Raw genomic sequence first — 72,089 nt, forward strand, 5'->3', positions numbered from 1 at the left:
AACGATGAAGGATATGCTTTGAGTTAGTCTTGCAGGTCATTATATCTAAGATTAGACATGTATATGTATTCTCCATTGGGCGAAAGACCGATACTCAATGGAGGTACTTCATAAGCCTATATAAGCAAATAAAAATATATACAATCAATCAAAAAAAATTTAATTAATCAAAAACAGATACAGGTTAACATAAATTGTGTCAGTTATTCTTCACATTGAGAATAGAGGAGAAATGAAGCCAATTTACACTAAAGGTGTTGTTATTGTGATTTTATAATTTGAAAAGCGAAAACATGCAGAGTCAATTTGAGAGTTGAGGTACATTTTCATATTTTGGATTGTTGGCTCTTTGTCTTTTTCTCTAAGGTGCTTCCATAAGCTCAACTTATAATATAACACGGTTTAATCCACCCTAGAGCTCATTTATTCTGGACATAAATCATATTAAACAAATAAAAAACTGAGGGTGTCTTAAAACAAAAATAAAACCTTGATTTCTATTGGGGTTGACAGCTAGGTTAATCTTATTAGCCGATTTAACTAATAATAGCACTTAATAAATGTTAAGTGAATGGAATTTTGAATTTGCATGTAAGGTATGAATGTTGTATATCGTTAGGAAGCTTTGAAAGCGTAGATTACGTTTCTGTAAGAATTGTTGTTCCGATATTAATAGAGCCGCTGCTAGAGCTTGTTAAAATGAATTTTCACAATTTTCAATAGACTATAAAACCGTAAGTTAATGTAGTAAACGAAAAAAGTAACTAGCAATGGATAGATATTGCCTAAAACTTTCGGCCATATGAAACATAAGGTCATGAGGGTTCAAGGTCTGTAGATAAAAGGCTTCAAATATTGAACTTTTTCATTCAGGAATAAAAAGAAAGCAAAATCAAAATTCAAAATTCCACGTAATAACTATGGTTGCAAAGAGTCTAAGGTTTCGATTTGTACTTAAAACATGCAAATCAGGGAGAAATTTTCGCAAAAACTGGATAGGATCAAAACTTCTGAAAACACATTTTGGTTTACAAATATGACAATTTTTTCCCCTAAAAATTTCAGATCGATTGACTTCATAGCAAACATTTTAGTACAGTGCTAGAGGGGCTTTGCTATCTTAAACATGATTTCCCTTATTTTTTTCATTTATTGCAGGGCTTCAAACGCACTGATTTGTTTTGCAAATGACTTTTTTTTTTCTGTCGAATTCTGGTCGGAGAGTCCAGCCAAAACTGCACATGTCACATATCATCTGACATGATCATCTCTCATATTTAGCATGTCGTTAGTGGATGAATGTAAAATGATGCATTTTCGATCAACCGGAAATGATGTAGTATGTTATTTTGAATTACTGCTCTTATTCTGAACTTATTTTTGTTTTATTCATTACTTTAAACTAATGACTACAGGATAGTACTTTAAAAAAAAAATGTTGTTTTAATTTTGGCGTTTTTTCAACTTCTACACTTTTATTCCCATCGATCTGAAAAGTTACAAGCAGATAGACATTCTGATTACAAACAAAATTCTGTTTTCAAAATTTTTGTATCACTTTCCAGTTGAAATTTCAACTTTCGGACTTTATAGATATTTATGAAATTCTTTTTGCAACATGCTACTTTCATACATAGATAGACTTCCAAAAACAGTTATTTCCAAAACTTTTAAGGCTCATATCTAAGGCTCTCGAAAAGCCATAGCCCTTGACGAAATCTATCATAAGGTGCCTTTGATTTTGTAGTACGATGTTAACATCCGTTTTTATAGTCATTTGAATATTGCGTATAAGACAATAACACAAGCCGAGTGCCAGGAATATTCTTTTGGAACATGGATTCCTATATTTCAAAAATTTTAAATATGGAAGAGACTGACCCAATCCACACAAAAATAATCAATTCTAAAAATGTACTTTTTAAGTTTTTTGAAAAAATGATTTAAAAATGTATTAGAATTGTATCGTTGACCAGTGAAAAGTTTTAAAAGAAACATATGGGGAAAATAACCTTGTAATACATATTTTGAACATTGGAAGTGAATGCTATGAAAAATGCTTGACTATTTGGGTAGATACTTCGGCATTACTAAACATTTCCAGAATGCAATGCACTGCTTCAGTGCTGTAACTTGTCGGCTGTAGTTGCAGTGCATTTTTTTTTTTTTTTTTTTTTTCTAATTCTGGTCAGAGCGCCCAGCCAAAACTATACATGCCACATAAATACTGTTAACATTTCTGATGAATGTATTTTCATGCATTTTTTTCCAACCGGAAATGACGTAAGACAAAATCCATTTTTAAGTTTTTGCTAATTTACGGCTCCAATTTTGATCGATCTTTTTTTGTTAATAAGTTCGCGCTAACGGCCATAAGATAGCAATTAAAAAATTCTAAAATTCAAACTTTTGTCGCTGACTTTTTTAGTTTCAATTTTTGAGGTTTTTCACTTTTTTTCTAACTTCTACAATTTTATTTCGATCGATTTGAAAACTTACAGACAGTTAGATATTTTGATTGCAAACTAAAATTAATTTTCAAAGTTTCGATATCACTTCCGGTTTTGACGTTATTCGCTCGTAAAGTTGAATTTTCAACTTCCGGAATTTTGCAGATATTTGAAAAATTCTTTTTGCAATTAGTTAGAGTACTCCCCATAAAGATGTTGGTATGAATAAATTTGACCCGGAAGTATAGGGTCAAACGCCATCTTGATACGCCTAATTTTTATAAAACTCAAAATGGGGTCTTAGGGGTAAAGCCGATGTGTGTGATGTTAAAGCCTATAGAATCTGCAATCGATTGCTAACAAAACATGGGAAGCCGATTTTTGAATTTTGGCTTTGATTTTTTTTAATTTTTATCTTTAAAGAGCTCTGTCACGTGACCTAATTATCATACGACAAAATTCATTTCATTTCCTTAATGAGTGCGATTTCTTCTTTCTGAGGATCTATCACACTTGATATATTGATTAATATTGCGCTTTTAAAAATTTTAAAATTTTACACCGACGTCTATAGTAACTGTGCGTAAGTTGGTTTTTACCGTATAAACTCAAACTTTTAACGTATAACAACGAATATCTCATGATCTAATAATTGTAGATGCTTGAAATTTTGAACATCGTTTAACATTGTACACATGATAGCAGACATAGCAAAATTTTGGGGGTGGGCGTGGCACATCCAGGTTAGATTTACATATATATTATATATTTGTAATTTATCATAACTTGCAAAGAATACATTTTTCACCGATAATATTTTGCAGGAAAATAGTTCACTAGTTTGGCCAATATCGTAAGAAGATAAATCTCTTTGGGCTTTTTACTTTTAAAAAAGGAATAGCTTTTACAATTGACAAATTTTCATTTTTGACCTTCATCTTTGATGACCTTGAACTTTTCAAGGTCAAACATCATTGATCTATAATGTCAATTCATGTTTTGATCTATGATGTCCAACACCTCTTTTCGGTTTTACAGGCTTCCAAAAACAGCAATTTTCAAAACTTTGAAAACTTCATATCTCGTGACCTTGACCTGTGGTGACTATGTCGCCTGAACAAAAGTCACAGCCCTTGACAACATCTATCACATGGTGTCTTTGATTTTATTGTACGATGTTTACATCCGTTTTTATAGCCATTTGAATATTGCAAATAGGACAATAACACAAACTGAGTGCCAGGAATTTTCTTAAATGGTTGGAACATGGAAGAAGAGACTAATCCAATTAAACACAAAAAAATCAATTCTACAAAAGTAATTTTTAATTTTTTTAAAAAAGAAATTCAAAAATTTGTTAGAATTGTATCGTTGACCAGTGAAAAGTTCTAAAAGAAACATTAGGGGTATATATTCTTGTAATCTACAATACAAGATTAGAAGGAAAATCTGTGAAAATACTCTGGTATCAAGAAACCTTTCTAAATATGTATAATTTGTTTTCGTTTTCGTAATTTAAAAAAAATATGATTTTGTGTCGCCTAATATGAAGAAACTGTAATAGTTGCAGAAACATTTGCAATACCTTACATCTAAATTGGAACATGTTTGCAAAACGGATAGTGGCACAGTGCAAATTGTTCAAATTGTGCAAAAAGTAGAAAATTTGCTCTAGAAAGCGCATTTTTGGAGCAAATTTTCTCCCGTGTTCAATTTTTGGATCTCGCAAGAATATCCAACAGGTTTGCAGTTAAAAAATTTTGAATTCTGAAAATTCGTAGCACACATTTTTGAGCCAAATTTTCGATTTTGTCTGATTGCTTTGAAATTTTTGGTTTGAAAACAGATCACAACAACCAAATTGGTTTTCACGAAATCGATATGCAAACTTCCTGTTTTATGAAGGAATGTAACTGAAACGTATACTAAAAGATATATATCGTTTCTTAAAATATTAGGCATTTACTAGACACGAAAAATTGATATTTTGATCGCCATTTGCATTTTCTTGAAATATGTCAAAATGAGATGACAGCTCAACCGATTTTTTAATTTCGCTTTTTCCTTTTTTGCAATTTCTGGTTGAATTTTATCAAAGTTTTAAGTTTCATATCTGGTGACCTTGACCTTGGGTCACATTTACCTTTACAAAATTAGAAGTCATTGACCTTGGCTATCGGTTGATACTGTTATATTATTTTGATCTCCTATTTCTACTTCCAGTTTTATAGCTGTCCAAAGAGACCTAATTAAAATAGATGGTTATTGTTTTCAGATTCTGAATGGACTTTTTGTGTTCTTTCTCACTATATATAACAATCGTTTTTTTTTTACTCTGACTTTTTGATTTTTAAATTTTGATCTTTTTTTACAGGTTGGTTGATATTTTGATATCACTTCCGGTTCAGGCGCTATATGCTTGTAAACACTAATTTTATAGATATTTGAAAAATTCTTTTTGCAACATGCTAGAATTGTTTATATAAAAGATTTGAAATAATAAAATTCTTTTTGCAACATGCTAGAATTGTTTATATAAAAGATTTGAAATAATAAAATTCTTTTTGCAACATGCTAGAATTGTTTATATAAAAGATTTGAAATAATAAAATTCTTTTTGCAACATTCTAGAATTGTTTATATAAAAGATTTGAAATAATAAAATTCTTTTTGCAACATTCTAGAATTGTTTATATAAAAGATTTGAAATAATAAATATTAGATCAACCACCATCTTGAAATGGCAAAATTCTCTATAAAAGTACTTTTTGGGATCAGGGTTAATCGGATTTGCATTATTCTTTATTATCAGTGAACGATTCCTAACAATCCTGTGGGAGGCGATTTTTGAATTTCAAATTTGCTTTTTAGTTATTCGTAAGTACATACGAAATTCAAAAATCAGTTAAATTTACAAGTAGATAGACATTTTGATTGCGAACAAAATTCTGTTTTCAAAATTTTTGTATCACTTCCAGTTTTGATGTCATTTGCTTTTAAAGTTGAAATTTCAACTTTCGGAATTTTAAAGATATTAAGAGATAATTTTTATAAATATTATTTTTGCAACATGCTAGAATTGTTTATATAAAAGATTTCAAATGATGAAATACGTCCCGGAAGTATTAGATCAGCCGCTATCTTGAACTGACTAAATTGTCTATAAAAGTACTTTTTGGGATCAGGGTTTAATCTGATTTGCATTATTTAAAGGTCTATATTATCAGTGAATTCCTAACAATCATGTGGGAGCCGATTTTTGAAATTCGATTTTGCTTTTTAGTTATTTCTGGTTGATTTTTTACAATATTGTCCAAATCTTTGAAGGCTTATATCTCGTGACCTTGACCTTTGGTGACCTTGTGACCAGCACAAAAGTTGTTGCCTTATACAAGATCTATCCGAACATGTCATTTAACTTCCGGTTCTAAAGGCAATTGAGAATTGCGATTTTTAACTTTGAAGAGCTCTGTCACGTAACGTAATTAACATACGACAAAATTTCTTATATATTCTAAAAGTGCATGATCTCTCCTTTTTGGGGATATATCTCACTTGATATTTTGATCAAAATTGCCCTTTATAAAATTGGAAATTTTGTACTGACTTCTATAGCACAGTCAAGTAACCTAATTTCGTGCTAACCTATTTTTCGTTCATTTCCGGAAAGGATTAATAATTTACACGTGCGACCTCCGCATTTGCTTGTTTTGATTAACATGGGTTCTCTCTACAATTTCAGATGAATCCAGTAGTTTCAAGCAAGGTAAAATGCATTAATGTATCTTTGACAAATACAAAATGGCAGATTTAAGTTATTACCAAACGTTACACTTTTTTATCGGCCGAAATTCCTAATAATCCCAAACTGTAATCGGAATTCCATGTGTCGTCTGCTAGAATGTAGTCCAGAGGAATGAAGTCACGTGATCAACTAGTGGATTCCGTGTCAGCAGAAAAATTCTATGGAACACAAAGTGGGCCATATTCTTATGTTGTTTCAATGACTTTTAGCAATAAATCATGCTACCTATCTTATTTTGTCAGTCACTTTTTTTATTTTTAAAATCGTGGTTCTTTGAAGGAATTGTCACTAGTTTTAATGAATTGATATTAAAGATAAGTACTAAAAGAAGTTAATTATACCACCGGGTATCCATACAACGTGTTTTCTCGACTTATTTATAGATCAAAGATTGTACACGAAAATAGGTGATGCATTTTGCTGCCGTTATGGAGATGGTTACTCATGAAATATGGGACAAAGTGAGGGATTCATAAAGAATACAGAAACAAACCAATTTTAATTATTTTGTAGAATATCTGAGGAAACATCTAAAACATCTAAGACATAAAAAAAAAAAATCTGTTTTTTTAACTTTGACGAAATTGGGTGTTGAATCCTTATATGCATGAAAATAGGTTACACCACTGTAATATTATCCCGGTGGGAAGAGCTAAGCTAATCTCTTTTCAAAATTTTTGTATCACTTCGGTTTTAATATCATACGCTCTTAAAGTTGAAATTTCAACTTCCGGAAGTTTATAGATAATTGAACAATTTTTTTTGCATCATGCTAGAAATGTCTTTATAAAAGAATTGAAATGATAAAATTCATCTTGGAAGTATTAGATCAGCCGCTATCTTGAAATGACTAAATTGTCTACAAAGGTACTTTTTGGGATCAGGGTTTAATCAGATTTGCATTATTTAAGTGTATATTATCAATGAACGATTCCTAACATTCGTGTGGGAGCCAATTTTTTAATTTTAATTTTGCTTTCGAGTTATATCCAGTTGATTATTTTTCAATATTGTCCAAAACTTTGAAGGCTCATATATCGTGACCTTGAAATTTGGTGACCTTGTGACCAGCACAAAAGTTGTTGTCTTAGACGAGATCTATCCGAATATGTCATCATTTTTGATATGATTAACTTCCAGTTCTATAGGCAATTGAAAATCGTGATTAATTAACATACAACAAAATTTCTTATATATTCTTAAAGTGCATGATCTCTTCTTTTTAGGGATATTTTGATCAAAATTGCGCTTTTTAAGACTTGAAAATTTTGTACTGATTTCTATAGTAACTGTGTGTAAATTCATAATCTAACGACGGTAACCGCTGCCTTAAAAAACGTGTAACTTCGAATATCTCATGATCTAATGATTGTGAAATTTTGAACATTATTAATGTACACATCATCACAGACAAAATAAAAATTTTGAAGTGGGCTTGGCACATCCGGTGTGCATTTACCTTTACCTGAAATATTTGCAATTGTCATAACTCGATAAGTTTGCAGTTACCCTCCAAATTTAGCATGAAAATAGGTCACTATATAAAACAATTTATGATAAGATTATAGTTTTTTGTGCTCTGTACTTTAAAAGATAGTGGACCACAACCATATACGCCCTTCATGTCATGCAGATGGTAAAAACGAAACATCCATTTTAAGTTTTATCAAAATCGGTTGAAAACTAAGAGAGTTATAGCATATTCAAGATTTTGGGGCAAAGGCAATAACTCTGCATCTAACGGTCGAAAATAGCTCAAATTCGAACTTGATCTTCGTTTTATAAATATGTATACACATACCGAATTTCATTTGATTCTATCAAAAAATCTAGTTTTAAGAGTGTTTACAAGCAAATGTTGACGGACAGACAGACCCACCGATGGACAGGGGTGCCAACAATATACATCCACATAGAGAGATGTGGGCGTATAAAAAGGGAATATGATGACTATTCTTACTTCGATCTTTGATGTCCGATATATACTTCTGGTTTTACAGACGGTCGAAAACAGTAATTTTACGAAATTTCAAAGGCTCATAATACTTTTATTTGACCTTTGGTGATCTCGTGACAGAGTTAGATAGACGAGATCTATCCAAAGATGTCTTCATTTTCTTTGTGCTACGTAAACTTCCACTTTAACAGCCAATCAAATATATTGATTTTTAACTTTGAAGAGCTCTGTCACGTCAATTAACACACGTAAAAATTTCTTAAATATACTTAAAATGCATGATCTCTCCTTTTTTGTGATATATCACACTTTATATTTTGATTAAAATTGTGCTTTTAAATTCACAGTGTCTTTTCAAATATATCTGCATTTGTATTGTGCGGTTTCTATTATTAGTTTTACAGCAGTTATAAAAATTTACTACTGATTGTTAACACTTTTTACTACCCAATGTTATCAAATCAATGCGTCTTTTCACTACCGAACGTTAAGTAGTTTATCGAATTTTTACTATCGAATGTTAACGTTCTTTTATTTCCCTTCAAAATGTTTCGCCACTGTGTCAGGTCGTGCACGCACTGCATCGGACCCGTCCACCGATCTAGTTTTTTTGGGGGTTTTGTTTTTCAAAATTTACATGCCTTCCTGACCCTAGACTACATTAGTTGCAGCACACTTCAACTTCTGTAGTGGCAACCTTGCTAATGAATATAAATTGAAACATTTTTGCAAAACAGGTCACAGGTCAACAGGTCAACATGTGCAAAAAGTCTAAAAGGCTCTAGAAGGCGCATATTTGCATTGATTTTCTTCTTGTTTTCATTTTTACAATCTACCTGTAATTTCTAATCTGATAGCACTTGAAAATTACAAATTCGAAAATTCGTCGCTCACTTTTTTTCCATCAAATATTTCAATTTATTTGCAACTTTTAAAAATTTTATACTTCAATTCCGCTTTTATACAGGAAAGCGACTTAATTTCAAATCTACTTCTGGTTGACTCAAATCCAGATTGATGTCAAACAAAATTCTTCAGCCGATTTTTAAGATAAAATTCAGAACGGAAGTGATAATTTGGCCGCCATATTGAAATATCACTCAATATAGCTTGCCAGGCAAGGTCATATACGCCAACTGGCAGCCTTGATTTTTATCATTTATCGATTCTTCTGATTTTCAATAGGGTTCATCCTTGGGTGATTACTAACACTCATAACATGTTTCATCTAATCCGTCAAGAGTTATGCCGAGTGTTTACGAGCTAAAATTTGAATGCATTTTTAAGAACAAGGGCAGTAACTCATAATAAATATTTTTTAATTTATTTGATTTAGATTAAGGTTCATCCTTGGGTGATTACAAACACTCACACCAAGTTTCGTCAAAATCAAGTCTCAAGAATTGTGCCTTTTAGAGTGTTTATGTGCTAAAAATTGAACGCATTTTCAAGAAATTTCAATTAAAATTTTCAATTTTTCTGATTTTCAATAGGGTTCATACTCTGGTGATTACAAACAACCATACCAAGTTTTGTCGAAATCAGTCAAGAATTGTGCCTTGTAGATTGTTTACGAGCAATTGTGGACGGACGTACCTCAAAAGAAACCTAATGTTAGTTGAAGCGATCTGTTGAATATTCTTTGCGTTTGAGCGATCTAGAGAACAAGACATGAGTTTCAGCGATCTGTTGAGTATACATACGATTAAACTACCTATATCCATTTAATTATAGCAGGAAATCATGTTACGGTTACGATACTTTGTGGCGCAGTTTTAAGCATAAAATCAAAACTGTTACGCACTGCTTCAGTTACTTTTTTAATTTGAAAAAAAAATAATTATCAATTCTGTAATCATTGTTTGCTGCCTTATAGCTTCACGTCTTTCAGCTATGCAATGTCTCTGGTAACTTTTCCTCTTGAAGAGCTTCTTCTACTAAAACCACTGACAATGACTGGTCTTCCCCATACAGCTAGAGAGTTATCTGTTCATTTGGTAGATGCAGAAGGAACACCAAAACCTCCACAGCTTGTAGGTGGTTGAGGGTCAGGGATTGATGGGAGTGATGATGGGGGACTGTCACTAGAACTCTAAAAGTAATATATTTTAGCTTATTGAACAGAACAGTCAGAGAAAAAATACAGTTCTCCATGAACCTTTTATTTAGCATTGGCCTTCAAATTTTGCACTGGAGTTTTAGAAAATACTTAGAATTAGTGTTATGTTTTTTGCACAATGATCAAAATATTCCCAGATAAAAATCATAAATACCAAACAGGTTCCAAGCACACAACAAAAGAATTCTAACCATCACAAAATTGAAACCATTTCACCCAAACGGGGCCCAACTACAATCCATAGCCATTCGTGTATTTTGGTATTCTATTTACAATCCCCAGCACCAAGAAAAGATAGCTTACCAGGCAAGGTAATATACGCCCACTGGTAGCTTTGATTTTGAATAAAGATAGCTTGCGAGGCAAGGTAACATACGCCCACTGGCAGCTGTCAGAAATAATATAACAGTCTTTAGTGACTAAAGTACGAATTTTCTCATATTGAAGAAATTTTATTAGTTTGAATTCAATTATATATATATATATATCATCCTTATTATATATATAAATGAATTCAAACTAATAAAATTTCTTCAATATGAGAAAATACGCTCACTGGCAGCTTTGTTTGAAAATGAACATTGAAGAACAAAGGCAATAACTCATATCAAATAATTTCTATATTTTTGATTTTCAATAGGGTTCATCCTTGGGTGATAATACACAATTCACAAAGTTTCATCAAAATCTATCAAGAATTATGCCCTGCAGAGTGTTTACGGGCTAAAAATTGAACGCGTTTTGAAGAACAAGGGCAATAACTCATATTAAGTATTTTTCGATATGTCTGATTTTCAATAGGGTTTATCCTTGGGTGATAATAAACAATTTCACAAAGTTTGGTCAAAATCCAGCAAGAATTTTGGCATGTAGAGTGTTTACAAGCTAAAAATTGATTGCTTTTTGAAGAATAAGGGCAATAACTCGTATTAAATATTTTTCGATTTTTCTGATTTTCAATAGGGTTCATCATTGGGTGATAATAAACAATTTCAGTAAGTTTTGTCAAAATCTGTCAAGAATTGTGCCTTCTAGAGTGTTTACAAGCAAATTGTGGACGGACGGACCGACGGACATGGGTGACGAATATATACGCTCCACATTTTATGTCACTCATGCCCATCAAGAATTGTCCCTTCTAGAGTGATTACGAGCTAATGATTGAACGCGTTTTCAAGAACAAGGGCAATAACTTAAACTTAATATTTTTCGATTCTTCTGATTTTCAATAGGGTTAATCCTTGGGTGAATACGAACACTCATACCAAGTTTTGTCAAAATCCGTCAAGAATTGAGTCTTGTAGAGTGTTTACGAGCAATTGTGGACGGACCGACGGACGGACATGGGTGACAGCAATAAACACCCCCCATTTCATGTGGTGATTCCAAAAAGAAAAAACAGGCAGCAATAACCAATCACAGAAGAATCATGTGGGCGCATAAAAAGGAAGGGAGCCTTTGTGCTCTTGAAACATGTTGGACTACTTAGTTTTTTCTATAGCAGATTATTTTTTTACCCATGTGTTGTGCTATAGAGTATCCACATTAATTGGATCAACTAAAAATGGACCAGTAAAAAACTTTGTGAAATGGTTTATGTGTCTTCTATTTTATTGAACACCCCATTTCATGTGGGCGTATAAAAATGAGCTAGAAATATGATGTGGGGTCAACGACCTGGACGCAGAAAAGCACGCCTTAGCAATCGCTATGTCGCTGACTGGAAGAGAGCTGTCCAAATTCCGGCCGAATTTCTGGATTCAGACCGTGGTGTTGATATTTTAATTGCCAAATTAGATGTCTTCAAGAAAGAAACGAGAGATGCCACATATGAAGCTTATTTAGAAAATTTTAGAAAAACAGACATGTCAATTGAAACCTACATTATTGAATTCGAAAGATTGAATACCAGACTGGTTAGATATGAAATGAAATTACCAGTATGCTGTGTTGGCATTGAAGCTCCTTGATAATGCTGGTCTCTCCACACAGGAACGTCAAATGGCATTAACTGCAGCTGCAGATTTAACAAATTTAGAAATCTGCTTTGAAGTGGAAATTTGGAGCCAGGTTGCCACATCTAGCGTGAAACTAGAAGTAAATGCTACAGCCAGCTCCAGGCGGTTTTCAAGAGGAAAATATCAAATTTCTGAGAGCAGAAATGATGAGACACTTGAAGATCCAGTTAAAGGAACTAACCCATTGAACAGATTTGACAAGCGTCCAAGATGTCAGTCTACATACCATTGGGCTAAAGACTGTCAACATAAAAAGGAATCAGTCAATATTGCTACAAATAGAGTTGAAGACACTGATGATTAGTGAAATATTACATTGTTAGTGCAACAAACAAAAATCTCAGTCACAGTTTGTATCCAATGAAGAACAATTAGACATTTTTGTAGTGGAATCAAGTGGAGCAGGGGTTTTAGATACAGCATGCACAAAAACAGTTTGTGGTTTACAATGGTATAATGATTACTTATAAGATTGCACCCCAATTTAGTAGGACCTTCAGATTAGGGGATGGTGTCTCTGTAAGATCTTTGAAAATGGTAAAGATTCCCATTGTCATTGGAAGACAAAGGTACATGTTGGACGTTGAAGTTGTGGATACTAACATTCCTCTATTATTGATAGTGTTGAAACAGTTAATCAGTTAACCGATTTTGGGTAGTATTTCACGGGTAACCGGGTCTGATTTGAGATAATCAGTTAACCGTCAATTTTATAGGAAGTAAAAAGAGAGCAATTTTGACAGAAAGTTTGTTACTGTATGAGTCTTTAAGCTGTTTTCTTTAGTCAATAAACATCTTTATTGATTGAATAATTGAGATTAATAAATCAAGATAGGGTATCAATTATCAAAGGGACAAAAGAGTGTATCGACAAGGTGGATTGTGATCATTTGGTCTGAGACAAGTAAACAGTTGGCTGACTTTCCAACAAAGAAAGAGCTTCTTCATTACTGTTGTTAAAAACTCTTGAACAAGGACATCTTAATTTGCAGTAAAAATTTTAGCTTCTTAAAATTGATGGAAAAACAAATAGTTTTATTTTTTTTATTTTCTATATACAGTGGAGATTGTTAACCTCTGTTATTTCTTTACTTACTTGATTTATACAAACCTTAATTACATCTTCTGTTATCTCATATCTTTCATTATTACTTACTTTTACTTTGTTTATATTTTTCAGCTTCCTGTATTCTGATCATGTGACTTCCGTCCGCAAGTTTTGTTTTGGACGCCATTTAAGGGTAATAAAGACTCCATAAACAGTTGGCTGACTTTCCAACAAAGAAAGGGCATCTTCATTACTGTTGTTAAAAACTCTTGAACAAGGACATCTTAATTTGCAGTAAAAATTTTAGCTTCTTAAAATTGATGGAAAAACAAATAGTTTTCTTATTTTCTATATACAGTGGAGATTGTTAACCTCTGTTATTTCTTTACTTACCTGATTTATACAAACCTTAATTACATCTTCTGTTATCTCATATCTTTCATTATTACTTACTTTTACTTTGTTTATATTCTTTAGATTCCTGTATTCTGATCATGTGACTTCCGTCAGCAAGTTTTGTTTTGGACGCCATTTAAGGGTAATAAAGACTCCATGTTTGTTCACATGACCAAATGACGTCATGCTTTAAAAGAATCAGCTGACTAAATTTTTGTATTTTCATTAAATGACCTTTTGTTATTTGGAAGAAGTTTCGGTAAGTTAAAACTAACTTCAATTAATTCATATTGTTTTTTGCAAAATGAATTAAATTGTATTTTTTCTTGGTGCTGGAGATAGTAAATAGAATACCAAAATACACAAGTGGCTATGGATTGTAGTGGGGCTCCGTTAGGGTGAAATGTTTACAATGGTTAGAATGCTTTTGTTGTGTGGTTGCAACCTGTTTGCCATTTTTGATTTTTATCCAGGAATTATTTTGTTCATTGTGCAAAATCATAATACTAATTCTAAGTATTTTCTAAACCTCCAGTGCAAAATTTGAAGGCCAATGCTAAATAAAAAGTTCATGTTGAACTGTATTTTTCTTTGGCTGTTCTGGTCAGTAAGCTAAAATAATTTACTTTTACAGTTCTAGTGACAGCATTTTAAAGCCGTGGTGGTTTTGGTGTTCCTTCTGCATCTACCATAGGAATAGATAAGTCTCAAGCTGACCAAGTCATTGCCAGTGGTTCTAGGGGAAAAGTTACAAGAGGCAGAGGACCATCATAACATAGCTGAAAGACGTGAAGCTAGAAGGCAGCAAACAATGGTAATTTAAAAAGTAACACTAGCTTATGACACAAGGTTTATCAATATACAATAAAAAACAATGAAAACCAGTTACAAACATAATAACTCTGTTTATTTTCAGAATGCAATTAATAAAGTTTCACACGATAAACAATGTGAAATGCATATTACACAATCAAATTTCTGAGTGAAAACTGCACTATATTGAAACAATGTCTACAAAAGGAACTTGAGCTTCATCTTTTGATTTAACCAATATTTTATCAATACATAGAATAAACTTATCAATTACAACATATGTACATTAATATGGACAATTATTTATTTCCAGGTAACACAAAAGTTCTGGATCAACAAGGCCTAGCTATTGGACATGGCTATTTTAGAGTTGAACGCCTACAATGCAACAATGAGGTTCACAGCCTAGATAGAAATTTTACAAGAGTCGTGTTGTTATGAAAATTCACAGAACATTTGGCAGTGCTATTGGCAGATATACAGGATTTAATATAGGTAGTTCACAGTAAGATGTCCAGAATTTTTGTTTAATGCTTTGTCTGATAATGACAAAATTTTACCATGATGTATTGATAAATATTGCAAGAACTAATTTGGAGCAAAAAGTAATTTGTAAGAAAATTTTTTTTCTTCTCAACCAAATCTTTTATAGCTTCTGGTTCAACGCTGGCAATGTACCTATTGATCAGTCGTGGATCACCGGTGTGAAGTGGAAATATTAAGGGAATTGCCCCTGTCAGTTGTTCCAAAATCTTTAAAATATTTTAGCAGCATAGATGGAATGTATGAATATAATTTGGAGTCTCTCACAGGAACAGCACATGTATTCTTTCCCTTTGGATTAAGCTTAGTCTTTGATACCTGAAAGATAAAATGTAAAATATAACATAGGCTTGAGGCAAGTCTCGCAAGCAAATACGCCCCCCAGCAGCTTGATAAAGAGCTAAATGTGAACTGTAAAACAAACTCTATATCGTAGCCTGAGTAGTAGATGAGCTCATAGATTGGTCGCATTTTTCCACATTTCATTTATGGGAAAAATGCGACCAATCTATGAACTCCCAAAAAAAAGACCTAAATTCCCTACATTTCATAAATTCTTACAGCAAAACATCCTACATTTCATAAATTCTTACAGCAAAACATCCTACATTTCATAAATTCTTTCACTTAAAAAAGACCTAAATTCCCTACATTTCATAAAACATCCTACATTTCATAAATTCTTACACCAAAAAACACCTTCAATCAATTTCATACATTCCATCAAAAAAAAGCATATTAAAAATACCCTTATATAAAATAACATTCTTGTTTCGCTTAACATCCAGTTTTTAATAGCCTCGTTTTAAGTAATGTTATTTTTAGTCTAGAAGGGAGATAACTCTTGTTTTGGATAAAAAAACAGACTAAATTAACTCATTTAAAAATAGGATGAGTTTAATTCTAAAACACGAACAACACAGATTCGAAGATTATTCGGGCGACGGTATCTATTCATCAATATTTTCTCTAGGTTCAAAAATAATTCCAAAAGTAGCTAGCTTTGTTTCAAAAAACAAATCACACATTTCAACTGGAGCGAAAGCCGTCGGCTCAATCGCGGAAGCGGGAAAGAGTATAAGTGGCGCAGTGAAACAATCTAACGAGTTGAAAGAATTACAACTAATAAGAGATCTACGAAACAGGAGATTAGAAGAAAGGAAAGGAAAAGGTTTTAAAGTTATAGGATAAAAATGATATTCGCTCACGCTCCAAAAACTTATTTTGGTTCAGATATACAAAAATCATTGGGTTCTCATCCTGGATTTCCATGGGCGAAATATCCCGGAGAAAAACATCGTCCCGGTCATAATTACACTGATCCAGGTACTAGATAAACCCAAACCGAAAACGATAAACCTAAAATGGGTGAAAAACCAGTCAATAGAGTTGACGCCGCTGCGCTTAAACACGACATACTATACAGAAACAAAGACATAAACTTCAGAGACGAAGCAGACATACAAATGATAATCGAACTTGAAAATATTCCAAATCCAACTTTCAAAGAGAGAATGCAAAGGGCTCTGATCATAAAACTGTTAAAAGCAAAGATGAAATTAGGCATGGGATTGGCAGATGAAATTCATAAAGAATTTAGAAAAACTAAAAACTTTGAAAAGATGAAATATGGTCAGCCGATTTAATTCATATGCCAGTCGAAAGAGGATTTAAATATTGCTTAACAGTTATAGATTTGTATACGAGATATGTATGGGTTATTCCTTTGAAAAACAAAACGGGATTATCAGTCAAACACGCATTTGAAACGATTATGAAACAATCTAACCGACATCCAGAAAAACTGTGGGTAGATAAAGGAAGTGAATTTTATAACAAAAATATGAAATCTCTGGGATTTGAAATTTACAGCACGCATAACAAAGGTACAGCTGTAGTAATAGAAAGATTTAACAGGACTCTAAAAAATAAATTATTCAAAAAGTTCACGGAATTGAAATCTCAAAAATGTCTTAAAATATTACCAGAGGTTGTAGATGAATACAATAACAAAATTCATTCATCTATAGCTGTCACACCAACACAAGCCTCGAGTAATTCAAATATTATAAAGTCAATTACGCGCAACATAACTACGAAAATGAAATAAAGAATTTAAATATCAAACCCAAATTTAAAGTCGGAGATCGAGTTCGTATTTTCAAATATAAAAGCAAATTCGAAAAAGGTTACGTTGAATACTGGACAAACGAAATATTCATCGTTGATAAAGTAAACACCACATCACCTCCGACATATGAATTAATCGATCAAGACAAAGAACAAATCATAGGAAGGTTTTATCAAAACAAACTTCAAAAAACCGACTTTTAAAAATGAATGAAGAAGAATTTGATAGAAGATTAAGAGATGTAGACAAGCATTTTCGCTTTCTTAAATTTAAATTAATGTTCAAAATATTATTGAATGTGTTTTATCAGAATGTAATACAATTTTTTTCAAACACAAACTACGTATATATTTAAAAAAAACAACTTTTAAAAATGAATGAATTTCTCGATAAATATGGAAGTGATACAACCACAAACTTTCAACTTATGAGATGGGCGAAAGAGTTAGGGTTATATCACCGTTTTATTATTGTATGAGAGATGAAATAAATGATCTGAAATATAAAAAAGGTAAATTTTACGCGATAACAAATATACATACTTCCAATCAAAAAGGAGTTCATCATTCTGCTTTGTACAAAGACTCTGACTTATATTTCTTCGATTCTTATGGATTAGAACCCACTGAAGAGATAGTGCAATTGACTAATCAACCAATTAAATGTTCCACTTTTCAAATTCAATTACCTAAACAAAAGTTTTGTGGTCAGCTTTCAATTTGGGTTTTATATCAGTTGAGTTTAGGAAAACAGTTCGAAGAAATTGTAATAAATTTAACTCAATAAAAATGGCAAATAAGTTTGGATTAGGTTCTTTATCTTTAGAAACTAAAAAACCTAACACTACAGCGTGGATAAATAAAGCGAAACCTTACTTTGTGGATCAAATCAGAGCTACTCTTCAAGGTGATTTAGATATGAACAATTTCAAAGTAACTAATTTAAAGTCTCCGGAAAACGATAATGACGCTGTTCACAAGAAATATTTACGGGAACAAATAAATTCAATTGAAGTAAATAAAAACCATTTAGAAGATAAAATAAGTAATGTGAAAAGATTCTTCAAACGTCAACTACATAATAAAAATTTTGTTAAAGAGTATGGAAAGTCTTAATATGGTGTACTTTTGTATTTGATAAATAATTAATGATTGAATTGAATGCCACTATCCTTTTCGTGGAAAAAAATTCGTGAGGGTGAAAAAGTGATATTTTGATGGAAAATCGATGATTTGTACGGAAAACCACGAGCACGTTCCGGAAATATCCGAATGTATGCTAATGTATGCGTGACGTAAATTATGGACTTGACGCGGTGGTTTCTGGGAACGCTACACTGACAGATAAACAATGTGGCGGGCGTTATGTATTATAATGAAAACGATTCGTCAAGCACTCACAGTTCATCTCATTCTGAAGACGAAGAAGATGAATACGAAATGTTTGGGGGTGTGGTGGACTACCAGTTCGAGCCAGTTAGGCGTCCTCGGGAAGGGGTGACTGACAGTGAAAGGCCAAACCAGGAGGATGACACTGCCGAAATTCATAAAAATGGAGATCGATTGGGAAATAAATTTATAATGACTGGTTCATTTTGTACTAAAAATCGCCCGCTTCAAAATATTCATATCTCCTCTCGATGAAAAACAGAATTAAAATATCTTGATAAGTCTGGAGAAATATGGTCGTTATTTGTATGAATTCTTCACTCATTTTATAATACATGTAACTTAATTATAATTTATTTTAAAGATAAAAGGTAATTTTCATAACATCATGAGTTCCTACATTGCCAAGTCTGAATTGGTAAAACACACACATCGGATAGACCTACCAATTAATGATAAAGTGAAAGTAGACCTTCTGATCAAATAATTCAAATAATATGAAATTATCCGCTCAAAATATACTTTAAATTAAGAAATGATAGTTTTTAATCATTTATGAGTTTAGTGTTTGATATAAACTGAAATTTCATGAAATCAACTTCATTTTTCGCTTTTGTTACCCTTCAAAGGTGTTCCAAAATGGCCGCCATTACCACCGTTTTATGCTGGAAAATTGATATTTCATCTTTTTGGCTAAGTTTAAATGCCGATTTTTTAGTATTAATTAAAAATAGGAACCTATAATATATTTCTAATGGGGTCTCATATGCGAATCGAATTTTAAAACACTTTTCTGGCTATGTAATCTTTCCAATTTAGAATATTTTCTATAAAAATAAAGAGTTTTGAAGTGAAATAAATAACAGACTGAGAGTTTTCAGTCGGCACCTTGAAGTCGGCCCTTTTCAATTGTACGAATTTGACCCATACCAGCGTTTTTTGGAAAGCCGTGTTAACTGTTTTCTTTACAGGTATAGCTGCAAAATTGCGCGACACCGAGCTTCGGCATTTTGATGTAAATATTGTAAACATTAACGTAGCCTATCAAGGTTATGAGGTTAACGATGGTTCCAAAAATGACGTCATGTGGTCATGTGATTAATACAACATAATGGCGGACTGTCTTTGTAAACAAACGGGAATTAAACACAAATCGTCTTTGTTTTACTTATACATGTATCTTAATTATCGATTATAAGATTGGAATTGGATACAATAGGATATATAGAAACATTCACGGTAGGTGTCAAGTGGCCCATAATTGACTTTCCATACACTTTAATGATACTAAACTACAACAAGAGGTACAAAGATTAATAAGTTTTATTCAAAAAGAATTGGTCAACGAAGCGAATAAAACTGAGTTACAAAATTTAATTTCATTAATATCTAAATTAGAGGATAAGATTGCAAAACAAAAATTAGACATTCAACAATTAATAGATAACATTCCAGATGAAAATGAAGATACATTTCAACAGGAATTAAATGCTCTGGAAACTAAACTTAACAGTGAATTACAAAAAGAACTAACAAATATTAAACAACAAAAACAAAACATAGACTAGAGCCACTCGTGGCCCAAATGGGACTTTGCAAATGTAGCAATGAAAAAACACCCTGAAAAAATCAACCATCGACGATAATTAGGTCAAGCGCAAGAACAAGTCTAAAGTTGATAATTTTTTAATTTTTAGAAGATTTTAATACCGGAAGTAGACGTCAGACCTCACAAATGAAAGTATCAGCAGATAGCCAAGGTGAATGACCTTTGATCTTGTAAAGGAGAAGGTCTAAAAAGGTCAAGATCAAGAGATATCCGTCATCAAAATTTCTAATTGCACACGACTATAAAACCGGAAGTTAACATAGGACATCAAATATAAAAGTATCTATAGATAGCCAATGCCAATGACGTTTGATCCTACAAAGGTCAAGGTCAACAAAAGTCAAGGTCAAAAATTGAAAATTTTGAATTTCCAAAACCTGTTCCTTTTTTTCAACAATGAAGCGGAAACAACCGAACTTCTAAGACAAAGTGGCTCAAAATATGAGATAATTGTATGCAAAGTTCCATTTTGAACAAACGTATACTTTGCGAGTTATGCTCCTGGCCAAATATGTCAATAATGAGTAATATAACCCAGATGTGCCATGCCCACCTTAATTTTTTTTCATAGGTTAATTGATATTCCAAATGTTATGTTGTGTTTTAAATTTCAAGCTTCTACATTATTCAGGTCAAAAGATATAGGTCAACAAATGTCAACAAAGGTAAAAATGTTAAAACCCGTTCCTTTTTTGGAACTATAAAGCTGAAACAACTGAGCTGTTAACAAAAACTGGCCAAAAGGATGAGGTAATTGTGTGCAAAGTCCCTTTTTTAACAAACGTATCCTATGCGATTTATGCCCCAGCCCCAAAATGCAAACAATCAGTAATTCAACCCGGATGTGCCATGCCCACCCCAATTTTTTTGTCATAGGTGAATTCATATTCAAAGTGTCTAGTTGTATTCCAAATATCAAGGTTCTACATAAAATAGGTCACAAGATATACATACACCAAGATCAAAAAGACACAAATATGGTAAAACAAAACTCAAATTTGAAAAAATCACCAATTTCAATTTTGCTTTAAAAAAGCAATTGTTCTATATCTATGTAAAGTGCATGAGAAGCACATTAGGAAACCGAAAAAATTAACCCTCTAGGTTAATTAGGTCACGTGCTCGAGCAGTCCAAAGTTGCCATTTGGCTTTTTACGGATAGCTATAAAACCGGAAGTACATGTCGGGGGTCAAAGGTCAAAGTATCAAATGATAGCCAAGGTCAATGACCTTTGTCTCTATAGAGGTCAAGGTCACGAGATAGAACTTGCAAAAACTTCAACCGGAAGTTGCAAAAAAGGAAAAGCGAAATTCAAAAATCGGCTTCCTTGTTGGCAATCGATTGTAGATTACATACACATCAAAATTATACACGCCCATTTCTTCATAGAGGCCCCATTTTTCGTGTGTTTTTTCAATATGGCGGCCGAAGTATCACTTCCGGTCTGGATTTTATTTTAAAATCAGCCATAGAATTTTATTTCCTAAAGATCAGCTAAATTTTGTTGAACTACATAAATTACACCGGAAGTTATTCAACCGGAAGTAGATTTGAAATTCAGTCGCTTTCCTGTTCAAAAGCGGAAATGACGTACAAAATTTGCAAAACAATCGAAAAATTTGATCGAAAAAAGGAACACGTCGCCACTACAGAAGGTCTAGAGAAGTTGAATGGTTGCTGCAACTACTGTAGTCTAAGCTCAGGAAGGTGTGTAACTTTCGAAAAAAAAAAAAAAAAAAAAGAATTGACATTTCGATAACAAACTGGGACTTTGCTCAAAGCAAAGTCCCACAATAATAGCGAAATCAAAACCTATATTCATCAACAAATACAGAACATTGATGATAGTGTTATTCAACAAAAGATAACCACTATTAATAACCTAGCTTTGAAACAGGACAAAAATATACTCGCATTAGAAAAAAAGGTTCTCAAGAAAGAATCATATTATTTGAATCTTCCATTTAGAAATTTGGGTTTTTTTAGTGCTTCTATTACTAATAATATTGATAAATCAAAAGACTATGAATATAAAACATATGGATTTACAGCAAATATTAGAGTATATTTTGTTCCAAATTATACTATTCACCCCAATTATATTTTTGATAATGATGATGATATACCTTATGGTCCAATAGAATTTACTTTCCGAGGAAAACTTATAATTGAAATAACTTTTCCCATTCAGGTAAAAGTTGAATCAATATTCTTCAGACAAAACTCATATTCTTATAATGCAAAATTTAACGCTCATAAAGTTCTTCAGTTTATCAATGGTACAAAAAATGTAGAAACTAAAGAATTTGAAATTAACGGAAATTAAGTGGAAAATATATAGATAAGTTTAGAGTGTTAATCATACCAGATAAAGAAGAAAATGAATTTACATTGAGTGATTTTGATATGATATTGGAGACGGAAAGTCCACCATCAATGAATATTATTAGAAATCCAGAACCAGAAAAAAAAGATATAAGCAGTTATGAGTTTTACGAACGACAGACTTTGAATACGTAAAACTATATTTTGTTATTAATGATATATTCACCTCAATTGATATTCATAAATTCAACAAAATCAAAAAATGTTAACAAGAGATGATGCATATGTTAATATATCAATCTCTATTAGAAAACCAAAATTTTCAGTTCATCTGAATAAGATTAATGATTCGAAAGAACAAATATCGTTAGTATCTGTTCAAGTTATTATTAATAAACACATAGCAGCTTTATCAGAAGTTCACTTAATTTAATTACCTAAAAAATGGAACTTGAAAGTAGACAACAATATATGATAGAAAAACAAAACGAACTAAAAGAAAAACTAAAACAATTCAACAAATGTAGAAAAACATGGAGTAGAATCGATTCTGTTTTCAAAACATTAAGTACAGTTTTAACAGTAGGGATAACAGTGGCAACAGCCGTAACCGGTGGATTAATGAAAGCTCATTATAAAAGGAAAACAGAAATTTTAAATACATATCTTAATAAATTTTTTATATTTTTCGAAAGATCGAGAGAAGACAAGAACATAACAGTTGAAATCAAATGAACTTTTTTACGATGTTATTAAGCTTATCACTGATGAATTTACAACATTTAAAGGGCAAATTGAAATCAAGATGGAAAATACAAACAAGACATGAAATTTGTAGGTTTTAATACCAAAACCTTTGTCAATTTCTTCACTGCAGTGGATAATAAATCGGATGCTTCTGATTGGTATTTCAAAGGAAAAATGATTTTCCGTAAAAACAATTTCAAAGAAATAAAAAGACCAAAAAAGGGTAGTGGTGTTACCCTACTCAAAAAGATAAATGAATATATCGGTATAAATTGTTATATACCGAGCGATGGATATTGCTTTGTAAAGTGCGTTAATCGTGTTTTAAACGAAGACTACACAAGAGATTTTCAAGATTTCATCAACAGTTTTTCAAAATCAAACAGAAAAGGAGTTATGACAACTGCTAGAATCTGTGAATTCAATAAGAAATTTAATACTTATTTTCAAATTTATATGCCCAAACATAGACATTTTCAACCAAAGAAAGTATCCAAAGAATTAGATTGGGTTTTTTATTTACACAAAGAACATTTCTGTTTGATAAGAAGAAATAACAAAACCTTAGGCATTAAAGAAATAGAAGATAATTACGATGAAAACGTATGGAGAACTTGTAGAGATGATAATGCGATAACGCAAGTTTCACCTCTAAAACTAAACGTTTTTCCAACCATTCACGATGATTTTTTATACGCATGGGATTGCGAAACCTATAACGAAAATAAAGCCATACCTTATTCTTGCACGTTAATTAATTTAGAAAAACTAATCAAAAACGAACACAATGCCCTTTTAAAACGCCCAGAGGAATTCTGTCTCTACCTTTAACTAATTCATTCACTGATGAAGATTTACAGAAAAAATGGAAAAGACAAAGAAATAAAGGGTAACTGTAATTATTTGCAAAATACATAAAGTATTTACATAAAAAATTATGTAAAGTACATAACAGATACTATACTTCTCGCCCATCGGGCGAGTTATTTTTTCTAATTTCAGATCAGAATAAGAACAGAAGAAAACCCAATATCAAGACCCTTAATCCTAATTTCTAAATAAAGTGTCTGCTCCACCCTAGGCCTGTACATTTGGGAGAATCAAACCCTCCCTTCCCCGAAATCTAATTATTTGCAAAATATTAATTTCATATGTTCCTATCAACACGAATCATCTAGTTTGGCAGCATGGGGAAATTCATCTAAAATCTACCAATGAATTTGAGAAAGATCGAGGATGTTAATATTGCAAAATACACTAAAGATAATTGGGAATCTTTAAGACACGAATGGGAACCTTAAGCTAAAAGAGATACGTTATGTCTCGGAGCTTGTTTGATAAAATACAATCAAGCAATGAAAGAAGTTGTATTTCAGAATATTTCCAATAATCTAACGGCTCCTTCTTTATCTTTAAAGGGTTGGTATTATTTATATCATTACGATAAAGAAATGATTGAAGAAGAATGGTATGAAACTACTAGAATGGTTCCGAAACACACCGAAAAAGAAAATGTAGAAAAAGTTAACTCACATACTCACCCTTTTATAAGATATTTTATAAGTATTAAAGGAGGAAGAGTTTCGGCAAATCGAAAATCATTTGAAACGAATAAAATGGATGAAATTTGTAGTATATTAAAGGAATACAATGCAAGTGACACTGATAATATAATTGATTTATTCAAAGAATATAGTGATGGCACGAAAGATAAAACGGAGCTTCATTCGAGACTTAAAAAAATAAAATGTATCAAACTAATGGCCTTTGATGCTAACGGTTTGTATGCTTCCGCCATGTCGGATTTAGACAGCGAATATCCGAGAGCGGAAAGTGGTAGATCATTTCTACCGGAAGAAAATAAAGAATTTGTCAAGCTCTTTAATGAACAGAAATTCAGACCTAGAACTGCTATTTTAAAAGTCTGGTGTGAATATCCCAAAAATATGTTCTTCCAACCCATACCAGCTAAAGATAAAATCACTTTCACGAATAAAGAAGGTAAAAAGGAAACTGGCACTAAAATCAGATTCAGAAATGGTTTCTGTCACAACGTTTTAACATCGGTCGATATTCAAGAAATAGTGAAAGCCGGTGGACAAATTATTAAAATATTAGATGGTATAGTTTACGAAGAAAATTTTAAAACTCCACCCTATAGATATTATATTTTAATTTTGACGTTGTATGGTAAATCTATTCAGAAGGATATAACTACATCGAGACATCTATGGAGTGAAGCGACTTTAAAAGCCAACTATGATTCACACTTCAAAAGCTATGAAAAAGTAAATGATAGTATAGTTGAGATAAATGAAGAAGAAAAAGAATTTATTCCTCCTAAATCTACAAGACTAACACCTAGTCATTTGGGATCATTTGCCCATTTTTTATTTTAATTTGTTCCAAAAATCACTCCTTCTCCTTTATACTTTGAAAGAAATATTCCTTCTCCAGTGTGTATATTTTTTTTAAATTTTCCATTACCCTTATGTTTGACTTTGACTTCACCCGTGTCAATACTATCTACTAATTTATTTAATCCTTGTTTAACAGTTTTCTTGGTTCTTCCCCAAATCTTTTTCCAAATTCTTTTATTGTGCCTATCATTTCTCCCACTCCTGAACCTTGTGCTTCCTTTTCCATTATTAAATTATGTCTGCGTTCTTCAGCGGCTTTAGCATCAGCTGCTTTCTTTGCGTTTGCAGATTTGACTGCGGCAGATATTCCACCAGTTGCTGCACCCGCCGCTGCAATACCACCAAATATTAAAGGTAAAAGGAAAGGTAAAAATCCACCTTCTTTTGAGTTTGCGTCAATTCTTTCTAAATCTATATCATCTCTAACTTTACAATATTTATATTTATCAATAAGTTTTTAAGTTATGTTGATTTTTTTACCATTGAAAGTTATTACAGTTGGTGAAGCTGTTTCAATAGCTTCTATTATTTTCATAACTAAAGTTTTTGCTTTCATTTTTAAGGGTGTATTTTTTACTCAATTCTTATCACTCTTCTATCTGCTATTTTAATTAAATGTTTTGCTTCTTCCAATAATAAACAATAACCTGTTACATCTCCTTGTGTTTTTTCAATATGAATATTTATGTTGACTCCTGTTTTGAAAAGATCTTCTTGGTGAGCTGATAGATCAAAACAGAAGATTGGATGATTAAGTGAAAAATCTACATATTCAAACTGAGGTGGATTTCCAAATAATTCACACATATTTTTATAGTTTCTATACAATTCATTATAATCCTTTGTGGTTGGATTAATTGTTAAAGGTTGGTTAGGATAATTATCGTTTTTTTTATCTTACTTGAACTTTATGGATTAAAGAAATTATTGTTATTCGTTTGAGAATCTGGTAAGTTCTTGAAACCAACCATTAAATATCTTGCTGGTTTAATAGTGTTAGTGATTGGCCATGTGGCGGATTCTCCCGTTAAAGTCATGCTACCTACCGTGTTACGATGAAGAAAAGCTATTTCAATATCTTTAGTTAATGAGTTGAATATTCTCGTTTCTACTTCATTTGATGATGTTATTACGGGTATGAAAAGTTGGAGATTCGTTATTTCTAATTTTGCATCTGAACCATTCTCTTCAAAAAATATCTTATCATCGTTGATTTCTCTTTGTAGATGAATTTTATATGGTAACCCTATGGAAACTTTTCTATGTTCCAACAGACCAAATAAAGGATATAATTTCCAATTTACGTAATTACCCCACCTATTATTCTCAACAATATGATTGTACTGAAGTACTCGTTTTTCGAATCCATGATTAGCTGCTCGTGCTACTCTTTCTATTGTGTTTCGAGCAAAAACTATCACTCTAGCTAAATCAGCATCATTTGCAAGATTTCTTACCGGTTCTTTTAAAACACTTCCATTCCCAACATCGGGTATCCAACCTGAGACTGAATCGAAATCTTTAGGATATAAAACTGTTTTCAACATTGTGTCGAATTCCCCAGGATGTTTAATTGTTTCTATCGGATTTGAGCCAGCTTCCAAAACCATCTCGCTAAATAAAGATAGAAAGGAATTGTTTTCTAACGTTGTATTAGTGGAACTTGATTCTGAGTTTCATCTTTTATTTTGAAATCGCATCGGAAATAAGCATCGGAAAGAAGCAACCAATTCGATAATGAATTTATTTCGAAGGTAATTCTACCACCATCATTCAATTGGGATTTAGAACGAACAGTCGGTGAGATGATAATATAATCCTCTTTTTTCTTATTAAATGAATAACGAATCGGATCGTATAATCTAAAGATTGGATCTAATATTTTATTTGCCATTTTTAAGGTTTAAAATTTGAGTAGAAAATTTCCAAAAAAGAGTTATCTCCCTTCTACATTATTTTAATATGCTTTTTTGATGGAATGTAGGAAATTGATTGATGGTGTTTTTTAGTGTAAGAATTTTATGAAATGTAGGGTATTTTATGAAATGTAGGGAATTTAGGTCTTTTTTAAGTGAAAGAATTTATGGAATGTAGGATGTTTTTTTTGCTGTAAGAATTTATGAAATGTAGGGAATTTAGGTATTTTTTTTGGGAGTTCATAGATTGGTCGCATTTTTCCCATTTTAAGTGTCATCAAAATCGGTTGAAAACTAAGAGAATAATAGCATATTCAAGATTTTGGGGCAAGGGCAATGGTTGAAAATAGCTCAAATTCGAACTTGATCTTCATTTTTATACGCCCACATAAAATGTGGAGCGTATATTGTCGTCACCCATGTCCATCCGTAGGTCTGTCCGTCCATAATTGTGAACACTCTAGAAGGCACAATTCTTGACGGATTTTGACGAAACTTACTGAAATTGTTTATTATCACACAAGGATGAATCCCTATTGAAAATCAGAAAAATCAGAAAATATTTAATACAAGTTATTGCCCTTGTTCTTCAAAACGCGTTCAATTTTTAGCTTGTAGACACATGCCAAATCTTGCTGGATTTTGACAAAACTTAGTGAAGTTGTTTATTATCACCCAAGGATAAACCCTATTGAAAATCAAAAAGATCGAAAAATATTTATTATGAGTTATTGCCCTTGCTCTTCAAACCACGTTAAATTTTTAGCTTGTAAACACTCTACATGCCACAATTCTCGCTAGATTTTGAAAAAAATTGGTGAAGTTGTTTATCACCCAAGAATAAACCCAAATGAAAATAAAAAATATCGAAAAATATTTAATTATTGGTTAATTATTAGTTATTGCCATTGTTCCTCAAAACGCGTTCAATTTTTAGCTCGTTAACACTCTACAGGCCACAATTCTTCATGGATTTTGATGATACTTAGTGAAATTGTGTATTATCACCCAAGGATAAACCCTATTGAAAATCAGACATGTCGAAAAATATTCCATTTGAGTTATTGCCCTTGTTCTTCAAAACGCGTTCAATTTTTAGCTCGTAAACACTCTGCACGGCACAATTCTTTATGGATTTTGATGAAACTTTATGAAATTGTGTATTATCACCCAAGGCTGAACCCTATTGATATAGAAAATTATTTGATATGAGTCATTGCACTTGTTCTTCAATGTTCATTTTCAAACTGCTAGTGGGCGTATTTTACCTTGCCTGGCAAGCTATCTTATGAATGTGTATACACATACGGAATTTCATTTGATTCCATCAAAAAATCTAGTTTTTAGAGCGTTTACAAGCAAATGTTGACGGACGGACGGACAGACCGACCGACAGACAGGGGTGCCGGCAATATACGTCCACATAGAGAGATGTGGGCGTATAAAAATCAACGGTTCATCAACAAATTCAATAGTGCACATATTCATAATGATATTGACACACATACAAACAATCAAAAGAATCCTTGGAAAATTGTAGCCTGTAGAGTAGGCACGAGTAAAATAAGTGAATAAAAAACGAATGCGATATCAGAGTTTTATACGATATTTCTCAAGAAAATCATCGGATCATCACCAAATTCAATAGTGCACATCTTCATAATGATATTGACACACATATAAAAGATCAAAAGAAAGTAGTACTAGAGCTTACATATTGGTTGCACGGGGATTCACCATTCCATTTCATTTCATGGGGAAAATGCGACAAATATGTAAGCTCCCAAATAAGACCTAAACACCCTACATTCCATCAATTCCCTCCCAAAAAACTTAAACACCCTACATTTCATAAATTCTTTCACTAAAAAAAGACCTAAACCCCCTATAAATTATTACACCTCAACTCCCTTCATTTCCTACACCAAAAACACCTTCAATCAATTTCCTACATTCCATCAAAAAAAGCATATTAAAAATACTCTTATATAAAATAACATAACATTTTTAATAGCCTCGTTTTAAATAATGTAGAAGGGAGATAACTCTTTTTTGGAAACACAATTTCTTCGTTAAATTAACTCATTTAAAAATAGGATGAGTTTAATTCTAAAACAAGAACAACACAGATTCGAAGATTATTCGGGCGACGGTATCTTTTCTTCATTATTTTCTCTAGGTAAAACAATAATTCCAAAAGTAGCTAGCTTTGTTTCAAACAACAAATCACTCATTTCAACCGGAGCGAAAGCCGTTGGCTCAATCGCGCAAGTGGGAAAGAGTATAAGCAACGCAGTGAAATAATCTGACGAGTTGAAAGAATTACAACTAATAAGAGATCTGCGAAACAGGAGATTAGAAGAAAGGAAAGGAAATGGTTTTTAAGTTATAGGATAAAAATGATATTCGCTCACGCTCCAAAAACTTATTTTGGTTCAGATATACAAAAATCATTGGGTTCTCTTCCTGGATTTCCATGGGCGAAATATTCCGGAGAAAAACATCTTCCTGGTCATAATTATACTGGTCCAGGTACCAGGTTAGATCTGCGACTAGACGAAAATGATAAACCCAAACCGGGTGAAGAACCAATCAATAGAGTTGACGCCGCTGCGCTTAAACACGGCATACTATACAGAAACAAAGACATAAAATTCAGAGGCAAAGCAGACAGACAAATGATAATCAAACTTGAAAATATTCCTAATCCAACTTTCAAAGAGAGAATGCAAAGGGCTCTGATCATAAAACTGTTAAAAGCAAAGATGAAATTAGGCATGGGATTAGCGGATGAAATTCATTAAGAATTTAGAAAAACTAAAAACATTTTAAAAGTTAAAGGGTTTGAAAAAGATGAAATATGGTCAGCCGATTTAATTCATATGCCAGTTGAAAGAGGATTTAAATATTGCTTAACAGTTATAGATTTGTATACGAGATATGCTTGGGTTTTTCCTTTGAAAAACAAAACGGGATTATCAGTGAAGCACGCATTTGAATCGATCATGCAACAATCTAACTGACATCCAGAAAAACTGTGGGTAGATAAAGGAAGTGAATTTTATAACAAAAATATGAAATCAATTGGGTTTGAAATAGCGAAGGTAAAGCTGTGGTAATAGAAAGATTTAAAAGGACTCTTAAAAATAAATTATTCAAAAAGTTCACGGAATTGAAATCTCAAAAATGGATTAAAATATTACCAGAGGTTGTAGATGAATACAATAACAAAATTCATTCATCTATAGGTGTCACACCAACACAAGCCTCGAATAATCCAAATATTATAAAGTCAATTAACGCGCAACATAACTACGAAAATGAAATAAAGAATTTAAATATCAAACCCAAATTTAAAGTCGGAGATCGAATTCGAAAAAGGTTACGTTGGATACTGGACAAACGAAATATTCATCGTTGATAAAGTAAACACCACAACACCTCCGACATATGAATTAATCGATCACGACAAAGAACAAATCATAGGAAGGTTTTAGCAAAACGAACTTCAAAAAACCGACTTTTAAAAATGAATATCTTTCTCGATAAATATGGAACCGATACGACCACAAACTTTCACCTTATGAGATGGGCGAATGAGTTAAATATATCTCCGTTTTATTATTGTATGAGAGATGAAATAAATGATCTGAAATATAAGAAAGGTAAATTTTACGCTATAACAAATATACTTCTGATCAAAAAGGAGTTCATCATTCTGCTTTGTACAAAGACACTTCAAATGACATATATTTTTCGATTCTTATGGATAAGAACCCACTGAAGAGATAATGAAATTGACTAATCAACCAATCAAATGTTCTACCTTTCAAATTCAATTACCGGGACAAAAGTTTTGTGGACAGCTCTCACTTTGGGTTTTATATCAGTTGAGTTTAGGAAAACAGTGCGAAGAAATTGTAATAAATTAAACTCAATAAAAATGGCGAACAAGTTTGGATGAGGTTCTTTATCTTTAACTAAAAAACCTAACACTACAGCGTGGATAAATAAAGCGAAACCTTACTTTGTGGATCAAATCGGAGACACTCTTCAAGGTGATTTAGATATGAACAATTTCAAAGTAACTAATTTAAAGTCTCCGGAAAACGATAATGACGCTGTTCACAATATTTACGGGAACAAATAAATTCAATTGAAGTAAATAAAAACCATTTAGAAGATAAAATAAGTAATGTGAAAAGATTCTTCAAACGTCAACTAAATAATAAAAATTTTAAAACTTTTTGAAACTAAACTACAACAAGAGGTAAAAGGTTTAATAAGTTTTATTCAAAAAGAATTGGTCAACGTTGCGAACAAAACTGAGTTACAAAATTTAATTTCATTAATATCTAAATTAGAGGATAAGATTGCAAAACAAAAATTAGACATTCAACAATTAATAGGTAACATTCCAGATGACAATGAAGATACGTTTCAACAGGAATTAAATGCACTGGAAACTAAACTTAATAGTGAATTACAAAAAGAACTAAGAAATATTAAACAAGAAATACAAAGCATAGATGATAGCGAAATTAAAACCTATATTCAACAACAAATACAAAATATAGATGATAGAGAAATCAAAACCTATATTCAACAACAAATACAAAATATTGATGATAGTGTTATTCAACAACAGATAACCACTATTAATAACCTAGTTTTGAAACAGGACAAAAATATAGTCGCATTAGGAAAAAAGTATCTCAAGAAAGAATCATATTATTTCAATCTTCCATTTGGAAATTTGAGTTCTGTTCATGCTTCTATTACTGATAATATTGATGGATCAAAAGACTATGAATATAAAAAATATTGATTTACAGCAAATATAAGAGTATATAAACCAAAAAATGATGATCCCAATTCAATTTTTCTTGGTGAATATTCTGCTTTTATTTTCAAAGGAAAACTTGTAATTGAAATAACTTTTCCTTTACAGGTAAAAGTTGATACAATTTTCTTCAAAACAAAACTTACATGAATTTAAAAAATTTAACGCTCGTAAAGTTCCTCAGTTTATCAATGGTACAAAAAAATGTAGAAACTAAAGAATTTGAAATTAACGACGAAAACAGCAAGCCTCATCACTTATATGAAATTAAAACGAGTGGAAAATATATAGATAGGTTTAGAATGTTAATCATAACAGATAAAGAAAATGATATTGGAGACGGAAAGTCCACCATCAGCAAGTATTATTAGAAATCCAGAACCACAAAAAAGAACAAGTAGTTATCAGTTTTTACGAACGACAGACTATGAATACGTAAAACTATATTTTGTTTATAATGATATATTTACCTCAATTGATATTCATAAATGTCAACAAAAACAAAAATTTTTGATACCAACAATAAGAGATGATGATGTATATCATATGAAACCAAAATTTTCAGTTCATCTGAATAAGATTAATGATTTGAAAGAACAAATATCCTTAGTATCTATACATGTTTTAATTGAAGATGGTAAACACAAAGTAGCTTTATCAGAAGTTCACTTAATTTAATTACCTAAAAAATGGAACAACAATATATGATAGACAAACAAAACGAACTAAAAGAAAAACTAAAACAATTCAACAAATGCAGAAAAACATGGAGTAGAATCGATTCTATTTTCAAAACATTAAGTACAGTTCTAACAATAGGGATAACGGTGGCAACAGCCATAACCGGTGGATTAATGCTTCCAATAATTGTCCCAACTGTATTAGCCGCGTTCACTGCCGTCCTAACTTCATCTTGTGGATTGATTACTTTAGGTTTTACATTAAAACAGAAAGCTCATTATAAAAAGAAAATACATATCTTAATAAATTATTCATTTTTTTTCGAAAGATCGAGAGAGGATAAGAACATAACAGTTGAAGAATTAGAAAAATTCAATGAAATTTTAGATAAATTTGATGTAGAAATATCATCAATAAAAGTTAAAAATTCCTAGTTAAAAATAGTTGCTTAAAAAATATGAATAAAATTGAAATTTTAAACGATGAAACATTCATATCAAATGAACTTTTTTTCAGTATTATTAACCTTATCTCTGATAAATTTGATACATTTAAAGGACAAATTTAATTAGATGGAGAGATAATTCAAGATGGAGATCACAAACAAAAAATGCAATTTGTAGGTTTTAATGCCAAAACTTTTCACAATTTCTTCACAACAGTGGATGTAAAATCGGATGCTTCTAATTGGTATTTCTCAGGAAAAATCATTTTACGTAAAAACAATTTTAAAGAAATAAAAAGATCAAAAAAGGGTAGTGGTGTTACCCTACTCAAAAAGATCAATGAATAGAGCGGTATAAATTGTTATATACCGAGCGATGGATACTGCTTTATAAAGTGCGTAAATCGTGTTTTAAACGAAGACTACATGAGAGAATTTCAAGATTTCATCAACAGTTTTTCAAAATCAAACAGAAAAGGAGTTATGACAACTGCTAGAATCTGTGAATTTAATAAGAAATTTAATACTTATTTTCAAATTTATATGCCCAAACATAGACATTTTCAACCAAAGAAAGTATCCCAGGAATCAGATTGGGTATTTTACTTACATAAATCACATTTCTGTCTCATTAGAAGAAATAACAAAACCTTAGGCATTACAGAAATAGAAGATAATTACGATGAAAACGTATGGAGAACTTGTAGAGATGATAATGCGATAACGCAAGTTTCACCTCTAAAACTAAACATTTTTCCAACCATTCACGATGATTGTTTAAACGCATGGGATTGCGAAACCTATAGCGAAAAAAAAGCAATTCCTTTCATATGTTCCTTCAACATGAAACATCTAGTTTAGCGGCATGGAGTAATTCATCTAATCTACCAATCAATTTGAGAAAGATCACCGATATTAATATTGCAAAATACACCAAAGATAATTGGGAATCATTATATGCTAAAAGAGATACGTTATGTCTCGGAGCTTGTTTGATAAAATACAATCAAGCAATGAAAGAAGTTGTATTTCAGAATATTTCTAATAATCTTCTTTATCTTTAAAGGGTTGGTATTATTTATATCATTACGATAAAGAAATGGTTGAAGAAGATTGCTATGAAAGTACTAGAATGGTTCGGAAACACACCGAAAAAGAAAACGTAGAAAAAGTTTACTCACATACACACCCTTTTATAAGATATTTTATCAGACAAAGTATTAAAGGAGGAAGAGTTTCGGCAAATCGAAAATCATTTAAAACGAATAAAATGGATGAAATTTGTAATGTATTAAGTGAATACACAGAAACACTAAGTGATAATATAATTGATTTATTCAAAGAATATAGTGCTAACCCAAAAGATAAAACGGAGGTTCATTCGAGACTTAAAAAAATAAAATGTACTAAACTAATGGCCTTTGATGCTAACGGTTTGTACGCTTCCGCTTTAGACAGCGAATATCCGAGAGCGGAAAGTGGTAGACCATTTCGACAAGAAGAAAATAAAGAATTTGTTAAGCTCTTTAATGAGCAGAAATTCAGACCTAGAACTGCTATTTTAAAAGTCTGGTTTGAATATCCTACCAACATGTTCTTCCAACCCATACCAGCTAAAGATAAAATCAGTTTTACGAATAGAATAGGTAAAAAGGAAACTGGCACTAAAATCAGGTTCAGAAATTGTTTCTGTTATGATGTTTTAACATCGGTCGATATTCAAGAAATAGTGAAAGCTGGCGGACGAATTATTAAAATATTAGATGGTAAAGGTAACGAAGAAAATTTTAAAATTCCACCCTATAGAGATTATATTTTTAAATTTTGAGAGATCTAAGAAATAAATATAAACGAGAAGGTAATATCGTAGGTAGTAATTGTATGAAATTATTAGGCAATTCATTGTATGGTAAATCTATTCAGAAGGATATAACTACATCGAGACATCTATGGAGTGAAGCGACTTTAAAAGCCAACTTCGATTCACATGTTATAAACTATGAAAAAGTAAATGATAGTCAATATATAGTTGAGATAAATGAAGAAGAAAAAGAATTTGACTGTACACCTCCTAAATCTACACGACTAACACCTAGTCATTTGGGATCATACCCTAGTCATTTGGGATCATTCGTTTTATCTCACAGTAAAAAGATAGTTTGCGTTGCAAGGTAACATATGCCCACTGGCAGCTGTCAGAAATAATAAAACAGTCTTTAGTGACTAAAGTACAAATTTTCTCATATTGAAGAAATTATTTATGCTGAATAATTCCACAAAATTTTTTAAAATCAATATCAATAACCCAAATACAACAAACAATTAAATCACACAGCTCTAATCAAGGGCAAAAAACAACTTTTGACGCGTGTACAAAGTCAAGGGCAATAACTCGAAAAACCGTACATCAAAAATGCATCAAGTTAGAACTTGTCAGAGATCTTATCAATTCCAATGATCACACCAAGTTTCATCAGAATCGGTTGAAAACTGTAGCTTCAATCCTGCTCACGAACTATTTTTAACAAATTTCAACACGTTTTAACAAAGTCAAGGGCAATAACTCAAAAACTGTTCATCGATAATGCGTCAAGTTAGAACTTGTCCGAGATTTTATCAATTCCAAAGATTACACCAAGTTTCATCAGAATCGGTTGAAAACTGTAGCTTCAATCCTGCTCACGAACTATTTTTAACAAATTTTGACGCGTTTTAACAAAGTCAAGGGCAATAACTCAAAAACCGTTCATCGAAAATGCGTCAAGTTAGAACTTGTCCGAGATCTTATCAATTCCAATGATCACACCAAGTTTCATCAGAATCCGTTGAAAACTGTAGCATCAATCCTGCTCACAAACTATTTTTAACAAATTTTGACGCGTTTTTACAAAGTCAAGGGTAATAACTCAAAAACCGTTCATTGAAAATGCGTCAAGTTAGAACTTGTCCGAGATCTTATTAATTCCAATGATCACACCAAGTTTCATCAGAATCGGTTAAAAACTGTAGCTTCAATCCTGCTCACGAACTATTTTTAACAAATTTCAACACGTTTTAACAAAGTCAAGGGCAATAACTCAATAACTGTTCATCGATAATGCGTCAAGTTAGAACATGTCCGAGCTCTTATCAATTCCAATGATCACACTAAGTTTCATCAGAATCGGTTGAAAACTGTAGCTTCAATCCTGCTCACAAACTATTTTTAACAAATTTTGATGTGTTTTATAAAGTCAAGGGCAATAACTCAAAAACCGTTCATCGAAAATGCGTCAAGTTAGAACTTGTCCGAGATCTTATCAATTCCAATTATCACACCAAGTTTCATCAGAATCGGTTGAAAACTGTAGCTTCAATCCTGCTCACAAACTATTTTTAACAAATTTCAAGGCGTTCTAAGTCAGGGGCAATATCTCAAAAACCGTTCATCGAAAATATGTCAAATTCGAACTTGACCGAGATCTTATCAATCTAAAGCATCACACCAAGTTTTATCAAAATCAGATAAAAACTGTAGTCTCTATAGTGCTCACAAGAAATGTTGACGGACGGACCGACGGACTGGGGCGAAGACAATATACGACCACATATTCATGTGGGCGTATAAAAATCAAAAGAATCTGTAAAAAATTGTCGCCTGTGGATTGAGCACAGGGTTGCACAATATAGCTAATAGAGTGAAACGTCAAGTCAGACACGATATTTCGGTGAAATATTATACGATCATCGCGAAAATCTATAAGGATCATCTTCATAATGACATTGACATACAAAATAAAAATCAAAAGAATCTGTAAACAATTGTAGCCTGTAGAGTGAGCACGAGTTGCACAATATAGCTAATAGAGTAAAACGTCAGGTCAGACACGATATTTCGGTGAAAAATTATCCGATCATCATGAAAATCGATAGATCATCATGAAAATCAATAGGGATCATCTTCATGACGACATAGACATACAAAATAAAAATCAAAAGAATCTGTAAAGAATTGTTGGCTGTAGAGTGAGCACGAGTTGCACAATATAGCTAATAGAGTAAAACGTCCAGTCAGACACGATATTTCGGTGAAAAATTATCCGATCATCACGAAAATCAATAGGGATCATCTTCATAACAACACTGACATACAAAATAAAAATCAAAAGAATCCATAAAGAACTGTAGCCTGTAGAGTGAGCACGAGCCAAATGTGAACGGACGGACGGACAGACTGACGGGGTGATTACAATTATGCCCATCTTACGTGTGGGGGTATAAAAATAATTAATAATTTTATTCACGTGATAGATGGATTTTATAAGCCTGAAATATACTATACGGATACCGATAGATATACAATTCGTCTAACAATTGGGATAAATTAAATGAAGCTGGGTTGGTGTCCGAAAATGATTATTGTAAAGGAAAGAATGATTACGGTGATGGTGGAATTATATTTGGTTTATATTTAGCGCCAAAAGTTAAATACAATATCATTCTAACTTCCAACGGTATTCTAAAAGAAAAGAAAACGTTTAAGGGTTACTCTAAAGATAAGATATCCGTAGAAGATTATATTCAATTAGCTAATGGACACGATGTAACGAATGAATTTAAGAAACCATGGATAAAAAGTTTCACCAATGGAGTAGTTATTCCAAAGGATGATGATAAACAAAAGAAAGTTTTTAGAAGTTTCTAAATCTCGTTAAGAGAAAAGCACCGGACAATGAAGTAATTATGTATCCTTACAACGACGGAAAAGAATTGAACATGGATGAAAACTACGAATTTGATGATTACGATTATATAACTATTCAAGAAGAGAATAAAGAGTGTTAATTTTTTGTTTTAAATGAAGTTGAATAACAATTTCTTTGTTACCAAAATCTATTAACCTATTTTTACCATCTTATCGGTACAGTGAATGTTGGAAGACTGTAAATAATCTGACGTGCGTATTTAATGAAAAAACCACCATTTATTAAATTGCAATGTATATTTATGACATCGATATCATTTTCGATATTAGCTTTGTGTGGTGCTTAAGTGGATTGGGTGTATATTTGTTTATCAAATCCTAGTAACGCATTCAATGAATTTTCTACGTTGAAATCAACTTGACTATAATTTCTTAATATCAATTTTATTTTGTTCAGATTCAAATTACCTTCGAATTCAATATTGTTGAATCTATTGTTGAATATTGTTGACACTTCCTCCATATTCAGATAGGTATTCGTTAACGGCTATGTATTCGTAGATTCCTGGTAGTAAACGTATGGTTTTGAACGTAACTCCATTATCTGTTGATATTTCAATTTGGTTATTTTTTTCGTTGATATTTCTAATGGAATTGTAAACAGAGAAATACTTTAATCCCAATTCATATTCTTGATTGCGAGCGAATTCGTACTCATAATCTAGAGATAATTTAATGTCTGATTTATTTGAGGTGATGACGAATAGTTGTTCTTTATTTGACATTTTTAATCACGCTTTTATAATCATTTTTATCTATGATACCTTTTTCTAGGAGTCTTTTTAATATACAATTTACTTCATTATATTGTCTGTGCGATCGATGTCCTTCCTTCATTGCCGCTAATATTACACGTAATCTATTAAGTAGTTCCTCGTTGTTGTCGGTTAAAAATGTTATACCTTGTCCAGATACCATATCTTCGAATTCGTCTATTTCTTGTGTAATTGAATTGTCTTCAGCATAATCATCTGATACCTCATCTTCATCGGCTTCATATTAATCAGGAATAACTTTATTTAAATATGTTTCAACTGCTTTCGATCTTCTTGTTTCGGGTCCCGACTTTCTTATTGCATGTAGAAATTTTGAGTATGCTAGTAAATCCTTATAATCGGCAATGTGAATATACCGACCATTCATTAATCTATTAATCCTTTTGTTAATGTAAATATTAAGACTTTTGTATCGATTTTGAATATAGGGGAATTTGACTTAATTTCAATTCTAAATCCATTAAACAATAACCCCTAATGATTGGTGAAATACTCTTTGGTAAATCTGGGTCAGGGTTCGAAAAAAGACGATTTATATCATGTCCTAATTATAATACCACTATATACTCGCCATTCATTAAATCTATTAACCCTTTTGTTAATGTAAATATTAAGTTTTTTGTATCGATTTTGAATATAGGGGAATTTGACTTAAATTTAATTCTAAATCCATTAAACAATAACCCCTCATCATCAATAATTGGTGTAATACTCTTTGGTAAATCTGCTTTAGGTTTTGAAAAAAGACTGTTAATATCATCTAATGTCCTAATTATAATACCACCATATGGATTCGCTTCTGGGTGATCTTTATGAGGTTCTATAGGAGGTTTATATTCTAAAGCTAATTTCTTTTTAATATCCTCTTGAGATTTTAATATGGGTTGAAATAGAGTTTGTAATCTGTTATTTTCAACTTGGGTCTTTATTTTATTCTTAGCTTTGATATATTCTTTATTTCTTTTTAAAATATTATTCCAAACACTACTCATTTTTAAAAAAAATAAAATTTAACAAATGTCTGTCACAACTCTTTCACCCGCAGGTTTTCTAGTATTAACGAATATATATCCATGATCATTTGGGTTTTTCCATTGAGCTTTACAAACCATTTTAAATGCATCTCTGTCCATTCTGTGATTTATCGACTGAATGATTTGAGATAAATCCTTATCGTTTAATTCAAATAATAAAAAACAATTTGCATTTTTTCTAATGAACATAGAATCCATCCCGTAAAAAGATTGGGATTGGTATATGCAGTGACAGTTGTGATGTCTTCCTTTCATGAAGAATTCTTGTTGAACAGCTTGATTTCTTTGCGCTACGCAGTCGTCAAACAATATTAAGTTCTTTCGTTTGCTATCAATATTAGTCAAATCTAGGTCATTAACATTTTTTGTAAGAAAAACTTTTATATCCGTTGGATTCTTTGCTTCGATGAAGTTATCTATGATATCTTTTATTTCCACTTCTTCTTCGTTTTCTTCGTAATATTGAAATAGGTCTTGAACATCTTTCTTTGGTAAATATTCTAAAGCTTTGAGGAATTGATAATACGATTGCTCTGGTGTTGTTGTGTAGATATACAAAGAATCGAAATCTAAAAGGTTTGGTATTGTTAACATGTTAAAAGTGAGATGAGTTTTCCCAGAACCGGACCTACCGCATATACACAAGCATTGGGTTACTAGGAAATATTTCTGAATGATTAAATTTTTTGCCCATTTTTTAATATTTTTTTTATTCCAAAAATCACTCCTTCTCCTTTATACTTTGAAAGAAATAATCCTTCTCCAGTGTGTATATTTTTAAAAAATATTCCATTACCCTTATGTTTGACTTGGACTTCTCCTGTGTCAATACTATCTACTAATTTATTTAATCCTTGTTTAACAGTTTTCTTGGTTTCTTCCCCAAATTTTTTCCAAATTCTTTTATTGTGCCTATCATATCTCCCACTCCAGAACCTTTGGCTTCCTTTTCCATTATTAAATTATGTCTACGTTCTTCAGCGGCTTTAGCATCAGCTGCTTTCTTTTCGTTGGCAGATTTGACTGTGGCAGATATTCCTCCAGTAGCTGCACCCGCCGCTGCAATACCACCAAATATTTCCAAATAAAGGTAGAAGGAAAGGTAAAAATCCACCTTCTTTTGCATTCGCGTCAATTCTTTATAAGTCTATATCGTCTCTGACTTGACAATATTTGTATTTATCAATAAGTTTTTTAGTTATGTTGATTTTACCATTGAAAGTTATTACAGTTGGTGAAGCTGTTTCAATAGCTTCTATTATTTTCATAACTAAAGTTTCTGGTTTCATTTTTAAGGGTGTATTTTTTACTCAATTCTTATCATTCTTCTATCTGCTATTTTAATTAAATGTTTTGCTTCTTCGAGTAGTAAACAATAACCGGTTACATCTCCTTGTGTTTTTTCAATATGAATATTTATGTTGACTCCTGTTTTGAAAAGATCTTCTTTGTGAGCTGTTAGATCAAAACAGAAGATTGGATGATTAAGTGCAAAATCTACATATTCAAACTGAGGAGGATTTCCAAATAATTCAATGTTTTTATAGTTTCTATACAATTCAGTATAATCCTTTGTGGTTGGATTAATTGTTAAAGGTTGGTTAGGATAATTATCGTTGTTTAATCTTACTTGAACTTTAAGGATTAAAGGATCTCGAGTTTGGTTCATTGCCACTCTGAAGACATTATTGTTATTCGTTTGAGAATCTAGTAAGTTCTTGAAACCAACTATTAAATATCTTGCTGGTTTAATAGTGTTAGTGATTGGCTATGTGGTGGATTCTCCAGTTAAAGTTATGCTACCTACCGTATTACGATGAAGAAAAGCTATTTCAATATCTTTAGTTAATGAGTTGAATATTCTCGTTTCTACTTCAATTGATGATGTTTTTACGGGTATGAAAAGTTGGAGATTCGTTATTTCTAATTTTGCATCTGAACCATTCTCTTCAAAGAATATCTTATCATCGTTGATTTCTCTTTGTAGATGAATTTTATATGGTAACCCTATGGAAACTTTTCTATGTTACAACAGACCGAATAAAGGATATAATTTCCAATTTACGTAATTACCCCACCTATTATTCTCAACAATATCATTGTACTGAAGTACTCGTTTTTCGAATCCATGATTAGCTGCTCGTGCTACTCTTTCTATTGTGTTTCGAGCAGCAACTCTCACTCTAGCTAAATCAGCATCATTTGCAAGATTTTTTACCGGTTCTTTTAAAACACTTCCATTGCCAACATCGGGTATCCAACCTGAGACTGAATCGAAATCTTTAGGATATAAAACTGTTTTCAACATTGTTTCTATCGGATTTGAACCAGCTTCCAAAACCATCTCGCTAAATAAAGATGGAAAGAAATTATTTTCTAACGTTATATAAGTTTGTGGAACTTGATTCTGAGTTCCATCTTTAATTTTGCAATCACATCTGAAATAAGCATCGGAAAGAAGCAACCAATTCGATAATGAATTTATTTCGAAGGTAATTCTACCACCATCATTCAATTGGGATTTAGAACCAACAGTCAGTGAGATGATAATATAATCCTCTTTTTTCTTGTTAAATGAATAACGAATCGGATCTTATAATCTAAAGATTGGATCTAATGTTTTATTTGCCATTTTTAAGGTTTAAAAATTGAGTAGAAAATTGCGTTTCCAAAAAAGAGTTATCTCCCTTCTACATTATTTAAAACGAGGCTAGAAATGTTATGTTATTTTATATAAGGGTATTTTTAATATGCTTTTTTTGATGGAATGTAGGAAATTGATTGAAGGTGTTTTTGGTGTAGGAAATGAAGGGAGTTTAGGTGTAATACTTTTAGGTCTTTTTTTAGTGAAAGAATTTATGAAATGTAGGGTGTTTAGGTTTTTTGGGAGGGAATTGATGGAATGTAGGGTGTTTAGGTCTTATTTGGGAGCTTACATATTTGTCGCATTTTCCCCATGAAATGAAATGGAATGGGGAATCCCCGTGCGACCAATATGTAAGCTCTAGTACTACTAAGGAATCAATAGAGAATTGTAGTCTGTACGGTGAGCATGAGGTAAATGTGAACGGACGGACCGATAGACGGACCGGGAACTACAATATACGCCCATACTTACGTGTGGGCATATAAAAATGATATTATACATTGTGACAACAAGAATTGCTGTATATTATTTTATATCTGCTCTTGTCGCAAATGCATGACACAAAAAAATGTGAAATATAGAAAAACAAAACAAAAAAGAAAAAAATTTGGATAAATAAAGTCAACTTATATTATTGACATACCATATTAAAGATCAACACTATCTCCACAACATTCTACCGAGTCAAACTCATAACTTGGATGAACTTAATGGCACAATCCTGAAAATATACATGTAATTCTAAATATGGCAATCAATCAAATTTCATACTCAATTCATATAAACCTACAGTAACATTTCTATTCAGAATCAACATTTACTTAGTCACAGAATAGCAATAAAAATTATAAATGAAAATATTAAGCTTATAAAATTTGATTCACTTACAGCAAAAATGACTCATCTTCATCTCTTGCTTTCTTCTCATACCTTGTCATAAGTTCTCTTCACTAGTATCAGAAAGTTGTTACATACCAGAAACCATGGGTGAATTAACAATACTCCTAGAATTTGAAAATTCAAAATTCTTTGATATCAAATATAACAAATAATATGGTGTTCACTGAACAATGGACATCCTAATTTCTTGGTTATCGAACTTAGGTTGATTATTTGTATAATCCCTTTTCCATCTGTGAGTCAAAAGTAAAACTGATAATAAGAATCAATGATAAATGGAAAAAAAACAAGCAAAAAGTAAACATACCCTTCTGAAATCACTAATAATAATAATCAGTAGCCATTGCATATCTGCTTGAAAGCTTGATGCTGCAGATGAACTGGGCCTAACAGTAGACAGCTTAGGCTGTCATACCTATTGTAAAATATAAAAACAAACTCAGTACTAATTGCATATTTTGTAGGATTTGGAATCCTTGGCTTAAGTCAGTTGAATATTAGTTATATTGTTAGCTTTTGCACTAATCAACTGTATAAATGATTGGATGGAAAGGCATTTGTATAGCACAGAGACTTTAAAACATTCATCTTTGAACTTTTCTCAAAAAAAGGTTGACAAAGCAACAAAAATGAGTGGAAATGCCTATTCTTACAGGAAAAAAGCCGAAAAATGACATTGTAATCAACGTGTTGTGTAGTTGATAAAATGTTCTTCAAGCTTTCATGTCATTGGAAAATAGAAATGAAAGTAGAAATAATTCTCCCTCACGGGCCCTATTCTTACCGACTGTTGAGCAAGAGAGTGGCTGCCTCACCGTTTGATATTAACTGATTCTCCTCCATGAAATTAAACCAACGTTCAAAGACATCCTTAGCTAAACATATTCTTGGATTTTCTTGATCCCATTTCTTCCTTTTTCCCTTTATTTTCTGAATCTGAAGCCTTTTTAAATTGTAAACAGTGCATTCTTCCTGCCGCCATATTGTTATTGTGAGGAAAGTAAGTAATGCTGGGAGTGCACATGCGCGCATATTTAAACGATTTTTAACCAATCACAGATGTCCCCGACTGTATACACTGGTTATTTGAAAAAAGACTGGACAATTTTGTTATCATGGTCACGCTATAAAAATCCTCGTCGTAATTAGCTAATTACGAGCTAATTAGAATACCTGTAATTCGATTGACATAAGTATCAGCCATCCAATAATCGAATATATATATATAATTAAATCACGATTCCTTTAACACGGTATCACGCAATTTGATTGTATAACAGCAGTTACATGAATTCGGTTTATATCTGTGTAAACGGAATGTAAATATAAGCTCCGTCCCTTAGCAGACTACTTTTATCATTGAGTTAGATTGACGCAGCCACTACACAGCGTCGATGTCTTTCCTTCGTACCTCACCAGAGCCGAAATCAACACTTCACTGAAGGATTACGTTTTTTTACAAATTCCCTCGAATGTGAATTCTCCAAATATCAACAAAATCATGATTTTTGGACTTATTTCAAACTCAGCTTTCAATAATTGAACTTGAAAGCAATAGACAGTAGACTATAAATAGGTGACCTACTTATTGCTGATTGGCTGGCTGTTCTCTTGAAAGTCTCTATTGTTAGTATCAGTTCATTAACATTATGTTAAAATTTTAGATATTTGTGCGCCAATTTTGTCCCTTAGTTTGTTGCTATTTTAGATAAATATTTAAACACGCATTCGAGTTGATTTAATTATAAGGAATGACCTGAACATTTTTTCAGTTTATCGATGTATTATGATAAATAAATGAAAATAATCTTTAAACAAATATATGTTGATATGGCCAAGTTTTATAAAACTCAAAATGGGACCTCAGGGTAAAACTGGATCCTCATGGTAAAACTGGATTTGCGTTAATGGGCTAAATAATAAGAGTGGCTCTGCAGTGAGTTAACCTCTTGCTCGCTAGCCTGAAGGTCCAGGGTTCAATCCTGCATAGGTCGAGATAATATTTTTCGACCCGGTTTCCCCCTGTCAGTGATGCAGGTAAGAGGGACTGACATGGAAAAAGCGTCTTGTCCTTCGGATGGGACAATACAGGCTGTGCACGTTAAAGATCCCTCGAAAGTTGGACAGTTGAACAGGCTAATGCCACTGTCCTGAGAAATGTATGACGTAAAACTCTATTCATTTTTATACGCCCACATGAAATGCCTACGAAAAATATTGAGTATGAGTTATTGCCCTTATTCTTGAAAACAGGTTCAATTTTTAGCTTGTAAACACTCTTGACGGATTTTAACGAAATTTGGCTTGAGTGTTTGTTATCACCCAAGGATAAAACCAATTGAAAATCAGAAAAATTGAAAATATTTAGTATAAGTTATTGCAATTGTTCTTGCTAACTCGTTCTATTTGTAGCTTGTAAAAACTCGTAGAAGGTATGATTCTTGCCGAATTTGGACAAAACCTGGTTTTATTATTCATTAGCGTCCTGAAGATTGAATATATGTCTTCTACAGTCTCACGAGCTAAAGATTGAACACTTTTTCAAGAACTAGGGCAATAACTCATACTCCATATTATTCAGTATCACCCTAAAGAGTTCAAAAGGAGTGTATGACTGAAGGTTGAATATTTCATACTGGTGATTGTTACTGAACTGCTAAATATTTATGTTCAAAATCAATGCTGCCAGTGGGCGTATATTACCTTGCCTGGCAAGCTATCTTTTAGTAGGGGAGCTAGGTCAGGTTTATTTTCGCTCAAATTTATTGTAATGCTTAGTAGACACTAGTCGAGTTTGATTTAACTTTATGTAGGCCTACAACTCTCTCTTCACTCATTTTGTAGAGCAACCTAAATAATGTCCAAAATCGGTGCTTAAGAAAGTCAGACCCCTTGCTCTCCTCCATTAAAAACACCCCTGTTGAAGTGCCATTTTTGTCTAGATGCATGACATAAACCAGGAATGACATAAAGATGCAAACCTTCTTGCGTAGAAGTAGGGCCACATCTGGTCACGAGGAAAAATCAAACGCATTTTGAAGAGCAAGGGCAATAATTCATATAAAATATTTTTTGATTTTATTGCTTTTCAAAAGGGTTCATCCTTGGGTGATAATTAACAATTTCGTGAAGTTTTGTCAAAATCTGTAAAGAATTGTGACTTTTAGAGTGTTTACGAGCTAAAAATTGAGCGCGTTCTGAAGAACAAGGGCAATAACATATATTAAATATTTTTTCGATTTTATCGATAGGGTTCATCCTTGGTTGATAATAAACAATTTCAGCAAGTTTTGTCAAAATCCGTTAAGAATTGTGACTTGTAGAGTATTTACGAGCTAAAAATAGAACGCGTTTTGAAGAACAAGTGCAATAATTGATATAAAATATTTTTCGATTTTATTGATTTTCAATAGGGTTCATCCTTGGGTGAGTAGTATGTGTACATTACCATATGCCGTTTTATCATATGCCATTTTGCCATATCCCGACTTTTTTTTACCAAATTGAGCATGCTGTCACATACACTACGTTCCCCCCATTTTACCATATTATGCGGATTTACCAAAAAAAAAATTTTCCCAAATTGAGCATGCTATCACATACTGTCTCATATACAACATTTTTCCCAAATTCACCATACTGTCACATACCCTACATTCCATCAACAAAACAGACCACAATTTCTACTCAAATTTTAAACCTTAAAAATGGCAAATAAAAATTACATACTAGATCCAATCTTTAAATTATACGATCCCATTCGTTATTCATCTAAAAAGAAAAAAAAGGATTATATTATCATCTCTACTACTGTTGGTTCTAAATCCTAGTTGAATGAAATAAATTAATTATCAAATTGGTTGCTTCTTACTGATGCTTATTTCAGATGCGATTTCAAAATCAAAGATGGAACTCCCAATGAAAATCGTGTACCACAAACTAATACAACGTTAGAAAACAATTTCTTTCCATCTTTATTTAGCGAGATGGTTTTGGAAGCTGGTTCAAATCCTACAGAAACCATTTAACACCCTGGGGAATTTGACACAATGTTGAAAACAGTTCTTTATCCCAAAAATTACGCTTCAGTCTCAGGCTGGATACCCAATGTTGGTGATGGAAGTGTTTTAAAAGAACCGGTAAGAAATGTTGCAAATGATGCAGATTTAACTAGAGTGAGAGTTGTTGCTCGAAACACAATAGAAAGAGTAGACGAGCAGCTATTCATGGATTCGAAAAATGAGTAAATCAGTATAACAATGTTGTTGAAAATAATAGGTGAGGTAATTACGTAAATTGGAACACAGAAAAGTTTCAATAGGGTTACCATATAAAATTCATCTACAAAGAGAAATCAACGATGATAAGATATTCTTTGGAGAGAATGCTTCAGATGCAAAATTAGAAATAACGAATCTCCAACTTTATATACCGGTAATAACACCATCAAATGAAGTAGAAACGAGAATATTCAACTCATTAAGTAAAGATATTGAAATAGCTTTCCTTCGTCGCAACACGGTAGGTAGCATGACTTTAACTGGAGAATCCACTACTTGGCCAATCACCAATACTATTAAACCAGCAAGATATTTAATGGTTGGTTTCAAGAACTTAGCAGACTTACAGACAAATAAGAATAATATCTTTAGAGTAGCAATGAACCAAACTCAAGATTATAATTATTGTATAGAAACTATAAAAACATTTGTGAATTATTTGGAAATCCACCTCAGTTTGAATATGTAGATTTTGCACTTTATTATCCAATCTTCTGTTTTGATCTATCAGCTCACCAATAAGATCTTTCCAAACAGGAGTGAACATAAATATTCATATTGAAAAAACACCAGGACATGTAACCGGGTATTGTTTACTACTCGAAGAAGCAAAACATTAAATTAAAATAGCAGATTGAAGAATGATAAGAATTGAGTAAAAAATACACCCTTAAAAATTAAGCCAGAAACTTTAAACAGCTTTACCAACTGTAATAACTTTCAACGGTAAAAAAATCAGCATAACTAAAAAACTTATTGATAAATACAAATATTGTAAATTCAGGGACAATATAGACTTAGAAAGAATTGACGCGAATGCAAAGGAAGGTGGATTTTTACCTTTCCTACTACCTTTGATATTTAGCGGTCTTTCCCCAGCCGGTATAGCAGCTGGTGGTACAGACGCCGCAGTATGAGCTGCCAACGATAAGAAAGCAGCTGATGCTAAAGCCGTCTATGAAAAGACAGCAGCTGCAGTAAAAGATGCTGAAGAACATAGACACAATTTAGCAACGGAAAAGTTGGCAGCAGAGGATGAAAAAAGTAAAGATTGCTTGCCAGGCAAGGTAATATACGCCCACTGGCAGCTTTGATTATGAATAAAAATATTTAGCAGTACAGTAACAATCACCAGTATGAAATATTCAACATTCAGTCATACACTTCTTTTGAATTCTTTAGGGCGATACTGAATAATATTTTGAGTATGAGTTATTGCCCTTGTTCTTGAAAACATGTTCAATTTTTAGCTTGTGAAAACTCTAGAAGGCAAATATTCAATCTTAAGCACGTACTGAATAATAAAACCAAGTTTTGTCAAAATCCAGCAAGAATCATGCCTTTTAGTGTTTAAGAGCTAAAATTTGAAAGTGTTTTCAAGAACGAGGTCAATAACTCCTATGAAACATATTTAGATTTTTTTTAATTTCGATAGGGTTCATCCATGGGTGATAATAAACAATTTACCAAGTTTCGTCAAAATCTGTCAAGAATTGAGCCTTCTAGAATGCTAAAAATTGAACACGTTTTCAAGAACAAGAGCAATAACTCAAACTAAATATTTTTCGATTTTTCTGATTTTCCATAGGCTTCATCCTTGGGTGATAACAAACACTCAAGCCAAGTTTCGTCAAAATCCGTCAAGAATTGTGCCTTCTAGAATGTTTACGAGGTAAAAATTGAACGCGTTTTCAAGAACAAGGGCAATAACTCATACTAAATATTTTTCGATTCTTCTGATTTTCAATAGGGTTTATCCTTAGGTGATAGCAAACACTCATGCCAAGTTTTGTCAAAATCTGTCTAGGATTGTACCTTCTAGAATGTTTACGAGCTAAAAATTGAACGTGTTTACAAGAACAAGGGCAATAACTTATACTAAATATTTTTCGATTCCTCTGATTTTCAATAGGGTTCATCCTTGGGTGATAACGAACACTCATACCAAGTTTTGTCACAATCCGTCAAGAATTGTGTCTTGTCTTGTGGACGGACGGAACGATGGACCGACGTACATTGGTGATGCCAATATACGCCCCCCATTTCTGAAATGGGGGGCATATAAAAAATGGGAAGGAAATTCAAACATTCAGAAATATTTCCTAGTAACCCAATGCTCATGTGTATATGCGGTAGTTCCGGTTCTGGGAAAACTCATCTCACTTTTAACATGTTGACAACATCAAAACTTTTGGATTTCAATTCATTATATATCTACACTACTACACCAGAGCAATCATATTATCAATTCCTCAAAGCTTTAGAATATTTACCAAAGAAAGACGTTCAAGACATATTTCAATATTATGAATAAAACGAAGAAGAAGTGGGAATAAAAGATATAGATAACTACATTAAAGCAAAGAATCCATAGTTTTTCTTTCTAAAAATGTTAATGATCTAGATTTGTCTAAAATTGGTAGCAATCGAAAGAACTTAATATTGTTTGACGACTGCGTAGCACAAAGAAATCAAGCTGTTCAACAAGAATTCTTCACGAAAGGAAGACATCACAACTGTCACTGCATATACCAATCCCAATCTTTTTACGGGATGGATTCTATGTTTATTAGAAAAAATGCAAATTTTTTTTTTATTATTCGAATTAAACGACAAAGATTTATCTCAAATCATTTAGTCTATAAATCACGGAATGGATAGAGATACATTACAAAAAGGTTTGTAAAGTTCAATGGAGACACCCAGATGATCATGGATATATATTTGTAAATACTAGAAAACCTGCGTTTGAAAGAGATATGATCGACATATGTTAATTTTATTTTTTAAAAATGAGTAGCGATTGGAATAATATTTTAAAAAGAAATAAAGAATATATCAAAGCTAAGAATAAAATAAAGACCCAAGTTGAAAAATAACAAATTACAACAACTTGGATTAACAGAAAATCTACAAACTCTATTTCAACCAATATTAAAAACTCAAGAGGATATTAAAAGAAAATTAGTTTTAGAATATAGAAATGAAAAAATGAAATGAATGGAGTTTTACGTCCTACTTTTCTGCACCATGTGGGCTAATGAAGACGGGAAATGCCATGCAGGGTGCGATAAGGGAAATTTTGCCAGGACAGCGGCATTAGCGGGGCCTCGGTTTATTGTCCTATCCGAACGCCTAGACGCTTTTTCCATGTCAGCCCCTCTTACCTGCATCACTGACAGGGGGAAACCGGGTTGAAAAATCCGAAGGTTTTATCTCGACCTATGCTGGGATTGAATCCTGGACCTTCAGGTTAGCGAGCAAGCGTCTAACTCACTGAGCCACCGCGGCTCCCTTTAGAATATAGAGCCATGCCTCGTATAGAAGCTCATAAAGATCAGCCCAAACCGAATAAATATAGTGGTATTATAATTAGGACATTAGATGATATAAATCGTCTTTTTTCAAACCCTGACCCAGATTTACCAAAGAGTATTTCACCAATCATTGATGATGAGGGGTTATTGTTTAATGGATTTAGAATTGAAATTAAGTCAAATTCCCCAATATTCAAAATCGATACAAAAGACTTAATATTTACATTAACAAAAGGATTAATAGATTAATGAATGGTGGGTATATTCACATTGCCGATAACAAGGATTTAGTAGCATACACAAAATTTCTTCATGCAATTAGAAAGTCAGGACCTGAAACAAGAAGATCGAAAGCAGTTGATCTATATATAAAAAAAGTTATTGGTGATGAATATGAAGTTGACGAAGCAGAAAATGAAGACAATTCAATCATACAAGAAATAGACGAATTCAAGATATGGTATCTGGACAAGATATAATGTTTTTATCTGACAACAACCAGGAACTACTTAATAGATTACAAATAATATTACGGCAATGAAGGAAGGTTATCGATCACACAGACAATATAATGAAGTAAATTGCATATTCTAAAAACTCCTCGAAAAAGGTATCATAGATAAAAGTGATTATAAAAGAGTGATTAAAAATGTCAAATAAAGAACAACTATTCATTATCACCTCAAATAAATCAGACATTAAATTGTCTCTAGATTATAGTATGAACTCGATCGCAATCGAGAATATGAATTGGGATTAAAGTATTTCTCTGTTTACAATTCCATTAGAAATATCAACGAAAATAATAACCAAATAAAGATATAAACAGATAATGGAGTTACAGTCAAAACCATAAGTTTACTACCAGGAAGCTATGAATACGTAGCCATTAACGATTACCATTAGCCATTATCTGAATATGGAGGAAGTGTAAATGTTAGAAACAATATTGAATTCGAAGGTAATTTGAATCTGAACAAAATAAAATTAATATTAAGAAATAAGAGTCAAGTTGATTTTAATGTACAAAATTCATTAAATACTTTACTAGGGTTTGATAAAAAAATATACACCCAATCCACTTTAGCACCACACTAAGCTAATATCGAAAGTGATATCGATGTAATAAATATTCACTGCAATTTGATAAACGGTGGATTTTTCAACAAATACAAAAGCATTCCAACATTCACTGTACCGATAGAATTATAGAGAAACCATTTCAAACAAGATATTTACCACTTAATTCCTTTATGATTAAAGATATAAATCTGGAAATCAAAGATGGTAAAAATAGGTTTATAGATTTTGGAAATGAGGAAATTGTAATTCAACTTCATTTAAAACAAAAGAACTAAATTTATTTTAATGGATCATCATTAGATACATTTGTAAAATAATCAAAATCATCAAATACATAATCGTCATCCAAGCACATCTCCCTCCCAGAGTTGTAAGGATACATTTTTCCTTCATCATCTGGTGCTTTTCTCTTCACTAAATTCAAATAACTTCTAAATCTTTTAGTTTGTTTTTCATTAGGAATAACTATTCCATCAGTAAAACTCTTTCCCCATGGTTTATCAAATTCATTCGTCACATCATGTCCGCTAGCTAATTGAACATAATTGTCCACCTTAATCTTATAGTTAGAGTATCCCTTAAACGTTTTCTTTTCTTTCAAAACACCATCAGAAGTCAAAATGATATTATATTTAACTTTTGATGCTAAATACATACCAAAAATAATTCCACCATCTCCATAGTCATTCTTTCCTTTGCAATATTCAGTTTCAGATACCAACCCAGCTTTATTTAATTTATCCCAATTTAGAAGAAATGTATAAACTATCAGTATCTGTATAGTATATTTCTGGTTTATAAAATCCATCTATTACATGAATAAAATTGTTCATTATTCCTTTACTGTGAGATAATATAAACGCACCTAAATGAGTGGGTGTTAATCTTGAAGAATCCTTTGGAGGAACAAACTCTTTTTCTTCGTCATTAATCTCGACAATGTATTGAGTATCATTTAGTTTGTCATACTTCTTGACGTGATTGTCGTAATTAAGGCGGAAGCTTTCTTCATTCCATAAATGCAATGAGGTATTTCTATCTCTTTGAATAGATTAACCGTATAAGGAATTACCTAACAACTTCATGCAGTTACTAGCAACCACATCCCAATCCTTTTTGTATTTATTCCTTAAAACCTTTAAAATTAAAATGTAATCTCTATATGGTTGAGTTTTAAAATTTTCTTCATTGACTATTCCATCTAATATCCTGAGTATTTTACCACCAGCTTTAATTACTTCTTGAATGTCAACCGATGTTAAAACATCTGAACAGAAGCCATTTCTAAACCTGATTTTAGTGCCAGTTTCCTTCTTATCTATTCTATTCGTAAAAGTTATTTTATCTTTAGCTGGTATGGGTTGAAAGAACAGTAGGATATTCAAACCAGACTTTTAAAATAGCTGTTCTAGGTCTGAATTTCTCTTCATTAAATAGCTTAACAAATTCTTCTTCTTCCTCAGGTAAAAATGCTCTAGCACTTTCAGCTTTTGGATATTCACCTTCTGTCATAGCAGAGGCATACAACCCATTAGTGCAAATGCTATCAGTTTAGAATAGTCCAGCTCTTTGAGTTTAGCGTGAACTTCTGTTTTATCTTTTGTACTTGTGCTGTATTCTTTGAATCTATTATTCCTTCACTGTCACTTTCTAAATACTCCTTTAATATGGCGCAAATCTCATTCATTTTGTCCGTTTCAAATGACTTTAAAGATAGCGCCAGAGCTGTTAGATTATTTAAAATGTTTTGGAAGACAGTTTGTTTCATTGCTTGATTGTATTTTATCAAAAAGACTCCAAGACAGAGAGCATCTCTTTTAGCATTTGGCTCCCATTCATGTCTTTAAGGTTCCCAGTTGCCTTTAGTGCATTTAGCAATGTCAACATTCATTATTTTTCTCAAATTCATCGGTAGATTAGATGAATTACCCCATGCCGCCAAACTAGTGCTTTGATTTTGAAATGAACAACTGAGACATATGTTTTGTAAATAGTTATTTTTATCAGATATTTTTTTCTCTCTTTTCCACTTTTTCTGCAATCTTTCTTCTTTATATGGATTAGATACAGGAAGAGATAGAATTTTTTTATCTGTTACTAATGGACATTGTGTTAATTTTTTTACCCTTTTAAGTGCAATCCAGTTGTCAAAACCACTGCCGTTATGGGAAATTAAGGTTAGTCTTTTTTGATCTACTGTACCTAAACTACGCATCATCTGATCAAAACATTCTGTTCCTACAAATATTTCTACTATATTAGTCATGAGTTTGTTGTAAAATTCTTCTGTAATGGGATCAGTTGGCTTTCAATCTGGGAATACTCTTTTAGTTAGTTCTAGTTTTTCCCTTAGTTTTTCCAAATTGACTAAAGTACAGCAATAAGGAATTGCTTTATTACCCCCCTCTTCACAATATGTTTCACAATCCCAAGCGAATAAAGTATCATCATGAGGTTGTGAAATCATGTTTAGTTTTAACTGAGCAAAACATGTTACTGCATCATCATCTCTGCAGGTTCTCCATACATTTTCATTATAGTTTTCTTCTATTTCTTTAATACCCAAAGCTTTATTATTTCTTCTTATCAAACAGAAATGTTCTTTATGTAAGTAAAAAACCCAATCTAAGTCTATGTTTACATATCTTGGTTGAAAATGACTGTCTTAAGGGTTATTGATTTGAAAATTTGTATTAAATCGATCGTTGAATAGCTTAAATCTTCCAACTGTCATCACTCCTTTTCTTTTTGCTTTTTGAAAACTGTTGATAAATTTTTCAAATTCTTTTGATAAGTCTTTATTCATAAAGTGATTTACACACTTTATAAAACAATAACCATCGCTTGGTATGTAACAATTTTGCCTTGTATTCATTTATCTTTTTAAGTAGATTTCCACCTCTGCCAGTTTAGATCTTTTTACTATTCTAAAATTATTTTTGCGGAAAATAATATCTTCTGTAAAATACCAATCAGAAGCCTTAGATTTATCATGCATCTTTGAATAAACAATCTGGAAAGTTTGAGCATTGAATCCAGATAACGTCATGTCTTGTTTTTATATTACCCTTCTTCATATATTCGACCATTTATTTCAATATGACCTTTAATTTTAAAATCATTAAATAGAATAGTTATTCTCTTGATTAATTCTGAATAAAGCATATATGTGGCTGATATTTTAATTTCATTCTCCTCACTTTTAAAAATATTATCAACTACATATTTAAAGTTTTCTTCATTTTCTTTCTTAAATTTACGCGAAAATAAATTAGATATTGAATTGAATATCGATGAAAAAAGTGTTTTGGATAATCCTTTGTCTAAATTTCCTATTTTATCCATTCTTTTTTAAGTATCTATTTTTTAACTAGGAATTTTTCACTTTTATTGATGATATTTCTACATCAAATTTATCTAAAATTTCATTGAATTCTTCTAATTCTTCAATGGTTATGTTATCTTCTCTCGATCTTTCAAAAATATAAATAATTTATTAAGATATGAATTTAAAATTTCTATTTTCTTGCCACTGTTATCCCTATTGTTAGAACTGTGCTTAATGTTTTGAAAACAGAATCAATTCTACTCCATGTTTTTCTGCATTTGTTGAAGTGTTATAAATTGTTTATCTCTATGACTTTTGTGAATATTGACTGAGGTAAATAAATTAGTTGAAGAGATAATTCCATGTTCGTGTAAAAAACTACTATTAACAAAATATATTTTTACATATTCAAAGTCTGTTACTCGTAAAAACTGATAACTGATTGGCCTTCCTTCTACTTTTTGTGGTTTTGGATTTCTAATGATATTCATTGATGGTGAAGTTTCTGTCTCCAATATCATATCAAATTCACTCAATGAAAGCGTATCATTTTTTTTATCTGGTATGATTAACATTCTAAACCTATCTATATATTTTCCACTTGTTCTAATTTCATAAAAGTGATTAAACTTGCTGTTTTCGTCGTTAATTTCATATTTTTTAGTTTCTACATTTTCTGTACCATTGATACTGAAGAACTTTACGAGTGTTAAATTGACGATTAGATGTAATTCCTGAGTTTTGTCTGAAGAATATCGAATCAACTTTTGCCTGTATAGGAAAAAGGAATGGATGATTACCATGAAACATGGCATGGGGGTAAATATATTCTGGAGGAGAAAATTTTCTTATATTTGCTGTAAACCATTTCCAAATGGAAGATTGAAATAATATGATTTATTTTTTCCTTGTGATGCTTTTCTAATGCGGCTATATTTTTTTGCTGTTTTAAAACTTCGTTATTAATTATGGTTATCTGTTGTTGAATAACACTATCATCAATATTTTGTATTTGTTGTTGAATATAGGTTTTAATCTCAATCATCAATGTTCTATAATTGTTGTTGAATATAGGTTTTGATTTCGCTATCATCAATGTTCTATTTTTGTTGTTTAATATTTGTTAGTTCTTTTTGTAATTCACTGTTAAGTTTAGTTTCCAAAGCATTTAATTCCTGTTGAAATGTATCTTCATTTTCATCTGGAATGTTATCTATTAATTGTTGAATGTCTAATTTTTGTTTTGCAATCTTATCATCTAATTTAGATATTAATGAAATTAAATATTGTAACTCAGTTTTGTTCACTACGTTGACCAATTCTTTTTGAATAAAACTTATTAAACCTTTTACCTCTTGTTGTAGTTTAGTTTCAAAAAGTTTTAAAATTTTTATTATTTAGTTGACGTTTGAAGAATCTTTTCACATTACTTATTTTATCTTCTAAATGGTTTTTATTTACTTCAATTGAATTTATTTGTTCCCGTAAATATTTCTTGTGAACAGCGTCATTATCGTTTTCCGGAGACTTTAAATTAGTTACTTTGAAATTGTTCATATCTAAATCACCTTGAAGAGTGTCTCCGATTTGATCCACAAAGTAAGGTTTCGCTTTATTTATCCACGCTGTAGTGTTAGGTTTTTTAGTTTCTAAAGATAAAGAACCTCATCCAAACTTGTTTTTGAATAAAACTTATCAAACCTGCTACCTCTTGCTGTAGTTTAGTATCATTAATAACATTTTTATTATTTAGTTGACGTTTGAAGAGCCTTTTCACATTACTTATTTTATCTTCCAAATGGTTTTTATTTACTTTAATTGAATTTATTTGTTCCCGTAAATATTTCTTGTGAACAGCATCATTATCATTTTCCGGAGATTTTATATCAGTTACTTTGAAATTTTCATCCAACTGATATAAAACCCAAAGTGAAAGCTGTCCACAAAACTCTTGTCCTGGTAATTGAATTTGAAATGTAGAACATTTGATTGGTTTATTCATTATCTCTTCAGTTGATTCTAATCCAAAAGAATAAAAAAAATATAAGTTTTTTGATGAGTCTTTGTACAAAGCAGAATGATGAACTCCTTTTGATCGGAAGTATGTATATTTGTTATAACATAAAATTTACCTTTCTTATATTTGAGATCATTTATTTCATCTCTCATACAATAATAAAACGGTGATATATTTAACTCATTCGCCCATCTCATAAGTTGAAAGTTTGTGGTTGTATCAGTTCCATATTTATTGAGGAAGATATTCATTTTCAAAAGTCATTTTGAAGTTCGTTTTGATAAAACCTACCTATGATTTGTTCTTTGTCATGATCGATTAATTCAATTAATTTGTTGGAGGTGATGTGGTGTTTACTTTATCAACGATGAATATTTCGTTTGTCCAGTATCCAACATAACCTTTTTCGAATTTACTTTTATATTTGAAAATACAAACGCAATCTCCAACTTTAAATTTGGGTTTAATATTTAAATTATTTATTTCATTTTCAAAATTATTAAGTGAAGAAGAAAACTTTATAATATCTGGATTTTGACCAGCTTCCATTGGAGAAACACTGATGGAAGAATGAATTTTATTATTATATTCTGATACTACAGTGGGTAAAATCTTTAACCATTTTTGAGACTTTAGTTCTGTGAATTTTTTAAACAGTTTTGAATTAAGAGTCCTTTTAAATCTTTCTACTACTACAGCTTTTCCCTCGTTATGAGTACTGTAAATTTCAAAGCAATAGATTACATATTTTTATTATAAACTTCGCTTTCTTTATCTACCCATAACTTTTTGGGTTTTCTGTTTCATGATCGTTTCAAAAGCATGTTTGACTGATAATCCTGTTTTGTTTTTCAAAGGAATAACCCAAGCATATCTCGTATACATATCTATAACTGTTAAGCAATATTTATATCTTCTTTCGACTGGCATATTAATTAAATCGGCTGACTATATTTCATCTTTTACTTTAACTTTTAAAAAGTTTTTAGTTTTTCTAAATTCTTTATGAATTTCATCTGCCAATCCCATGCCCAATTTCATCTTTGCTTTTAACAGTTTTATGATCAGAGCCCTTTGCATTCTCTCTTTGAAAGTTGAATTTGGAATATTTTCAAGTTCGGTTATCATTTGTCTGTCTGCTTCGTGTCTAAACTTTATGTCTTTATTTCTATATAAAATATCGTGTTTAAGCGCAGCGGCGTCAACTCTATTGACTGGTTCATCACCCGGTTTGGGTTTATCTAGTACCTGGACCAGTGTAATTATGGCCGGGAAGATGTTTTTCTCCAGGATACTTTGCCCATGGAAATCCAGGAAGAGAGCCCAATGATTTTTGTATATCTGAACCGAAATAAGTTTGGAGCGTGAGCGACAATCATTTTTATCCTATAACTTTAAAACCTTTTCCTGTGCTTTCTTCTAATCTCCTGTTACGTAGTTCTCTTATTAGTTGTAATTCTTTCAACTCGTCAGATTGTTTCACTGCGTCGCTTATACTCTTTCCCGCTTCCGCGATAGATCCTATAGCTTTTATATCTCGGATGAAACAAAGCTAGCTACTTTTATAATTTTTTTTTTACGTAGAGAAAATATTGATGAAAAGATACCGTCGCCTGAATAATCTTCGAAATTGTGATGTTCATGTTTTAAAATTAAACTCATCCTATTTTTTAACGAAGAAATTGTGGTCTGTTTTTTCAAAACAAGAGTTATCTTTCTTACAGAAGTTTCTAGATTAAAACTATAAATAACATTATTTATAACGAGGCTATAAAAAGAGGCTATTTATAAAACCGGATGTTAAGCGAAACAAGGAAGTTATTTTGTATAAGGGTATTTTTAATATGCTTTTTTTCGTTAAATATTCTAATCTAAAGTGAAGAAGGGATTATATAGGATTCTGATATAAGTTTTTTTTGTGATAGTCGGGACTGAAGGATGTGTCTTTTTTTTAATTTGTGTGTTTATTTTGCGATGATTTTACGAGTGTTTTTTTGTGTTATGACCTATATATTACTATTTACTGTTACTATTTACTATTTAAAGTAGTGTATGTGACAGCATGCTCAATTTGGTAAAAAAAATTTGTAAGTCGGGATATGGTAAAATGGCATATGGTAAAACGGCATATGTTAATGTACACATACTACTTTGGTGATAATAAACAATTTCAGCAATTTTTGTCAAAATCCTTAAAGAGTTGTGACTTGTAAAGTGTTTACAAGCAATTGTGGACGGATCGACGGACATGGGTGACAGCAATATACGCTCCACATTTCATGATAGTGATCAGGCATATCTATAGTAGTACAAGGCTATCTGTAATAATCATCTTCTTGATCACATTGTCAGATTTCATTAACTAACAAAATTAAAGCATCAGTTTATTAAAACAAGTGGTTGCCTAGCAAGATACGCCCAATTTCCTCATACATTTTTCAGTATATCAAGGGCAGTCACCTATCTGTGGCAAATCACAACAAAAATCTAATTTATGCAAGATATTGTTGATTTAAACAAAGACACATTATTTAATAAAATTCTGACATAAACTGTCACCTATATTGCCAACAAATTTTGATGAGTTTTTACTAAGTCATGGACAATAACTCAAATTCTGGTGATCGAAAAATTATCAAATTCATTCTTGACTAAGATCTCATCATTATAAGTAATCATACCAAATTTCATTTAAATCGGATGAAAACTGCATTCTCTATTGTGTTCACAAACAAATTTTGACGCTTTTTTCATAAATCAAGGGCAATAACTCAAAAACCATTCATGGAAATATAGCCAACTTTAGACTTGACCAAGATCTCATCATTATAAATATTCACACCAAATTTCAATTAAATTGGATGAAAACTGTAGTCTCTATTGTGTTCACAAACAAATTTTGACGCGTTTTTCATAATCAAGGGCAATAACTAAAGATAGTGGAACACGGCCATATACGCCCTTCACGGCATGCGGATGGTAAAAACAAAACATCCATTTTAAGTTTCATCAAAATCGGTTGAAAACTAAGAGAGTAACACCATATTCAAGATTTTGGGGCAAGGGCAATAACTCTGCTTCTAACGGTCGAAAATAGCTCAAATTTGAACTTGAATTTCCATCAAAAAAACTAGTTTTTAGAGCGCTTACAAGCAAATGTTGACGGACCGACGGACGGACGGAGTGTTTACGAGCAATTGATGTTGATAGAAGCACTTACTGTATAGAGGTTAAAGGGCAATAACTCCTCAAAACTGACGTAAGAGGCCTAAATCTTGAAAAAGCCTTAAAATTAATCAGAAGTAAACTAAACTTTCTCAAACCTTAAGATTTAGGTCCAATAACATCCATTTTAAATTTCATCAAAATCGGTTGAAAACTACGAGAGTTATAGAATATTCAAAATTTTGGGGCAAGGGCAATAACCCCGCTTCTAACGATCGAAATTAGCTCAAATTCGAACTTGATCTTCGTTTTATGAATATGTATACACATATCGAATTTAATTTGATTCCATCAAACAATCTAGTTTTTAGAGCATTTACAAGAAAATGTTGATGGACGGACGGACGTCCACATAGAGAGATGTAAAAAGTTCCCTACCAGTAGGGTAAAACTGACCTGTCTCAGGACGGTCTAATCCCAGCTCAGATTTTGGGGCAAGGGCAATAACTCTGCTTCTAACGGTCGAAAATAGTTCAAATTCGAACTTGATCTTTGTTTTATGAATATGTATACAAATACCGAATTTCATCTGATTCCATCAAAAAATCTAGTTTTTAGAACGTTTACAAGCAAATGTTGACAGACGGACGGACGGACAGGGGTGCCGATATACGTCCACATAGAGAGATGTGGGCGTATAGAAAACCGTTGGAAAAATCGTGAATATTGAACTTGTCTAATATAAATGGTCACACCAAAATTTCATTCAAATCAGATGAAAACTCTCTATCGCGTTCACAAGACAATTTTGACGCGTTTTGGCTAAGTCAAGGGCAATAACTCAAAAACCGTCAAAAAATCGTGAATATCGAACTTGTCCAAGATCTCATCAATATAAATGATCACACCAAATTACATTCAAATTAGATGAATACTGTAGTCTCTATCCTGTTCCCAAGCCAATATTGGACGGACGGACATGGGTGACGACAATATACTTCTTAAAATTATACAAAAGTCACAATAAATAATACACCATAATCCAATACAATAACAAGAATAATATATTTGCCTTGAGGCCTGTAGGTACGTATGTGCTCATGTTTATATGTAAATAAGTGGTTAAAATCATTAATATTAGCACTAATTTGACTTTCAGATTTCATTAAAATATCAGTAAAATTCGATTTATAGACAAAGGAACGAAGACGTGAGTGTCAGATATTGCCAATTTTGGCAACGACAGTTTTGAATTTTTTCTATTATTTTTATGAGTTGGAATAGAATCCTCAAAATAGTACAGTTAATCTTAAAATGTATTTGCTTTCATAAAAATATACATGAACCTTTAAGAGGCATATCCCAATCCCCCATGCCACTGGTGCTTAACTGAAGGTACAATGTCTTAATCACTGTGCCTATATAACGCTGTGCCCATATGATCTGTGCCCAAATGAGCATGTTTCTAAAAGAAGTGTCCCTAAAGTACTGTGTTTAACTGTCTTGTGTTTAAAGTATTTGTGCCTTTATGATAGTGAACTCAATTTTAAGTCATAAGTGTGGAAAATGCTTTATTCCATGGCAATAATATTGAAAGAATACTGAATTTAAGCCCTTTATTTTCTAAATTATTTTTCGATTAATTTTCCTAAAATATTCCCCCCTGAGACCTGTTTCTGTTTTAAAAAGAATAAATATTCAACATTAATTTATTTGGTAGTATCTCAATGAGCTGTTGCTATAACCAAAGAAAATATAATCAAATTTAATATTATTTCATCAGACATAAATGGTTGAATTAAAAAACATTTAGGAATAACAGCAAACAATAAGTTTATTGACATTCATCTCCATTGGCTGACCTACTTCTTCATTTTCCATTTTTCTGGGACAAAATTCATATTTTTCAATATCCAGGAATTCCTGAAACATCAAAAATACTCAGTAAAATATTTTACATAAAAAGACAAAATTGTGGGAACTTGGAGGCGGTGATCGACAGCTGAAGTCTGGAACTGTAGACCTATGAGCCTATCGTATAGGCCTACATAAATTAGTAAAGCAGAAAGGGACCAACCTTTGTCTAATAATCGCTAGTCACACAAAGAAAAACATAATTTTGAATAACATAACAACCTGCATCACGTTGATAGATATTTGAACTTCTTGAAAATATTAATATTTTAATTAGCTAAAAAAGTTTAATTCATAACTTACCTCTGAAATGCTATCAATAAATTTACGCCATGTTGCTGAAACCGGAAATAAAGCATGCACGTACATCTTTGCGCATGCGTGCCAAGCATAAATCGTAATTTGACTCGAGTTGGCGTTCCAGTCAGTATGCAGTTCCATGACCAGATCTATTCAAAACTATCTTCATTTGTATTTTGCAGTGTTTATTATCAGTTTTACAGCAATTATAAAAATCGACTTTTTAATACAGAGTGTTAACACTTTTTACTACCAAACGTTATCAAATCAATGCGTCTTTTCACTACCAAACCTTAAGTGGTTTATTGAATTTTTACTACAGAATGTTAACATAATATGACTTTAAAATGCAACCTTACGCCACTGTATCAGGTCAGACACACTGTATCGAAAGCGTCCACAGATCTAGTTTTTTATCAATTCTTTTTTTTGATGTATATGTAAATTTCAATAACTCTGAAACTGTTTATCCATTATTACCAATTTCTAACTTAACTGAGATCTCATCAATATATACATGCATACCAAGTTTCATCAAGATCAGATTAAAACTGTAGTCTCTATGTGCCCACAAGCCAAATTTGACACGTTTTTACTCAGTCAAGGGCAATAACTCTGCAACCATTCACCATATTGCACTTGAAAATTTTTGATCAAAATTTGTTCCGATCTTTTTTCCGAAATTAATCCAAATATTCTATTTTGTGTGCTTTTTGATGGAGTGAGCTGAAAATTATATGTTTGCCAGCAAAAACTAATAATTCTGCACAGTTAAAAATATTGCATCACTTCCAGCTTCGATATTAATACTTCCGGTGGCATTACTTTCCGTGGAATTGAGTTATGCCAAAAAATAACATATGCGTAATATTAGTATGTTTAATACAAACATATTAAACTAAAAAACATGTACCAAAAGAGAAAAATAAGCGACCATATTTGTTTGCCTCATTTCAGGAAAATTCTTATTCAGAAGCATTTATCTAAGTCATCAAGAGAGCCGCATCTCGACCAGACATTATTTTTCAGTTTGGAGGCTTATATCTCATGATCTTGACCTTTGATGACCTTTATATTTACCATGATAACCTACTCACGATCTTTTGGCTTTTGAGTTTAGACATTTTTACTCTGATTTTACAGAGGCCTAAAAATGGTCCATTTGGCACTTTTTCGATGCTATATCTCAAACCCTAATTGATAGTAGCCTAATTTTTAGTCTTCAAGAAGACGAAGAAATGTCGCTATTAACGCTGTTACTACGCCGTAATCATAGTCGAAAGAGCAAATTGTTGCATCTAGAGAAGACATTCAAGGGAAACTTTCTTCCAACATATACAAGATCCTGAGAAATTTCGTCAATATCATCGCCTTGACAAGCAGTCTTTTAAAGATGTTTGGGCAATGGTCGACCCTATCAATTCCAATCAAGACAATAGAATGCGCCCTTTAATATGCCTGAGTGAAAGGCTGACCGTTGTGCTAAGTTATATGACTACAGTAAACAGCATTAATAGTAAAATTTCTTCATCTTTTGAAGACTAAGAAATACTATCCATCAAATTCAATTCCATGGGCGCAGCCATTTTGAATTGGTGCGTGACTACGCATGCGTAGATAAAGTTACCTCTAAGCAGATAGCTTTAGTTACGCGCACACACAAGCATTTGTTCATTCGTGGAAAAGCTATCGTCTTAAGGAGAAATGCACAAATGAAATCTGCCTGAGCTGAAGGCTCGTGTGTGGGCCGGCATTTAGTCTATAATGCTTAATTCCCACTCCTTCATGTGTTGGTCATTTTTGACATTTGTTTCATTTGTTCATTAAAATCAAATATCGTTCTCTAATTTAGAGTCTAAATCAATAATATGTCAAGTGAAATTTCTATGCACATAATTCTACTTTTGTTTTTACTATTAAAGCTAAATTAAAAAACACAAGTGTCTCTTTACATTTCTTCAGTGACAAATCTTTAAATACAAAGCATGCCCAACAAAATGATGCTTACCATTTCACCAAATACATTTTTCTAATAGTGACGTAATGCCAAACTGAAAGTAGTCTAAAGCTTCGGTTACATGAAGCCCATTCCGGTTGTCAGTATTGTTTTCTCTCCTTCTAATCCTGTATCGGGATTTTCTGTTTTAATTTTCTTGACAAGTTCATATAGAGGCTAACCTAACAGACCATCAAAGCGACGTGATTTGGCTAAGAAGGGAAAAACTTTTTAGAGTAGTCCATTAATTGGAAAATTAATATGTTAAATTACTGCTGATCGTTGGTCCAATCAGAATCCATTTCTCATAACCATATACCTGCTCGTACAGTATTAATAGAGCCCGGGAATTTAAAATACTTACGTATTAGCCTAGTCAAGACTATTTTAGCTGTTCGCCACTTAACACATGGATATTTTCCATTGAATCTTTCATGAAAGTTATTAAAAGGCAAGGAACACCTCCCTCTACATGTTGGCATGCAATTCTATGTATTTCATGATCAAACAACAAAAACCGATTAAAAAATAAACAGAATGACCATTTAATATGTTAACATCTCATCCATATATCACCAAGAATCGGGTAGGATTAGAATTCTTGGGCTAAGTAAGTTGTTTCGAATTAGAGCCTTTTTGAGAATAATAGAAAATTAATTTCTGAGATCTGAGATCTGAGATTCTGTGGTCGGAGTGTAGGCCTATATTGCATGAACGAATCTTATCCAATAGTAAATATAGTTATAAATAAAATAACATAGACGTATGTAATATAGACTCCAATTTAAGTTTTTAATGTCAATATGAAATAATAACATTAACAGTGAGTATTTTCCACGACGGATTCACTTGCCTTATAGGTTGAGATAATTAATTAAAATAACAAAATTGCTTTTTAATTCTAGTTCTAGGCCAACAATTAGCATAAAATATCCTATAATCTAACCTGTAACAATATTCAATGTAAACAGTTGGCCTAAATACAGTTCTTCATAATATCGGCCATATTGTCTCGGATTAAGAATCAAACGCGTAAATATGGAATATGGAGTTTTGTTTAGTATGGTGGTTCATTTAGAACATGTTTTATTTTTAATAAGTTATTAGTGTATTAGGATTTACGAAAATTTATCTTCATGATCAGAACAAGAGCCGTAATTTAAGACATCACAATAGTGTCCTATCAGCTGAACAAAATAATATAGAAGTGGATTTATGCAAAGAAATATAAAGAAACATAGACAGTTGGATTTTATGCATATTTTCCGTCAATCTTCGGAAACTCCCGGGAATGATGTCATAGATGATAAAAGATAAGTCGAATTTATCCTGGGTTAATCTGATTCGATTTGGTCTAAAAAAACCCATTTATCCTGTATCAAATCAAATTTGATTATGGTAATCAGCGCATTTATTGTAGCAGCGAATCAAATCGATATACGTTAATCGAGTAAATCAACTTTGCAGCGTCGTAGCTCTGTTAACTTCCGCTTTAGTAATCGCGTCCAACATGTCAAAACCATTACGTGCAAGGTAATTTCTTCCTGCCTTGCCACCATCTTGGAAACTATAAATAGTATAATGTTCATTTATCCTGCGCCAAACCAACGACTACCATTCGACTACCAATCAACAAGAAATACCATGATCAGAACGAGTTTGGAAGAATGAAGGAGACCGAGTAACTCACGCCACACCATCCAGGGCCGAGTTTCACCGCCATGTCATTTAACCCGACCAGATCTAACGAAGAATCAACAACCAAACCAACAACACCGAATCATCCAATTTGATCCAATCCAACTACCAAGACTACCAACAACTACCTAGTTTGCGATATCAGCATCCGCTGGAAGCGAACGTTAACTTGTCATCTACCTACCTACCTTTATCCTGCAGTATAAATCAGATTCGATTTGCGACGTCATTCTGATTTGGGTAATCGAATCAGATTTAAGTGCGTAAAAATGCCTATAGACTCTGCCATGTCTTCTTACACGTAATCAAAATAGACTTTCAGCAGAGACCTTTTCTGTTGTGTAAAATAATCGTATCGAATGGCGTTCGTTTTACGAACGTCCTGCTTTGTTTTCGTAATTTTGGGACTTTGCTTTTCACAGTTTGTTATCATATTGTGAATTCTTTTTATTTTTTGCAGAAGCAGAGTACCAGTTTGTTATCGTAATGTCAATTCTTTACACACACCTTCCTGTGTTTAGTTCACATTAGTTGCAGCAACCATTCTACAGAGTTAGACGACGATGTGCATAAATATAAAATGGAACTTTTTTGCAAAACCGGAAGTGCCACAGTTCAATATGTGCAAAAATAAAAAAATTCCAAAATTCGAAAATTTTTTTTTTTTTTTTTTGCCAAATTTGGCATTTTTTTTCAACTTCTTCTGTCCGATTAATCGGGTTTTTTTATAGCAAAGATAGATTGCAGTACAGTCAAACTTTTTGCATCACTTCCAGTTTACACAGGACATTGATTATTACAGTCAAACCTTTTGCATCACTTCCGGTTTACACAGGACATTGATTTTAACTTGCGGTTCAATAACTTCCGGTGTAATTTGTATAGGTAAAAAAAAATATGCTGATTCGTAGACGAAGTAATGACTAAAAAAGGAGAAAAAAAACCTGACCAGACGTGAAACTTTGGCTGCCATTTTGATTTTTCTGAAATGATCGGTCATTGAACGGCGTCTTCAGGGTGATTTTGGTCTATAATATCACGTTTAAACGCAGTAGAAATATTTTAGGTATATATGATAAAACCGAAATATTGTGAAACATAATAATAATTTTTATTTGTTAAATTTTTGTTCAAAACATGCTTTACACATTTGATATAACAGTTACCATCTGTTGGTACGTAACAATTTTACCTTGATATTCATTTATCTTTTTAAGTAGTTCAGTTCCTCTACCACCATTATTTTGATCTTTTTTTCTTTCAAATCGTCTTTACGTAAAATTATTTTCCCCGTAAAATACCAATACGTATGTTCGATGCTATTAATATTTTTAGTATATACTTTTAATTAAGTATATTTTTTTTTCACTTTTATTGATGATATTTCCATATCAAATTTATCTAACAATATTCATTGAATTCTTCCCATTCTTCAACTGTTATGTTCTTCTTGATCTTTCGAAAAAAATATTAAAATTATTAAGAGAGGCATTTAAGATTTCTGTTTTCTTTTTATAATAAGATGTATAACCTAAAGTAATCAATCCACAAGATGATGTTTGAACAGCAGTGAATGCAGCTAATATAGTTGGAACAATTACTGGAAGCATTAATCCACCAGTTAAAGTTGTTGCCACTATTACTCCTACTGTTAGATTTCGGGAAAGGGAGGGTTTGATTCAGGCCTAGGGTGGAGCAGACACTTTATTTAGAAATCAGAATTAAGGGTCTTGATATTGGGTTTTTCTTCTGTTCTGATTCTGATCTGAAATTAGAAAAGTATAGTATCTGTTATGTACTGATTGTTTTTAGTTTACTATGAACAATATTATCATTTAAGTTCTTATTTTTATTGAATATGCAACTATCATTTTCTACTTATAGACATGGGGGAATTTCTCTTGAAGGCTCTTATAGTTGGCATGAACTATCTTGCTTGCTCGATTGCTGGTTGTATTAAACGGGACAACAAAGGGTGCTATGCCTACATTATGATGAATATTAAGTCCTATAGGTCTTGCTGTATTCAATGTCTCAATCCAATGGGCTTCCCTAGATTGACGGAATTTGGTAGTTTCATCTTCGGGCAAGTCAATTTCTATACGCTCAATTGGGATTAGGGCGAGATCGTCTATTGAATGGTCGTCGAGGTTGAAATGATTAGAAACAGGCTTGTCTTTCTTTAATTTGATGTCTGACCTATGAGCATTAAAACGAGTTCGTAACTTATTCTTAGTTTCTGCTACATTTTGTTTGGGGCATTTCTTGCATGAAATTAAATATATTACATTCGAATGTTCACATGTTAGATGTTCTTTTTATCTACCTTTTATTCGTAGAGATGCTTACAAAATAACGAGTTTCTGATATAAAGGGACATGTTTTGCATCTACTGGACTAACATGGAGCACTTCTTAAACCTGGGGGTACTTCGGCATAAAGCCCGTTTTTAGCTTCTATCTGTGCTAAGGTGGAATTTTTTATGTTTCGTACAAATCGTTTAGAGTACCCACGCTCTTTCAGTTTTCAGAAAATAATCGTACAGACTTGGTTGAAATCAGAAGATCTTGTGCAAATTCGATGAAATCGTAAAACTTGTGACTTAATTATACCAGAAAAGGTGTGTTTTGGGTGAAAGGAGCTCTTGTGCAAGAGTTGATGAGTATCAGTTTCTTTGAAATACACTTTAATATCCAGTTTATTTGTTTCTGCTATGGAATCTCCCTTAAAGACAGTGGTATCGAGAAAGTCTATGCTTTTGTCACTCACGTTTGCGGTTAGTTTGATAGTCCAAACCATAAAAATGTCATCCAAAAAGCGTCCGTAAAAAAGTGGGTCAAATGGACAGAGGGGTAACACCTTACGTTCCTACTCTACCATGGTGGGAATCGTTTGCCCATAGCTGTCCCTGAAGTTTGTAAATATGTTTTACCATTAAATGTGAAATCGTTTCGACTAAGATAAATCTCTGTAGAATTGCATCGTTGGGTCTGTTTGGATCTGAGTTTTTATTAAAAGCTTTACGAACTGCAGTTAAACCAGTAGTGTTATCGATATTGGTATACAAATATCATTAGAGGGAACTCGAAGATTTTTAATTTTATTGACAAAATGGGTTGTGTCTTTAAGGTAGGCGCGATGTTGACATGCTAGAGGTAGTAAGAAATGATCAATGTTTTATGACACTGCATACGACTCACTACCACAGTCAGATATAATCGGGCGGCTTATAGGGATTTTATTCGAGATAAACCACTCCTTGGTTGGATTCTTATGGATTTTAGGCAAAGTGTTCAAATGTCTCTCAGGTTTGGCAGACAGATAGTCATATTGTTTCTGTTTGAGATGACTGGTTTTGACTAAATCGGCAAGAATATTGTTAATCATATTAGCAGTTTCTTTGAAAATTGGTTTTGGTAAAATGGCATAATGTTTAGGATCATTCAGTTGATTTTCTGCTTCTGAAACGTAATCCTCCCTATTCAAAATGACACAACATGAACCTTTGTCACTCTTTTTAATAACAATGCTATCGTCTTTCTTTAGTAAGTTTAACGCTTCACGTTCCACTCATGTGAGATTAGGATATTTCAGGATGGATGGCGGCCTGAGGGGGTGTCTACGTGGATTTAGGAATAAACATTGTTCTAGCACCACTTGGGGGTGGTTTCGAAAAAAATATGTGCATCTAAGATTTCGTTGAAATAGTTCAACGGATGGTCGGAGATAATTTAAGTTTGGTGTCGGAATAAACTTAAGTCCACGGTCTAATATTGAATGCTGAAGGGGTGTGAGAAGTTAACTACAGTTTGGCCTAGCGGTGGCCTCTCAATATTTTTATTCCCAGTAATTAGTTTAAAGACTTACTCGATGCTTGAAGCTGGTGTATCCAAAACAAATAAATACTGTTTGCTGTTTCTAGAGACCAATGAAGATTATCAACTGGTTCGAATTCTTCTTAGGGTGGTAAGATTGTTGCGCTGTTGATACTGGACTCCATCATAATGTTGTTGAAGGTGCTGAGGTTCTGTTATGCTATCTTCGAGATTTTATTTGAGATGGGTATACATGTGAAGAAGATCTTGGAGTTTAGGATGGTTTTGTTGGCTGTAGCGATTAATTTCTGGGCTTGGTTAAAGGAGGTCATTGGTAGCTGATCACGGTTGTTGAGGCCTACATGAAGAATAACTGTAGTAGGTTTGGAATCATGGTCGTATGATTCTAGGATTGACTGTATGTGATGTATTTGGGCACCGGGGTAAGAATGTATTGGGGGGGGCGGGCACGTCTTGACTTGGATAGAGACTGAGGGGTGGTTTGCTGATCCAAAAACGCACAGAAGGAAGAAAGGTTGGCGGATCCTGTGGATCACGCGGTGAAGATTCAAATGGGGGAAGGGGAGGACGAGTCTGAAAGTGAAAAGAGAAGGGGAGTGCCCTCTCTACGAGCGTTTACCTATGTCTGCTGGAGTAGGAGTGGGTGAATTTTGGCTTTGTTTAGGGGTTTGGTTCGGTAGTGTAGTGACTCCAGATGGTGCAGGTGTAGTGTCCATTTCAGTTGGAAGAAATATGGTTACTCTGGTTTTGGTTTCGTTGATTGTCTGGTAGAATTTGGTGATTACAGCTTGAGTGAGACGTTTCCTACAGGAGCGACGGGCCCAGGACAGGCATGAGAAACGATGCGGTCGACGCCAGGTGATGATAAAGACTTGGTACGAATGGTGGCCAGCTTCTCTTGAAGTGTGGTTTGGTAATTCCTCTTTATGAGTGGGGACTGGTTGGTGTCGGTGGGCTGGTAGTCGTTTCTGTTGTTGGTCAGGTAGGTGGTTACCTCTGGATTGGTAGGCTGTATTGTAGGTAGGTCGGTGATGGGGTGGGGTATAACTGGATGGGTTGGTTGGTGATCGATGATTGGTGGGTGGTAGAGGGCGATGGAAGACAGGGCCGTTGTAGGGTACGTGATGTTGGTTTGGTTGACGATTAACGTTTCTATGTCTGGCTTCTTGCCAGTGGTTGTTGTAGTTGGGGAGCATAATGAAAATAACTTGAGGTTAGAAAGGGAATGTACAGCGAATGTAACAGGAGGAAACTATAATGCTAGCGTGAAAATGTGGGGATCAAATTATGCAAGTAAGTCAAACTGGGTTTGGGGATATATAAAGTAAGATGAAAGTTATGATGAAAAAATGCAAATATATATATTTAGGTGATAAATAACGCTAACAATGATGTGAAA

The 72,089-nt window shown here is 32.3% G+C and overlaps 13 protein-coding genes across 13 annotated transcripts; 6 read left to right on the plus strand and 7 right to left on the minus strand.

The window, feature by feature from the left end:
* Positions 1 to 11,989: 11,989 nt before the first annotated feature.
* LOTGIDRAFT_157524 (hypothetical protein) lies at positions 11,990 to 12,653 on the plus strand (the record flags this gene model as incomplete). Its single annotated transcript, XM_009049732.1, has 2 exons — positions 11,990 to 12,247; positions 12,294 to 12,653. 2 exons carry the CDS (start codon positions 11,990 to 11,992, stop codon positions 12,651 to 12,653), a joined length of 618 nt encoding a protein of 205 aa, XP_009047980.1.
* A 3,689-nt stretch (positions 12,654 to 16,342) lies between these two features.
* Positions 16,343 to 18,395, plus strand: LOTGIDRAFT_157525 (hypothetical protein; the record flags this gene model as incomplete). Its single annotated transcript, XM_009049733.1, has 2 exons — positions 16,343 to 16,475; positions 18,106 to 18,395. The coding sequence occupies 2 exons, from the start codon at positions 16,343 to 16,345 to the stop codon at positions 18,393 to 18,395; spliced, it is 423 nt and encodes a 140-aa protein (XP_009047981.1).
* Positions 18,396 to 23,524: 5,129 nt separating this feature from the next.
* LOTGIDRAFT_157526 (hypothetical protein) lies at positions 23,525 to 25,749 on the plus strand (the record flags this gene model as incomplete). Its single annotated transcript, XM_009049734.1, has 2 exons — positions 23,525 to 23,953; positions 24,769 to 25,749. The coding sequence occupies 2 exons, from the start codon at positions 23,525 to 23,527 to the stop codon at positions 25,747 to 25,749; spliced, it is 1,410 nt and encodes a 469-aa protein (XP_009047982.1).
* Positions 25,750 to 25,888: 139 nt separating this feature from the next.
* LOTGIDRAFT_157527 (hypothetical protein) lies at positions 25,889 to 26,326 on the minus strand (the record flags this gene model as incomplete). The annotated part of the gene is made up of 2 exons (XM_009049735.1): positions 25,889 to 26,196; positions 26,251 to 26,326. 2 exons carry the CDS (start codon positions 26,324 to 26,326, stop codon positions 25,889 to 25,891), a joined length of 384 nt encoding a protein of 127 aa, XP_009047983.1.
* A 352-nt stretch (positions 26,327 to 26,678) lies between these two features.
* Positions 26,679 to 27,380, minus strand: LOTGIDRAFT_157528 (hypothetical protein; the record flags this gene model as incomplete). Its single annotated transcript, XM_009049736.1, has 1 exon — positions 26,679 to 27,380. One exon carries the CDS (start codon positions 27,378 to 27,380, stop codon positions 26,679 to 26,681), a length of 702 nt encoding a protein of 233 aa, XP_009047984.1.
* A 2,705-nt stretch (positions 27,381 to 30,085) lies between these two features.
* On the plus strand, positions 30,086 to 30,490 carry LOTGIDRAFT_157529 (hypothetical protein; the record flags this gene model as incomplete). The annotated part of the gene is made up of 1 exon (XM_009049737.1): positions 30,086 to 30,490. The coding sequence occupies one exon, from the start codon at positions 30,086 to 30,088 to the stop codon at positions 30,488 to 30,490; it is 405 nt and encodes a 134-aa protein (XP_009047985.1).
* Positions 30,491 to 31,215: 725 nt separating this feature from the next.
* On the plus strand, positions 31,216 to 32,514 carry LOTGIDRAFT_157530 (hypothetical protein; the record flags this gene model as incomplete). Its single annotated transcript, XM_009049738.1, has 2 exons — positions 31,216 to 31,351; positions 32,051 to 32,514. 2 exons carry the CDS (start codon positions 31,216 to 31,218, stop codon positions 32,512 to 32,514), a joined length of 600 nt encoding a protein of 199 aa, XP_009047986.1.
* A 2,240-nt stretch (positions 32,515 to 34,754) lies between these two features.
* On the plus strand, positions 34,755 to 35,830 carry LOTGIDRAFT_157531 (hypothetical protein; the record flags this gene model as incomplete). The annotated part of the gene is made up of 2 exons (XM_009049739.1): positions 34,755 to 35,427; positions 35,487 to 35,830. 2 exons carry the CDS (start codon positions 34,755 to 34,757, stop codon positions 35,828 to 35,830), a joined length of 1,017 nt encoding a protein of 338 aa, XP_009047987.1.
* A 4,355-nt stretch (positions 35,831 to 40,185) lies between these two features.
* On the minus strand, positions 40,186 to 40,851 carry LOTGIDRAFT_111850 (hypothetical protein; the record flags this gene model as incomplete). Its single annotated transcript, XM_009049740.1, has 1 exon — positions 40,186 to 40,851. A coding segment is annotated over one exon (666 nt), but the record flags the coding sequence as incomplete, so codon positions are not given.
* Positions 40,852 to 41,846: 995 nt separating this feature from the next.
* Positions 41,847 to 43,794, minus strand: LOTGIDRAFT_157533 (hypothetical protein; the record flags this gene model as incomplete). Its single annotated transcript, XM_009049741.1, has 4 exons — positions 41,847 to 41,885; positions 42,017 to 42,230; positions 42,288 to 42,647; positions 43,745 to 43,794. The coding sequence occupies 4 exons, from the start codon at positions 43,792 to 43,794 to the stop codon at positions 41,847 to 41,849; spliced, it is 663 nt and encodes a 220-aa protein (XP_009047989.1).
* Positions 43,795 to 52,713: 8,919 nt separating this feature from the next.
* Positions 52,714 to 54,123, minus strand: LOTGIDRAFT_157534 (hypothetical protein; the record flags this gene model as incomplete). Its single annotated transcript, XM_009049742.1, has 2 exons — positions 52,714 to 53,226; positions 54,043 to 54,123. 2 exons carry the CDS (start codon positions 54,121 to 54,123, stop codon positions 52,714 to 52,716), a joined length of 594 nt encoding a protein of 197 aa, XP_009047990.1.
* Positions 54,124 to 56,021: 1,898 nt separating this feature from the next.
* LOTGIDRAFT_157535 (hypothetical protein) lies at positions 56,022 to 58,032 on the minus strand (the record flags this gene model as incomplete). Its single annotated transcript, XM_009049743.1, has 4 exons — positions 56,022 to 56,509; positions 57,195 to 57,413; positions 57,466 to 57,783; positions 57,897 to 58,032. 4 exons carry the CDS (start codon positions 58,030 to 58,032, stop codon positions 56,022 to 56,024), a joined length of 1,161 nt encoding a protein of 386 aa, XP_009047991.1.
* Positions 58,033 to 71,295: 13,263 nt separating this feature from the next.
* On the minus strand, positions 71,296 to 71,886 carry LOTGIDRAFT_111607 (hypothetical protein; the record flags this gene model as incomplete). The annotated part of the gene is made up of 1 exon (XM_009049744.1): positions 71,296 to 71,886. The coding sequence occupies one exon, from the start codon at positions 71,884 to 71,886 to the stop codon at positions 71,296 to 71,298; it is 591 nt and encodes a 196-aa protein (XP_009047992.1).
* Between the last annotated feature and the right edge of the window lie 203 nt (positions 71,887 to 72,089).

This window comes from Lottia gigantea (assembly GCF_000327385.1).
Source record: "Lottia gigantea unplaced genomic scaffold LOTGIsca_14, whole genome shotgun sequence".
Classification (NCBI taxonomy): domain Eukaryota; kingdom Metazoa; phylum Mollusca; class Gastropoda; family Lottiidae; genus Lottia; species Lottia gigantea.